The sequence below is a fragment of the Cheilinus undulatus genome, linkage group 15 (genome assembly GCF_018320785.1).
Source record: "Cheilinus undulatus linkage group 15, ASM1832078v1, whole genome shotgun sequence".
In the NCBI taxonomy this organism is placed as follows: domain Eukaryota; kingdom Metazoa; phylum Chordata; class Actinopteri; order Labriformes; family Labridae; genus Cheilinus; species Cheilinus undulatus.
The window spans coordinates 5,523,226-5,584,173 of record NC_054879.1 but is presented as its reverse complement, the minus strand read 5'-3'; the positions used below and the strand labels follow the sequence as shown (position 1 = coordinate 5,584,173).

At 38.9% G+C, this 60,948-nt stretch overlaps 2 protein-coding genes across 2 annotated transcripts in view; both read left to right on the top strand.

Annotated features, from left to right (window-relative positions):
- Positions 1–4,867: 4,867 nt before the first annotated feature.
- fn1a (fibronectin 1a) lies at positions 4,868–50,832 on the top strand. Its single transcript, XM_041806613.1, has 49 exons — positions 4,868–5,194; positions 6,072–6,197; positions 6,285–6,419; positions 6,738–6,869; positions 7,105–7,242; positions 9,017–9,175; positions 9,695–9,892; positions 10,001–10,183; positions 11,461–11,637; positions 17,199–17,354; positions 17,667–17,795; positions 18,110–18,253; positions 23,585–23,706; positions 23,840–24,008; positions 24,822–25,007; positions 25,140–25,268; positions 25,470–25,559; positions 25,662–25,856; positions 30,772–31,050; positions 31,196–31,459; positions 31,730–31,824; positions 32,148–32,316; positions 32,445–32,531; positions 33,814–34,005; positions 34,503–34,775; positions 35,901–36,015; positions 36,155–36,231; positions 36,319–36,408; positions 37,530–37,796; positions 37,878–37,994; positions 38,101–38,265; positions 38,361–38,516; positions 38,605–38,718; positions 40,168–40,437; positions 40,557–40,768; positions 41,263–41,350; positions 41,548–41,733; positions 41,832–41,921; positions 43,708–43,899; positions 44,010–44,099; positions 44,836–44,938; positions 45,055–45,274; positions 45,430–45,600; positions 45,693–45,831; positions 45,974–46,141; positions 46,979–47,104; positions 48,540–48,646; positions 48,849–48,968; positions 49,470–50,832. The coding sequence occupies exons 1-49, from the start codon at positions 5,065–5,067 to the stop codon at positions 49,536–49,538; spliced, it is 7,509 nt and encodes a 2,502-aa protein (XP_041662547.1). The 5' UTR covers positions 4,868–5,064; the 3' UTR covers positions 49,539–50,832.
- Positions 50,833–60,436: 9,604 nt separating this feature from the next.
- The window catches only part of umps (uridine monophosphate synthetase), an 8,539-nt gene continuing 8,027 nt past the window's right edge, over positions 60,437–60,948 (top strand). The window contains exon 1 of the mRNA XM_041806315.1: positions 60,437–60,650. Within this exon, the coding sequence (XP_041662249.1) occupies positions 60,501–60,650 (150 nt within the window). The 5' untranslated portion in view covers positions 60,437–60,500. The remainder of the gene's footprint in view (positions 60,651–60,948) is intronic.

Below are 60,948 nucleotides of genomic sequence, written 5' to 3'. Positions count from 1 at the left end.
GATTAATAAATCATTTGAAATTGATTACAAGAAATACTTCCAAGTGATTCAGCACTGTTTACTTAATAAAGAAGATTTATTCTTATCAACTCAGAAAAATAGAGGTGAAAAAGTTGTTTTTGACTTTTAGGTTAACACAAATCAGTTTATTTGAACAACTTTTTAATGTTTGGTGTTCTGAGAAATGCTTGCTTTAAATTGCTTTTTTACCCATCATATTGTCCCTAAAGCTTAATTCTTTGTAGCTCATTACAAGGAAAGCAGAGAGAGATTTATATTTTTAAGGCCATTAAGCAAGCTAACATGCAGGAAACTAAGTAAAACTTCTTTGTAAGACATAAAGACGTTTTCAAGTTTCTTTTCATTATTTTTAAGTGTGTAAGATATATTTGTTTAAACATACTCAAAGGTGTACTTCACACAAAGTATGCATGAATCATCTGTAGTTGTATGAATCATATAGGGGTGGACATTTGCACCTAGACTTGGCTGATGCATCCTTTGATTTCATGTCTCTATCAGGGGAACCATATCTATAATTGAAGGGAGATTCAGGTGAGTGTTTCACCTTCAAAGTTGTCTAGACATGACTAAAGATATGGCAGGAAGGTAGCACTAATGGAGAGGGAAACAAATGAGTGATCAGGTGAGATAATCTGTTCATTTGTTAGCACTGTTTTTAAGTCTACAATAGATAAACGAGCAGAAAGTAGAATTAAGAATGAAGTTTGTGGTCAGTCATTACAGTGAGCAGACAAAACTCATAATAATTCATGGTTTTAGTGATAGACTAAAAAAGGGATCTTCTATAAAGCAGTTACAAGTAAATATCAGGAGAATAGTTAAAAAAAAAAAAAAAAAAAAAAAAGAAAATCACTTCTTGACTTGCACATTTCAGAAGTTAGCTTTTATCACTGATGAATCAGTTCAATAAAAGCTCTGGACATATAAACGCTTTCCAGACATTGAATCTCTGGGCTACTGGAGACCTTCCAGACACTGACGCCATTGACCTAATTCCTGCAGATCTCTCCCAGGACTGTGAAACCTATAGGCCAATACGCTGCAAAGCATCAGCCTCCTGCAACACGATGGTGCTGCTACACTAAATAATGGCGAGCCAACACTTTATGAAAATATTAGAAAATGTGCAAATTAAGTTGGAGACACCACAACACTGAATGAAACAGCTACATGCATATCTTTACACTATTTTGAAATTATAGCATTTTCATTTCCTGGCAGCAGGGTACTGAAGTGAGCTCTCAAAAAACAAATAACTCTGGTCTGATAAAAGGCTAAAACAAGAATCAAGTCTGGAACAAAAGTCTTACATTGACTTTGAGCACAAAATAACCACACGATAGCTTAAGATCAACTTACAAACCCACATGGTACTCTTCAGGAATAATCTAAGAAGACATACAAGTGACTTAGGCAACATTTGGGCCTACATTAAGAATGTTTGGGTAAATTAAATCTGGAGGATTGTATTTCCTCTCTGGATAACATTTTAAGGGGGTAGGTAAAAAGGCTCCATGAATTTGTGGCCAAAAAAGGTCATTAAGCCTTAACTTCTACAGCAAGTGGAGGGGTTGTGGGCAGGGCCTGAACAAGATTAATAAGTGTTACAGTTTAAAGAGTTATCATGCTAACTGGGGACAACTGAATATGTCAGTGGGTGTCATAGTTGCTACAGATGTTGTACAAGTAAAGTGTGTGATCTAATGCCTTTGAAAAATACTATTCTGTAGTCTTAAGTCTATCATCTTAGAATTGGTCTTAGTGTTGGAGTTATTAGACAGTGTTGATCCACCAGTTATAGTTCAACTCTGTAAAGAGTCAGGTGATCTAGCTTCACATCCTGCAACTCTAAATCAGGATGTGTGGACGGAGTTCCTCATCCTGCCCTTGAGCAGCATGTTTCGATGTGTTTTGAGTGTGTTTAGTTGTGTTAAGCTCTAAAAAGCAAGAAACTTCACAGTTAGGTTCAGATTATCTTTTCTTTTGCCATCACATATGTAGAAGGTCAGTTAGATAATAAATATTTATTCCCTAGAGTGGTAGTATACTGTAATAGGTGACCACAATACTACTACTATCATATGAGTAGTATACAGTGGTAAATCAATAAAAAATAGTAAATGGAATGGAATAAATGCTTGATTATAGAATGTATGAATATAAAGTGTTTTTTGATGTGCTGCTTGTGAAAATATAACACATGTGTTTTTAATAAACTGCTTATTTGTTTTATGTTGTATATATTGTAAACCATCTCATTTTGGTACCATTATTGCACAATGATGCCCTGAGGCAACGAACCAAAATCTGGAGAGTGGGTGGTGGTGGGGAAATTTTTTTGGTTGATCTCTTAATAAAGACCCCCAAGCTACCAAAAAGTAGGGTGAAATATTTTTTTTCTCAATAAAAAAGTCATGCAATAGAGGGTTAAGATGTTCCATCTAGTGGATTGCTGTTGTTGAACACATTTGCACCGAGTGTGACGTTATCCACTGAGTTAGAGTTCCTGCCTGTGCATCAGTATGAACAGTACTGTCTTGCTCTGAGGTTGACTCTGCTTTGTTCTTGCAAAAGGAGACTTATGTTGCCACAGATTTTCAAGAGTCACCACAGCTCTTTAAAGCAGGGGTGGAAAGTAACTAATTACATTTACTCAGATTACTCTATTTGAGTAGTTTTCTCATGTACTTGTTTTTATGGGTTCCTTTTGAAATGAGTAATTTTCCTTCTACCTAAGTAGGTTTAAACCAGAGTAACTGTTCTTTTACTTGAGGACAATACTCTTGTACTTCTCCCACCTCTGTTGACTACACAGTAGCACATAGCGAGAGAATGATTCCTCACATTTCAAAACAGCAAAAACTTAAGTGTTGATATCTCAGGATTAATAATTTAGAGTTAATTTTAACTCTCACAGTGTAATTCTAACTCATTTTTTGTCATGTTTCAGGTGGATTGATGTTGTTTTTGTTGTTAAACACATTTGCACCATGAGTGAAGTTATCCACTAAGTTAGGGTTCATCCCTGTAAATTGATGTGCTCCTAAAGGACAAAAAGTGCATAAGTAGACCCATCTTAGCACAAATTTTCAAGAGTTGTTGCAGCTCTGTTACATATTAAAATGACACTTGAAAAGTGTAGTTTAACTGTGTGCAGTGTAAACCAGTTTTGACACTTTTAAAGTGTTTAATTTAACCCCATATGAGTGAAATTAACATGATCAATTTTGCCGTGTATTTCACAGCATCTATTGTTGGTATTGCCAATAAAGAAAGATCTAATTTTGCTGTACAACTCCTCAGTAGCTACTCAGTGCTTTGAATAAACTTTAAATTAGATACTTCTTACTTTTACTTGAGAAGATTTATTGGTCAGTAGGCCTACCTCTATTTCTACTCAAGTAAATATTGACCAAATACACGGTACTTTTACTTGCAGACAGTAGTATGGTACTCAGTAGTTTAAGAAAACTGTAAATGAAACACTTTTTACTTTTACTGGGGTAGAGTTATAGACTAGCAGTTTTTACTGAAGTAAATTTTATCCAAGCTTTAAGCTATAATGGAGGTGGCTGGGGTGGGGGAGGTGAAGCTGCACTGCTCGTCTAGAATGAGCTAGTTATTTTTGCTCTTAATTGCAATTTGATACCACTTTCTTTATTGGGGGGATTATCATTTTTATGTCACTCATGTTGACTAAAACAAAACACACACACATGAAACACAAAAATGAGGATTTTTGTAAACCATTATTTTAAAATTTGATGCTTGCATGTTTTCATAATGTGCATAAAATCTCTGCTGCTGCAAAAATGAATATATTAACTTCTATTTTGACACTTTTCAAGTTAAAGGATTATTGCAACTTCTGCGATTTGTAAATCGCAGCAGGCCATATTGCGATTTAATCTTATTTGCGATTAATTGCCCAGCCCTAGTACTGATTAGCCAGGCCTACAGTAGGGAGGGGCCCTTGGGAAGCCTGCAATGAAAACTGTGTTTTTATTTATTTTATCTTAGTAATAAGTGTCAATATTAAATGAAAAGCAACTAAATGAATTGGATAACAGACTGAAATTTGTATCAAATAGAGGGAAATAAAATACTGGAGGGCCCTTGCTCCTCCCTTAAAAACTGTCAAAATGGTATAGTCCAGGGGTGCCAAATAATGCAAGTAAATTTCAATTAATCATATAATAATATCGCTCATACATCTGGGAATTATGGATCGGAAATACATGTAGATGCATAGACATCCGCAAAGCATGTAGCTTGGCTCGCCAGCTAAGGGGGGCCGTGTGTAATATTCTTTCTGAGGGCTTAAAATCCCTAGCTACACCCCTGGTAGCGACACTTTAACTTGAGTACAGTGGGTCTGCACTTTTTCCAACTCTGTCTGTACTTTTTTAAAGAACATTTTAATCATAAAAAACTGAATTTAAAAAAAAACTAAGATAAAACTAAATAGATTTTTATGATGCCTTCTCCCTTCAACGGAAAATCACCAATTAGCATGGTAGCTCTTTATAACGTAACAGCGGATAGGGTAAACAAGCTGCTAATGTGGCACTAACTCATCATCATGATTACAACGGTATTTTGAGGTTTGTTTACCCCCGTGTTGCATGGAGACAACCAAGGCATCCAAGAAAATCACTTTCTATCTTAGCTCATTGTTCAAAAATAAGGGGAAGAAGAATTTACATGCCGAAATGTGCGTAATCATCTTTGAATCGTAAAACGTTTGAGTGCCTCACTTCTGCTCCGCGCTGCGTGGGTTGTCGGTGTCTTTGTTGTTCCCTCCCTCCTCCGGCTGAAGCCGAGCCATGCCCAGATAAATCACTCCCCCAGACTGCTAACCTGCACACTGGGGCCGCAGACCGGAGAGGGGCGGACTGCCGAGCAGGGAGGCTGGTGCGCTGCACAGAGAGTAGAGTTAGCACTGGAACCGACTTCTCTCCGTCCCTGGTGACATAAACTTTGCACAAGGAGCACCTGTAACCACATTCTGCCAAAACCGAGGGGCTCAATTTCAACAGTATGGCCGGCAGCACCATAGCCAGGGTGCTGGTTGCGCTCTGTATCGGGAGCGCGGTGAACTGCATGCCCAAAGGGACGCACAGGAATCGGCGACAGTCGCAGCAGCATCAAGTCTCCTCAGTCTCTCAGGGTGAGTTTTCTTCCCACGAAACTTTTGGGCACACATTTGAGTGTTACGATAAATGGCTTCTGAAGGGGGTCCAATAGGGGACACCTAAGTTAATTTTGATAAGATTTTTCACAATTTAAGCACTTTAGATTTAAAGATTATGTCCCATTCTCCTTTTCATCTCCTTTTCATGCAATAAATATGGACAAAAATGTGAAATTCTACCCTTGCAAAGTCACTTAAAAGTCCCTGGATTAATCTAAACCTCCAGTCTTTTTGTGGTCCCCTCTGTTAATCCGTGTATGAGAACTTTAGATCAAAGCTTCTGAGAAAATCAAATCAATTGAAACACTTGGCTTCAATTTTAAACTTGAAAAGAGAAAAAAAGAGATGCCCATGGCATGTGAAGTCATGAGATTTTGAACAAAGAGCATGCCTAGTGGGGGGAGAGAGACTAAGGTGTAGAGGTGTACTCCAGTCTGTGCAGCTGATTTATTACTCAGCCTTGGGGGCTTTGAAGTGATGTTAACACATCTAGGGTCAATTTCACAGACATGGGTGAAGTCCTGACCCACAATGCAATGTTTATTCAAATGTATGGCTCGCTTACTTTGTTATTAAGCCTCATTTGCCTCAAAGCCAATAACACTAGTGTATGTGTATTGTAGTTATGACCATTTTCCAGTGGTTGCACCATCTTTCCACTATGAAAAAATAACATGGTAGGCAGGTACAGTGTTCAAGGGTGTGTGTGAGTGGGGTGTGTTTTTTTCTTGCTCAGTTTTTCCCTGCACTTTATTTGTGTTATGTTAAAGGAGGGGTTTCCCTTTATTTTTTCTCCTGCTGCCTGATTTTACCTTTTTAAAAAGCCTCATCACCTACATCTGTCTCTCATCAGATGGTTGTTTAGAGAATGGTCAGTTTTACAGTGTTAATGACCAATGGGAGCGGCCATATTTGGGCAGCACCTTGATCTGTACCTGCCACGGAGTTGCTGGCATAAAGTGTAAAAGCAAACCTGAAGGTGAGTGTGTCAATCTTTTATCTTTGCATCCACTTAAAAACGTCTGTTTGCATGTTTTCCAACACAATGATTTTGTCCCCACACCAGAGGAAAGGTGCTATGATAAGGTCAACCAGCAGTACTACACTGTAGGAGAAACCTATGAGCGACCCAAGGATGACATGATCTGGGACTGTACCTGTATCGGGTCTGGGAGGGGCAAAATCAGCTGCACCATTGCCAGTAAGTCTGTTTTTTTTAATTGAGTGCCTGTTCCTCGAGGAGCTGCTCTGCTGCCATTAACTGCTCTAACCCCAGACCACACATCCTACCTAATGTGTCTCTGTGTATATCCTGGTTTCCCAGGCTGATGCCAGTAAACGGTTCAATCTCCATATTCTCCACAGCTGATTAACAACTGGTGCTGTGCAGCTGTTAGCAGTTAGCAGGGGGGTTTGATAATAGGAGAAACGTCTGGGTGTGTTTTTCTTTTCCTTTCTGTGCAAACCGTAAATGCACATTAATCCCTGTCTAAAATCCTTTTTCCTTCTGTCTTCCCAGATCGCTGTCATGAGGGCGGGGCTTCATATAAGATAGGTGACACCTGGAGGAGACCCCATGAGACCGGAGGCTACATGCTGGAGTGTGTCTGTCTGGGTAATGGAAAGGGAGAGTGGACCTGCAAACCTGTTGGTGAGTCACCCAGACACTGACTAACAGATGACTAAACTTGATGATTGGAGACCTGGCTGAACTCCTCACTAGACTTCCACAGATATCATTATTATGATTATTAATGTTACACAGTCAGTTAATGAGTAAACAGAACATGTTTAATATTTTTGAGTGTTTTGCACAGATTGTCTGACAGTTTTAGACATTTTTTTAAAATCAATTGTATATTTGTTTAAATGTTTGTTTCCTCCAGCTGAGCGTTGCTATGACAACTCCATGGGAACATCATATGTTGTTGGGGAGACATATGAGAAGCCATTCAAGGGATGGATGATCATTGACTGCACCTGTTTGGGAGAGGGAAGTGGGCGCATCACATGCACCTCCAGAAGTAAGCAGTCTTATTTGTGCTCTTATTTAGTCAAACTGTAACCTCCCTTTTTTTCATAATTCATATCAGTACCACAGTTTGACCCGAAGCTAACCTTCACTAGTGTCTAACTTTGTATTGTTAAAATTTTGAAGACTGTTTTGTATCACCTAGTGGTGTTTAAAATTGTGTGCATAAATCCATTTTTTCTGAATGGCCATTTATTCCCAGAACCACCATGCTGGTAAAATTAACCTCTTATTTACCACACCAGCAGATAAACAATAGAAATAGATGCTGCCATGGAATTTTTTTTTTCAATGCGGCACTGTTAAATCAGAAGTCATTACATCTCCAGAGACCCCCAATCTGACATGGATGCTGAAAGCAGCAGCTTTGATTTAGGAGGGGGGGCTGATCAGTATTAGTTTATCGGGCATCATATTTGTGTATTATTGGCTGATAGAAAGATTTCTGTAAGTTGTATAAAATGTTACTGAAGAAATTTTTTAATCTAATTTTTTTGGGTTGCTTCAGTAGCTGCACATTTTGCACACCGCATATTTTTCTCTGAACATTTTCTGACTTTGAAAATCTTTTGTGGGCTGGATGGGGGGCCTGATCTGGCCCTGAGCACCAGTTGATGATGCAACTTTCAACAAGGATACCACAGGCATAAAAAAAAATCACTCTTGTGAAATGTCATTAGATGAACTCAGTACTTGGAATGAAGAAGAATCTGGTATTGAGGAAGTTTCAGGACTGAGCAATCAGTCCTAAGCAGATTTTAGGTGACATCATCTAACAAGCATTTAGTTCTTTGTCTATGGTTTGTGAACTGTTTATTGTCAGTGGTTAAGTAATTGCTCTTGATCAGTGCTATTTATGAAAATAGATGCTCCGTAATACAAATGCTGTCTTTTTTTGGGTATGTAGAGATGCCTGGTGGTTCTAGTGTTAATCTGTTCTGAGCTAAGCAGACTTATTATGAATGATCTAACTTAAAAAATGTCTTTGAATGGCCAGCTTCATTCATTTTATTCCCTTTTATAACACTCCTTTCATTCATTTGTATTCAGCTGTTTTGCTTTTGTGTCTGCTCTCAAATGTAGCCCTACTTATCTAAAGCAGATGAACAAGTCTGAGTCATTAAAGGCCCCATGACCACAGAATAAACTGACTGGCAGTTTCTGCTGTAATGCCACTTTTTTTTGAAAAGCCACACGTCTTCATTGAAAATAGATGTCCAACCCTCAGCCTAACTCTCAGACCTTTAGGAAAAGTGTTGCTTGAGATTAGTTAGAGCATTTTAACAGGCTGTGGAGGAAATGTCTACCAGTTGTGTTTCCAATTACAGCCATTACTTGCGTCCTTAATGATGCTGGGTGATGTAACAGATGTAAATTAATGTCATTCCCTGTTTGCTTGTTGTTGCAAACAAGACTCCAGGGTGGCCCTGCGCTTTTTTGAAGTGATGGTTCATCAATAAACTGTTATCATGCATGTGATGAACAAGTCATCAACAAATTCAGAGAGTACAAACAGGAATACAGCTGGTGGTCAGGAGGTGCAGAGATCACATGCATTCTACACAAACTTTTACAGTCTTGCATGCAAAATTTGTGCTTAAGTTGTTTTCTTTCGCTGGATTTTTGTGGCTGTTCTGATGCAACTCTGTGCAGAATTGGCCAGTCATCTCCCATTAGTGGTCTTTTTTTTTTGCATATAGTAGTATTTTAAGAGATTGATATTTTTCCAGCTATACTAAGTGTTGTCTTACATTTCCTTCTCCTAGACCGCTGTAATGACCAGGATACTCTGTCCTCCTATCGTATCGGAGACACCTGGACCAAAACAGATGCCCAAGGACACATGCTCCAGTGTCTGTGCACAGGGAACGGTCGCGGGGAGTGGAAGTGTGAGAGACATGCCTCTCTTCACACCACTGGCCTGGGTGAGAAGTGATAATAGCCCTGACCCTCCTCCCCCCTCTTTTCCTGCTCTCTGTGAGGAGAGAGAAATGTATACCAGAGACAGATGCGCTGAGGTGGGAGAGATAAGAAGTGCCAAGTGTTTAAGTGTTGAAGTGAGAAAGATGTTTCTTGCAACATCATGGCCTCCTGTGAAAGAGAGCGGGTCTGCGGGGAAATGCGGAGGCAAAATGAATCATGGGAAAGTTGGTTAGAAAAATTTGCTCAAAGTAGGTTGAGTGATTATTCTGTGTGAGAAATATATTTGCTCCTCGTTGCACAGTGATAAAAAAACAGATACGGACACTTATTTTTTAAATGTGATATATTGGATAGAGTAAGTCATCAACTTTGCACTTTTCCTAAATAGTTATGCCTCTGCTTTCATTGAAAACATACCTCTGTTGTTTTAGCTGCAGTGCTTAAAATGATTTATTTAATTTTGGAAGTTCTTTTGTGGCCTCTTGATATTTGAGTGGCCCTAATCCAAGGTTTTATTTCAGGCACTGGCTCTCGAGTCATCACAAACATCCAGCCTGCAGTTTATCAGCCTGCCACTGTGCCAGAGCTCCCCCAGGAGGGACCATGCCGGACAGATACAGGGCTGAGCTACTTCATTGGCCAGCGCTGGATGAAGAACCAGGGGTCTAAGCAGATGATCTGTACCTGTCTTGGCAATGGAGTCAGCTGTGAACAGTGGGGTACGGGGCAACTCACATCGCTTAAATGCTACTTTTTAGGATTATCTTTGTTCATACCTGTATTTCAAGTTATATTTACTGTATTTTTGTGTTTTGGTCTTCAACTAGATGGTCCAGCTCCAGTGTACGGTGGGAACTCTGGAGGTCAGCCATGTGTGTTTCCCTTTGTCCACAAAGGAAAGACTTACCACTCTTGTACCTCTGATGGACGCACTGATGGACAGCTCTGGTGCTCCACCACCTCTGACTATGAGACGGACCAGAAATATTCTTTCTGTACAGAGAAGAATGGTAAGCTGATGTGCCAGGTAGCCTTATATTAAAGGCAGGGAAGGTGTGGAAATCTTAATGACATATTGGCAAGGTTTAGAAAAGGGTGCAACAACTTTTTCTCTGTTAAAACCTCAATTTAGAAGAGGACAAGACAATGCATGGTAGCTATTCATTTAGAACTAATAAGGTCAATGTCAGTTTTACCTCTGATATTTTGGCATTTAAAGACAAAGAATGGACTGGGTTTATTCCTTTTCAGAAAGACCAACAGTAGCAGGTCTATAGAGCTCAACAGGGTGGTTGCTGAAGTGAAAATCCCATTCATTTTCTCCATAGCAGATTTCGTTGTGAGCCTTATTATCTGAAACATCTAAATTAGATTTACCATGAGCTACCTGAGTGTAAAACAGTGTAATATCTTCCTGTACAAGACAGGAGTTAGTGAGATTTTAACCTCTGTGTAAGTAAAACAGTTTATTCACAGTCTCAGCCAGGAATACTACAGTACCCACAATCCTAGAGCCAGGCTATTATGGAAATGTCATGATGACTTCCATTCATGTTGCTGTAGAATGAAATGATCAGTACTTGTACTGCAATGTTAAGGCAGTGTCATATGAAATGTAAACTCTACAAGAAAGATAAGCATCTATCCATAAGTTACCAATATGGCTTTAAAGCTTGAAAAACTGTCCTAAAAATGAACAAAATGAATCACAATGGATTGCGGGACATGTAGTTCCTTCAGCTTTGTGGAGAAATATGTATATAGTCTTCTACCTTTGCATTATTCCGGTTTTCGAATGCAGTTTTTGTGCCAAATTGTATATTTTATTGTTATGAGTAGTCAGATAGCTGGCTAGCTTGGTTCATGCATTATAATTGACGTAAAAAGGATTTTATCAAATGTCTATGGTGGATTTGAATAGTGAATTTTGCTTCCAGAGCTAGCTCTGTAAGAAAGTGGGCAGGCACTGTTTAGCTCTATTTCTAGAGGAAGCATTGCAGTTATGGGAAATTTGGGGGGAAATTGTACATTATTTCTAAACCATACAACAGATTAAGTTACTGTAACATGCTTTAAAGTGGCTAACTTGTATGGATATGGTGTACCTTTTGGCTTTATCTAAGGTTTGTCTTGGGCTAAACCACTGGGATAAATGAATGTCTGATGGTAAAGCTTGTAATTTTGGTCTGTAAAGATGCATCTTTAATGGTATGTTGGTAGGTTATGTAATGTAAATAACAGGAGTTTAAATAAGATTCTTTTTTTTCCAATGCTTTTTTTCCAACAGCAATTGTAGCAACACGCGGTGGCAATTCCAACGGTGCTCTGTGCCAGTTCCCCTTCCTCTACAACGGCCGAAACTACACTGATTGTACTGCAGATGGACGCAGAGATGGCATGAAGTGGTGCGGCACCACAACAAACTACGATGGAGAGCATCGCTTTGGGTTCTGCCCCATGGCTGGTGAGTCTGTTTGAGAATATTTGTGCGTGAAGAAGAGGACAGAAAGAATTAAAATGGGGGAAGTGGAGGTGCTATTGGGTCCAAATGTTTTGGCCCTCGCTTTTATGGGGAACATAACTTTCCCTATAAAAAGGTCCAACGCTTTTGCATTTGTTTGCAAGATAGTAATGCTTCTAGATAATGTGTGACATGAGATCATGAGGCAACCAAATGCCAGAGCTGATTAGAATTCACACTACAACATTAGACAGATGTTTTTAGGTGGTTTGCTTAAGGGTTAATAAGCAGGTGTTAACAAGTTACAAACAACAGTGATCTAACTTGGCTTATTATCAGACACCAAAGACAGAAAGCATGTTTAAAAGAGCATGTGTATTCCCATGGACAGGCTTGCAGAGTTGACGTGTAAATCGACTCAGTAGTCTACTTGCCACAGTGGCACTAACGTGATTAGCATTACTAATTACAAGGTCCCACCCTGTCTTAAGTCAAATGCATCTCCACCCAGTCTAAATCGAGGCATTGACACGACCTCTGTGACAACAAAAGTCTTAGTAAGCTTTATTTAATTTGCATAAGTCTATTATCACAGGGATGTTAAAAAGAAGTTAAAGCTAACAGCACAGACAATCTAATTTACAGTTCTCACACCTTTTATTTATAACATAGGCTTATTACATTGAAGTCACAGTTGACTTTAAAGAGTGTGTCGTTATGTTGTTTAGGTGTCAATTAGGTCTCTGTGGGTAACAAAAGAGGCTGCAGGCACTTAAGCACTAGGGGGTCTCTGACACTGCCCTAATGTCTGTGTAGGAGTAATGCAGTGGTGATGATGGCACCACTGCTGTAAAATGTGTAGCAGAAGCTGTAAAACTTGTACCGGAGCTGATGTACAGATGTCTAATGGTCTTAGAGGCCAAATCCTTAATACATACAGCCAAGTGGTCCTAATACATGCTCTTCTTTGGTATTGAAGGAAGGATCAAAGCTAACCAGAGTCTCTAAACATAACAGAAAATGAAAGCTAAAGTTAAACCCAGCCCCTCCTTAACTTATTGCTGGATATTTTGAGTGTTGCAGTGACATTTTAAAACATTAACAAACAGCAAAGACAGCCGTCCATAGTTTAAACAAGAAATCACTCCTGCTGTCTGTATTAAAGTAGTCTTTAGAAGACTTCAGAGTAGACAGATAGAAGATGGAAAATTGCATTTGGCAGCAGGCTGTAAATCATTAAGGTACGTTTTGGAGAAATCTACAGATACTCTTTGAATTCCAAGAGAAATGGAGCAGTGGATTTATTTGATCTCATCTTGGACTTATCTTTTGTAGTCTTTTTTTTCCGGCAGAAAGGTGATCCTTCTAAAATGTTTAGACATTTGAAACTTGTTCAACTCCCAACTGAAGTCAAGAAACTCTGCCGTCTGCTGATGATTACAGTGGATTCATGCATATGAGGAGCATCAGTTGATCAGTTGTATTGTTTTAAACCATGAATCTAGCTAGATTACTGCTAGGGATGGGGGATGATTGTGTCCCCAAAGCTATGATTTTCTGCAGAATTGTTTTATATGCCTGCAGCAGTCCAGAGCCCCACCTTTGGGTTGACACCCTGTTGTTAAAAACACCTTGTAAAGAACAGCGGCCTGTAGACGATGGCAGAGCAGGTCGTCTGTGGTAAACTTCATCCAGCAGTCAAAGCGGCAGGAGGTCTTAGATATTGACATTAACGACTTCACAGGGATTGTCAAAACAAACATGGTACTTGAGATGTTAATGGTGGTACTTTAACCTCCGTAATCGTCTGGAGCCCCCTCTCCTCCACCTGTAGCCATTTGCCAAAAAGATAGTTGGATAAGTTTAGCTGATGTCTGCCATGTGTTCTCGGGATGGTGGTGCAACAGTCCCCAGCTGTGAGCCAACATTCAGGCTTCACATTGAACTTCTTTTTGTTGTTTTTAATTTAAAATGCTCTTTGAGAGTCATGATATCAAATGCAACATATCCTTAAGAAACAAATGATTGGTCTTGAAAAGATACATGTGTGAATTCAGTTCTCAGAACATGGTTGAACCGAGGACAAGCAGATTCAAACCGTCTTTGTAATTGAATCAGATTAAAGCAAGACTAAAGAATGTTCCTTTTCTGGAGAACAAATGATTTCAGAATTGTAAAGAAGCAGCAGTCCCCCTTCAGGGATACACAAATAGAAAGAATGTGCTAAAAGCACTTCCAGACTGTGCCTTCAGTGATTCTTTTCAGGCTGACTGTGCTGAACATAAATAATGAAACCTTCAATTGAATAAGATCTGACATAACTTTGAGCTAAAGTTCTGAACACATTTAAAATGAACAAGCTTTGCAAAAAACTAAACCTCTGCAGAATATTGTCTCCAAAAATAAATAACCCTCAGCGACACATGAAAAAAGTCAAATACATTTTGAGCAATATAAAATCATAAATTCTAAACTTTTTTTTTTTTTTTTTTTACTCTGTGTGATATTTCAAATGTGAAATTAAAGGGTTGTGTATACAGTGCATCAGTGATCTGCTTTGGGCATTCAGACATCAAGTGACTGTATTTTAGTAGTAGAAAATTTGCATTGGCAGTATGTCTTTAGGAAGACCTGATATCAGAACTTGCATCATTTTCGTGGCTCTGATCATGGCTCACTGTTCCAATTATGGCCTCCCAGCTCCCACAGCCAATCACAGCTCTCTCTTAACACAGCAGTGTCTTTAAATATGATGTACTTCTCACTAGTTCCTGCTTGCATTAATGCTGATGCACCATGCTAGTGCTGGCAGAGCTTAACCACCTCCACCCCAGCCTCTTCCTTCATGGTATAAAGCTTGTTGCACCCTTATATTCAGATTAATGCTACTATGATTAATTGCCTTTGAACTAGTTTTAATGTATTCAGTATGCATTGTCATAAATCTGTCCATCCATGTGGGGCTTTCTTGCTATGCACTCCTTGGAAAGTCAAAGCATGCTGCTTTTCTAACCCAGGGAACATCTTTTGAGCTGAGCCCTCTCCACCAAGTGAAACTGCATAACCATTTTGCAATAAAATGGTAAAATGAATGACAAGAGTGTTCCTCACTAAAATGAGCTTAGCACTGAGCTAAGAGTCTAGCTGGACGTCTTCCAACAGTTTTTCTCCCTCATTTCATAGTTAACATGCTTTTAAAGGGCTGTTTTCTACCATTTGCCAAATAAATCTTGTGGGGTACTAGTTTGATTAAAAAGACAACTCAAATCAAGATAACAAGTGGCAAGGGAGTCATAATGTGCCATTCACGGATTTGTGGGGCTTTTACATTACATTGAGCAGCTTGACTCTGCTTGGTTTGACTCGGCACAGCAGCCCAGCATGACAAGGGATTTGCTTTTCCAAATCAGCTTCCCATTGAGGGCATAGCTAGAGCTGACGATGCAGCATTTTGAGTCAATGTTGTGAAAAAGATTCAGCAAGCATTTGTTTGTTGAAGAGTTGGCCATTGTTTCCTCTTCAAAGTTTCTTCTTCTTCTATTGATAATCTGGTGGATATTTCAAACTTTGGTGCTACTTAAACAAGCATCCCTGGATGATGGTGAACCACTGTGATGTCCCAGCTGCACGCTTGGGCCCTGCCCCTGAGCAGGACCATTCTGGGCATGGTTCGGTCTAGCCTGGCACAGCCAGACTGGTGATGGTTAAGTACATCAGGACGGATTGGTTTGAATTGGCGTGGCCAAAAGTCATAGCCCAATGCTGTTCATAAGAGCTGGCTCCTTCTGTGAATGTTGGGAGCCTGCTCCCATATTAGCGACAGTTTCCTGTTTATCCAGTGATGTTGTTGCTGTAAGGACTTTAACCCTCTCAGACCAGCATTGTTGTACACAACTACAAGAGACAGGTCATTAAAAGTAAAACAACGTTAACTATAAATCATAACCTCTTTTTTTTCTCTTGAAGCTAGCCATTGTGTCGTTCAAATGGCACTAATCATGCCTCGAAATCCCTTGTATAAGCTTTTCTAGCAAGCCTGGAACTTGGGTGACTTCAGAATTGTTAAGATTAAATCTACACCAGTAAACGCAAAATTGAATGCCTTTTATTTCATTTTTAATACATTTTCAATCATTCTTTGCCTTAGCTGCCACTGCCACTGCCATATTGTTTACCCAGAAAGCTATGTGACAGAATGATTATTTTTCACTTTTTGGTCCCTAAATGCTTAGAGAGCAAGTATGTGCAAAATAAAAAGGTTTGTTCATTACTGTGTTTGTGTGTTATGCATCAAAATCTTTGATTTTCACTTAGTTTTCTCTTTTGTCTTCATAGTCCCATAACTTCTTTAAAATTAAAGGGACATCTCTGCAGCCCACGTGTTCTTAAAGCCCAGGTTTTTTGTTTACTAGCAGAATTCCACAGATCAGGTCGGTTGATGGGATGGTCACACATGCATGCCAGTATGCTTAGTGTCTACACAACCAATCCAGTCTGGATGAACACATCACACACCACCCCGTATGCAGCCTAAGCTATCAGATATCAAATCATCAGTTCATATTGAGGTGCATCAGCACAAAGCATTAAGGATTACCACTTAATGACCAAATGCTCAAATTAGATACAAATCCCTGGTAATGCATTGTGTAAACAGGGTCCTAGTTTCAGCCCCCATTCCAAGCCAGCGTGCATCTGAAACAGCTTTAATAGTCCAGGTCTCAAACATTTCAAGGCCTTGATTCTCTCCCTTAGGCACAGCCCTGTCCAAACTAAACAAGTCCAAGAATTTTTACTTCCAGGAACCAGATGTCCAGACCCCGGTTGAGTTTCTGCCTGGCATAGAAAAATTAGGGCTAGGTTCCAAGACAGCACATCTTCCTTTCATCTCCACCTGCCTATACTTTAAGGAGAGTGAAACACATATGCCTGCTGACATGGAAATATTAGTGTGGCAGCTGAAGCATTGTCAGTCATAAGGATTTAATACCAGAGATGCAAGGCAGGTATCTGATCCATAAAGAGAAGTTGGAGGAATGTTTTCTCCTCACACAAAAACCACACACAGAGAAGATGCAGGCCTCTGCCTGTTCAGTCACTGTCACACACTTTCTGTCTTTCCTGATAGAAACAACTTGCTCTTTTAATTACTGGAGAACATATGGTGAACACACACAGTCCTCACACACACAAGGGCATCAGACAGCTGTTTCTGGCTTTTAATTTAGGAAAATCTTCTTCCCTCTGGACACAGGTGTTTTATGTTGGTTGTATTACTTCCAGCCTAGAGTTGTAGTTGCAGGTTATAATTAGTGATCTCATACGAGGGCCTTGATTTTTAATGTTCTTGGGGTAGTTATGTCTTAATATACCCTCATATTTGTTTTCTGATTTCTCCTTGGGCGTCTGACTGTTTTTGTAGTGTGATCCTAGCTTTCCTGTAAATATATTCTGAAATTTAGCTGCAATTAAACAAAAAACATAAAATTCTTTGCGTAGAAATTCATGAAGATGACGTCATTTGAGAAAGCCCTTTGTAACTGTTTTTGTCCTGTTTGTTTTAGCCCAGGAAGAAGTGTGTACCAGCACTGAAGGGGCGATGTACCGCGTCGGAGACCAGTGGGACAAACGCCATGATGTTCTGGGTCACATGATGAGGTGCACCTGTGTTGGCAATGGCCGAGGAGAATGGAGCTGTGCAGCTTACTCCCAGATTAAAGGTGTGTTTTTGTGTAACTGGGGAAAAACACTGAGGTCACATAGAGGAAGAAATGTAATTGAGAGGCATGTTAGTGTGTTAAAGGTTATAATTAGTGGGTAACATTAGACGTCTTAAGTGATGAGGTGAAAGGTTACATGTCATGTTGTCACTCACCTGCTATAATATTGCCAGAGCCCCTGCACACCTGCATGTAGTGGTGCACCTGCGTTTCACTATTAAGCACACACATGAACACCCAAAGTTTAAAAAAACTTATGTGCAGAATCTGAGTGAGTAACTGTCTTTATATTTCCATGTTTGTCTCTTGCAGATCAGTGTATTGTGGATAATCTGACCTATGAAGTGAACCAAACCTTTACTAAACAGCATAATGAAGGCTACATGATGAACTGTACCTGCTTTGGTCAGGGGCGTGGCCGCTGGAAGTGTGATGCTATTGGTGAGTTTAACTTCTTACGTGTGCCTCTTTAAAGCTTTTTTTTTTTTTTTACTTTGTAGGCCAGTTTATGTTGTCCACTTCGGCTAACGTTTAAAAAAAAATTTCTGCCAGAGGAGTTGACAAAAAGGAACAACACCATGCATGTGTAACGAGCCAGTGCTCACTGGTCAATTCCACTATCAAACAACTAATTCACAACAGAAAATCCTGAAATTTAAATTTTACAATTAAAGCATAGCTACATATGTGAAAGCTCCAAACTCTTGTCAGTAGTTCAAGCTTCGTCACTGAGTTTTGTGTGTTTCTGTGCTCAGACCAGTGCCAGGAGCCAGAAACGAGAGCCTTCTATCAGATCGGAGAGTCTTGGGATAAAGTCATCCATGGAATCATGTACAAATGCTATTGCTATGGAAATGGAGTCGGAGAACTCAGCTGTGAGCCCCAGCAGTCCTACCCCGGTAAGAAATTACATATACGTACAAACAGGATTCATAATGCTACTGATATAATCTTGTATAAGAGATTTTGCCATTATGTTCATACTGTGGCATTTTGATATACCAGGCTTCAGATGGTAATGCTGCAAGTTATTGATTGCTTGACTGCTTGATGGAAATAAGACATTTTTATACAATATATAATCTTTATCTAGATTTGAAAATCATTGAGGGTGAGCCCTCATTTTCGGTGACATTGAGCAGGTAAAGGAATAAAATGCTTGATAAACATTAAGAATATATAAAAGTAGGGATGCACGATAGTGGATTTTTGCTGATATCCAATATGCCAATATTTACAAAACTATTTTAGCTGAAAATGATATGTATAGATATGTAGTTATTACCTAAAACTAGTCCTTAAAAAATACAATTTAAAGTTTAATTAACAAATTGACAAATTTCAGTATTTTTAACACACTTTTTAGTGTCAGGAATTATAGTGTATGAAAAAGAAAACTTCAGCTGATTTAGGTTTGTTAGTCCAGCCTAAAACTCCACAACTTATTAGTTCATAAGGCCAATATTTATGGCTGATAAAGGCAGATTTTTATAGCCAAAATATCAGTTGTAAACGTCTGCAGACATGTTCATATTTGCCTATACCGATATTATGCTTTTAAAGCTAATATCTGCTACCGAGATCTTAGCGATAATGTTGTGTATCCTTATATAAAATATATCAAACATGTTTTAAAAATCTAAAAGTGCAATAATGTGTTAAAAAAGACGTAAAATCAATCAGAAAAAGCAATTACAACAGGTGCAATCAGAGGACAAGACGTGAACATATAAGAATGTGAAATAACTCAAAGAAACCAGTCTTTGATTTTTAAAGTGCTTTGTAATAAGTTCCAAGCGGCCAGTGCAAGGAAACTAAAAGCAGATCTCAGTATGAACTCTTGAAGCTGTAGTCTAAGGCAGTCAATAGAACAGGTGTTATGAGCTCGAGAGGACCAGACTAGCATGGAGGAGATGTAAGAAGATAGCATCATAATAAAAGCTTTGTAAATGAGCATGTAAGTATTCGAAGTGGGAATCTTTAGGCACCACATGATTCAATTCCATCACGAATCATAGGCCTATAATATGAATCTTAATTGACTTTTGATGCATTTTGACACACTTTTTTAACATTTCTTATTCTCATAATAAAAACATTACATTTGTGTAGAAGAAAAGAGACAAATTAATTTTCCACTGTCCTGTAATAGGAGATGTGTGTAAACTGGAATGTTACAACTGCACTGAACCAAAGGTAGCAGCATCCTTTCCTTGTATCATATCAGAAATGACAAAACATGAAAGTGAAAAAGGTCCTTTTTCACAGATGAACAACTGGTAATCTAAATCTTGCTGTTACGCGCGGCATGTCAGAGTTCCATCTCTTTGTTCCAACTTTCCACAGTATTAAACATTTCAATAAATGATTATTGGACATTTATAAATTGATTCTGAATCAACCACCTCCAAATCCCCATGCATCTAAGAATCAATTTTTTTCTCCCACCTCTAGTAAGTATGCGGGTCTTGTCTCTCAGAGAGCGATGTCCATTCAGCCTTACTTTATAGGATGCAGTGATGAGTTACAAGCATCACCTGTAATGAGTTTGAGAGTTGTTCTTTAATGCAGAGAAAAGCATGATTTATTTCTAAAGAAAAGCCAATCAACTGATGAAGTTTACTTACCAAGTTAGAGACATGATTTTGATAACTGAAGTTGGATTTAAAGGTATTTATATATTTTATTGCGTTACTGATTTGACACCCATTTATGGTGTTTTTTGCCTGTAATAATGTTTTAAATCCAGCATATCAAGTAGATCTTCATAAATATTACAGTAACGCGTTCGGATTCAGCTTTACTCACTATATGTTAACTTTGCTCTTAAATGCACAGCATTAAACATTAAATATTAACCTTATACATTCAAGCTTTGTGTCTTGACTGGTATGGCCAGAACGGAGGTAAAACTTACAGGGATGTATCGGACAAAATGTTAGGAGGAGCCAAATGTTGTTTAGGTCACCAGAAAATGAGGCCCTTGACTTTGATGTGAAACAGGCAGAGATGGGAGGGGGTGTGATTTCCTGTTTAACAGATTCACCCCCCACTTTGAGCCTTTGTTCCTGTCAGCATGTGGTATGTCCCCTGTGCTGTTGCCACAGCTGCACAAAACACCACAGTGCAGGTGTGTGTGCACATTCCCCAGCACACACCTATCAAACCTGAATCTCAAAGCCTTAGATGGAACATTTTACATAAAAGGATTGTAGATTTAGCAATGAGATATAGATATAATAATGTGCGTGTCTGTGTTTGCACTTAGGCTTTTTTAGCCTTTTATCAGGATCACTCAGAGCAAAGCCATGCAACACTGTTAGGAATCATGCAGGGATGATGGTTAAGATACTCTTAGATAAAAACAAGCTCAGCCAGATGGTGTTACAGCAAGAACTCTCTCACAGTGTGTCCTGACCTCAGGCGTCCTCTTGCAAAGGTTCTGTTTCCTGTCAGAATCGGTTTAATTTTTGACATTCAGTCCCCTGTGTCCTTATAGCCAATTAGATTTTGCAACCTAGTGCAGGGGGTGATCATGCATTCAGGGGTTTTTATGTCTGACTTTCTCAGAATGTAACACAATCCCTGTTTAGTTTGGAGCAAGCTCTTCTTTCTCTACAGCTTATCTTCTCATGTGACTTGTTTGATAAGACATACTTGAAACAACATGCAACGCTTTCCCTTGCTCTGTGGCAAAAAGTAGAACCAAAGTAGTCGTTATTTGATTTATAATGGGCTTATATGGTGTATTTGTGTTTACAAGGAACCAAAATTTAAAAATATCCCCCAGGATGCGTGTATTTACACTATTTGTTAAACTCTCAGGGAAGTCACTCCGCTTTAGAAGTTAAGGCTTGTCTTACATAAGCTTTTGAGTTGTTGCTTGTTTGCTCTTTGTTTAGCAGGTTGACATGAGATACAAAATGTAGGGCAGTATTCTGCCGTAAGTGGCCATAATAGCAAACAGCTGTGAACTTGCTCCCTGTGTGTTCATGTGTGTGTGAGTCAACAGATGCATACAGAATATAGCATGCTAAGATTTAAGGGCAGCGAGACACAAACCCAGACTCTAAGTCAGTTGGCTCACTGGTTGGAACACCATAAAAGGTAAAAATGGAAAGCCCAAGTAAAAGATTTTTTTAAGGTTTTCACAAGTGTCAGATTTAGCTCCACCATCGATAACATCTTTAAATAAAAAAAGTTGTTTTCTTTTCTACCGTCTGTGTTTATCTCTCCTCTTCTGGGGTGTTATTTAATCTTGTAGGGCACTTTGTATTGTTAGGATTACTCTCAGCATTACTTCCCTTTACTGTGGTCCTTATCAGGGCCTTACTCTGTCTGCATCAAGGGCGAATGTTGTGTCTATATGTGCAAAGTAGAGGGGGGCTGTCTGGTTGCAGTTGTGTACTTTCCCATTACAAACGTAAATACATGTGATGCCAGGATTAACATGAAATAAATCCACTGCTAGTGTGCATCTGTTTTAATGTGCCTCCCACATCTGATTCTGTGTAACCCTTACCCTCGCCATCGGCCTGTGGGTCTGTAATAGGCAGTAATTGGTCCCAGATTGTTTTTGAGGTTTGTGTATCTGCAAGCAACTTCTGGTTAACCGAGCCACTTGCTCAGAAACTTTGATTACAGGTCTGCTATTTGGAAAAGTGGTTAGAAAACCTCAGTTCTTTATAGAAGCTACCAGTTTCTATCAGTGCAGCTCATGTCAGGAGTCTGCTCCACACATGACTTCTGTTTACATTAAACATGACCTGATAATCTTGTTTTATATCCAAAAACCACAACTGATAAGATTATTCCTCCTCTTCATGTACTAACTAGTTAAATATATTATAATACACTTTATTCCTCTATGGAGACATTAACATGCTAATGTGGACCACATCTTTTAGCTGTACAGAATCAAAGTTTACCCAGTATGTTGTCAGATGTAAGATGTGGTAAAGGGTGGGAGATTAAAGAAGGGATTGTGAAGAAAAAGATGAGTAAGATGGGTAGTTAGTCCGTTATTTGCACTTCTTGTTTTTAATGCTGCATCTACTTGCTCTTTTGCGAATAAAGTGTCCTGCAGTTCTTTTATGATAGTGTTTTTTATCCAAGAGAGCAGTGACTCAGAAAAAATGAGAGGGTTAAAGAGGAGAGAGGGAAGGGAAAAGTTTTTCTTCCCTTCAGCTGTCAAACTCCAGGCTGGAATCTCACAGGGATGTGCTACTTTTTCCCCTCTCTTTCTATGTTCTGTTCAGGGAACATGCAGCAGTACTCTTACTGATGTTTGCTGGGATTACAGTGCATTCAGAAATCATTCAGACCCCCTTCACTTTTTTCTTGTATTGCAGCCTGATGCTAAAGTGAAAAAAAAGCATTTTTATTCTCATTAATCTACATCCAGTAATACATCATGACAGAGTGAAATCTGAGTTTTAGAAATTTTTGCAAATTCATTAAAAATAGAAAACTGAAATATTGCATTTACCTAAGTATTTAGACCCTTTACAAAAATGCTTGAAATTTAGCTCAGGTTCGTCCCATTCCTCTCAATCTTTGCTGAGATGTTTTTCCACCTTGGTCTGAGTCCACCTGTGATAAATTGGATTGAGTGGACATGATTTGAAAAGGCGCACACCAAGAACCACCAGGTTCTTAGTCACCTTTTTTTCTAAGGCCCTTCTCCCCCAATTGCTCAGTTTGGCTGGGCAACCAGCTCTTGAAAGCATCCTGGTTGTGCCGAAGTTGCCCCGTCTGAGAATTCTGGAGGCCACTGTGCTCTTGGAAACCTTCAGTGCAGCAGAAATATTCTTAGAGTCTCCCCCAGATTTTAAACAAATTTGTGAAATTTCTAAAATTCTGTTATCACTTTGTGATCATGGGGTTCTGAGCATAGATTAAGGAGAATAAAACTGTTTTTTTTTACTGTAGCATCAGGCTGCGACTTAAGAAAAATGAAAAAAGCAAAGGGGGCCTGAATACTTCCTGAAAGTGCTGCATGATTGTATCAATTAACAGGATTTTGATTATTCTGTGATGCCACAAGTGATGGTTAATAGTCATGTTCCTTTCAAAGGGTAGACATTCAAAATCAAATATACTGAAAGTGCCTCCCATCTTTTAAATCTAAGAATATACTGTGTTGATTTTAGCTGGGGAACTCCTGCCCTAGTCTCTTCTGTCTACACTCTGCATATCTTCTCATTCTTCTGTCTATGTTGCCCCCTCAGGTGGTAATCGTCCAGTTCAGGTGATAATAACAGAATCTGGAAACCAGCCCAACTCCCACCCTATCCAGTGGAACGCCCCACAGTCTGCTCACATTACACAGTACATCCTCAAATGGAAAGTGGTGAGTTCCCTGTTTGAGCAGCATGGTCTCTTCCCTGAACCAGCTGTGGACACAGCTTCCATCAACCCTGACTTCCTGTTTTGTAACACCTTTGCATCTCTTCATTTCTAACCCCACTTATTGCATTTTACAGAAAAATAGTCCAAGCCCATGGAGAGAGGTGACAATCCCTGGCCATCTTAACTCCTATACCATCTCAGGTTTGAGGCCTGGTATCACCTACGAGGGTCAGCTGATTAGCGTGTTGCGGTTTGGACGCCAAGAGGTCACACGCTTTGACTTTACCACCACTTATGGATCATGTGAGTTGTGAGAGATCAAAGGGGTTGCTGCATCGCTAACTTGCTGTTCTGACAATGACCAGGTTGTTTTGCTTCTTTCTCTGTGCAAGCCTGCCAAAGCATGGATGTCCTTTGAACAAATGTTAGTTTCACTGTTCAGTTTCTCCCCTATTTGCAAATTCAAAAATATGGAAAATGGTATTGTGGATGTGGATTTGCACTTTTTCCAGGATCGTAAATTCATGAAAGGATCCATTTAGATGTAAGATTTCACCCTCTAAGACTGACGTCGTTTATGATAAGAAGAGACACAGGTCTCAGATTGGCAGGAGATGGCCTGAATTGCTCATAAAGGAGAGAAAGAGGGACAGAGAGCCTGTGATGTGGCTCTCTGTCACTGCAGACAGGAACTGCTTTGAATAATGGCTCATAAACAGCCAAGGAAGAAATCCCAAGGAGTCATTATTCTTTACTATGTGTCATAAAATGTTTGTGTTTTAATTTCAGTTTGGTTTGTTTTTGTCTTTATAGTATCATATAACTTTTTAAAAATTCAAGTGACATTACTGGAGCCCGGAGATTCTTAAAGCCCATGTTTTCCTAAAAAGAAAGGATGTTTAAAGCTAGACTGTGCACAACAGGGTTGATGTTTTACAAGCTTTGTAAGATAATAAGTCAAGGCGAGACAAAATGGTTAAAAAACAGTTTAGAGCTTAAGAGAGTTACACCTGAAATTCCACCCTAAGCAAGCTCTTGGGTTGTCTAAGCCAGTGCATCCAGTTCTGATCTCAGACACAACAACTCTCTCATTTCCTATCTCTATTTCTCCTGTAGTGGCGACATCACAAGGCGAGACCACCCAGCCTCCTCCTGTGGTCGACGTCTCGGAGTCGGTGACTGAAATTACCTCCAGCAGCTTTGTCATCTCCTGGGTTTCAGCCTCCGACACAGTTTCTGGTTTCAGAGTGGAGTACGAGCTCCATGAGCAGGGACAGGGCACTGGACAGCCCATGGTGCTAGGTAAGTGTGGATTTATCTGTATAGAACATAAGCGTGTGTATTTGATATTTGGCTTTAGGGAATGGTGAGAATTTATTGTGCATAGATTAACAGAAATGTATTCATAGAATATGTTTGATTTTATTTTTTAAGACCTGCCCCGTACGACTACCTCAGTGAACATTAATGAGCTTCTGCCTGGGAGAAAATACACTGTTAATGTCTACGAAGTCACAGATGATGGAGAAGACAACCTCATTCTTTCTACTTCACAAACCACTGGTATGTTGAAACGCACCATTTCATTTTACTCATTTCAAGTTTGAAGTCTGTTCAATGTGTTTAATTTTACTCACAGTAAAAGCAGCTTAGGCCTTGTCTAAAATACTCTTTAGAGACCCAGACCTTCACCTTACTGAGCATGTGCCAGAGACTACAATTCTGATAGTCAAGTAAGGAAACTGGTTGTCATTTTCTCCACAGCACCTGATCCTCCTGTTGAGAGTGAAGTAGAGGAGGTGGGAGAAACCTCCATTGTGATCAGCTGGGATAAACCAAGTGCTCCCATCACTGGTATGCTTTGACGTTCTTGTTAACAGCTAACAGTTCGCTGACCATCTGATGTGTCTTTAACCCTCACGCCTATTTTACTGTATGGTTTCTTTGTTTACACAGGCTATCGTGTTGTTTATACGCCATCAATCGAGGGCGAAAGCATGGAGCTGACTCTCCCTGATACAGCAACATCTGTGACCCTGAGTGACCTCAGACCTGGGAAATTGTACAACATTAGCATCTATTCTGTGGAGGATAGCCTGGAAAGTGAGCCCGTGTTTGTACAGGTCAACACCGCTGGAGATCCACTGCCAGGTAAAAGATGTTTTTTATTCACACTAGTATTTCAAGGCATGACATTTTGCTTGAAATGTAGTCATGTTGCCTTCGATATGAATTTCATGGAGGTCTCTGTGACAGCTTTTTGCTCTCTCACACTTCTGCAATGTCTTAATGCAGTGTTTCTTAACATACAGACACCAGCAGTGCGCCCTTGTGGGATCAATATGTACACTATACAGACAAAAGTATTTGGCCACCTGACCAATACACCAACACAGACTGTAATGACATTGTGTTCAAATACATGTTCTTAAATATGGAGTTGCCCCCCTTTTGCTGCTATACCAGCCTCCACTCCTCTTGGAAGGCTTTACACAAAATTTTGGAGTGATTTGAGGGGATTTGTGCCTCTGATTCTGTAGACCATTTATAAAGTCAGGCACTGATGTTGGATGAGAAGGCCTGGCTCGCAATCTCTGTTAAAGTTCATCCCAAAGGTGCTTGATGGGGTTAAGGTCAGGGATCTGTGCAGGCCAGTCAGGGCCTTCCTCACCAAACTCATCAAACCATGTCTTTGTAGTCCTTGTTTTGTGCACTAGGGGAACAGTCTTGTTGAGGAAGAAAAGGGCCTTTCCCAAACTGTTGCCACAAAGTTGGAAGCATATAACCCTGAAAAACATCCTCATATCCCTCCTCCACCTGTTTCTCCAGCATCTGCCATACCCAGACTTTTTGTAAATTTTTAATCCTTTTTAACATTTTTTCCGCCATTTTTTCCTCTTTTTGGTCACATTCTGCTCAATGTAACACTTTGTTCCCCACTTTATTGCCGACTTTAACTCTTTTTTTTTTTTTTTTACATTTTTTGACATGTTTTGCCTCATTTAACCCATTTTTGCCGTGTCAAACCAACTTTTGCCACTTACACCTAATTTTTTGCCCCTTTTAACCCATTTTGATGTTTATTGACCCATTTTTAACACTTCATAATCCTGATCACTTTTTCTGCCCATATCTACACTCTCAGGCTATTTTTTCCACTTTTAACCAATTTTTACCACAGATTCTGCCTATTGGTGTTTCTTTTTGCCTTTCTGTATCCTTTTAAACAATTTTTGACAATATCTAACCAATTTTTTTGCCCATTTTCACCCATGTTTTGCTTTCTTTAATGCTGTTTTTGCCATGTTGTACCCATTTCCACAATTTTTTTTCTGCCCCTTTAGGCTCTGTTTTTCCAATTTATGCAAATTATCATCGATTTTTGCCACTTTCAATCCATTTTTTTCCCTTTATTTGAACCCATTTTCACCAATTTTCGACCTCTTTCCAGCCCTTTTTCAACCCATTTCTACCTCTTCTGACTTCTTTTGCCGCTTTCGTCAATTATTTACTCATTCGCAACTCAAAGTTGTCTCAATTTCTTTTACCTCTACTTTATTTTCTGGCGTCCTGACATTTGTGCAGATTTTTTGTGCTGATGTCTGACATTACTTCCAAAATGGTTTTTTTCAATGTGCACATCGACATGGTTAAAGGCTATATTGTTTTAGAGCTTAAATAGATAAAAAATAATTTTTTGTTTCTTTGATAAGAGTGGTTATTATTCAGCTAGAAATGAAATATGGATATCACACCTTAACTTTACAATGGACCATGATTTTGCTGATCTCCATGGGCCCCCCATTTGACATGACCCCTAAACATTCCCCTCTTTACCCCCACGTATGGGCGGCTTTTCCTGAGGCAATGGAAGCACCTGAATTCAATAATTATCAGGCCATATAACTTTGTCCGTATAGTTTGTGTCTTAAGGCTTGATGACAGTACTGCTTTTTTTGAGGTGCTGTTGCAGTGCAACATTGAAAAGGGCCACTGAAATATGCTTTCTTTGTTTGCATTTGTATGTTTTAGAAACTAATGGCATGGTCTTCAGACCACTTGTATGGGTTGTTTTAAAAAGTTTATGCTACTCTTGATCCCAAATACGCTGACATTTCTCTCTGTACTCCAGACTTAGGACAATCTCTGTATTCCTTCTAAGGAGTGAGTTTTAATGGCTAATGCTGAAAGCATTTGCTTTGATTAAATATGATTTCAGAAACTGATGTCACAGAGATGAAATACATCTCATTGGAGGAAATTGCTGGCGTTTTGGTCTAAGCTGTCTAAGCATTTTCACAGTTTCAGGAGGAGTTGTGGTGAGTTTACAAGATAAAGAGGTGTATTTGCCACGAGGGCTTCTGTCCCCTTTTCCTTTTAGCACCTGAAGTTTGAGTGTCGTGACCAGAAATCTACATAGATCCTGAACTAATACCATTCAAGCCGTTGTCTCACCTGCTTTGATGAATGCTCACATGCATTGTACTCATGACTCTCCTAAAATCAATCTGCGTATTATCTTGAGGCTTATTTAGTAATTTATGAAGAAGTTTCCAATCCTCAGCGCTAGAATTGAGGAGTTTTCCAATGGAAAGTGAAGTCATTGAGTTCACAGCTGTTGAGATCCTGTTCTGCTCGGTTATGTAAAACATCCCTGTCTGCCAGGATGAACACGCTCTTGGGCCAATCAGGCAGATGCTGGAAGTGTGTGTGTGTGTGTCTGTGTGTGTGGTTGTTTGTACAGTTATGGAATAAAGATCCATGACCTAGTTGAGTCTGCAGTGACGGATTTACAAAATGAAGATTGGACCAAGTTTACACATAAAGCAGTCAGAGCTGCTCTTGTCTCTTGATCAGTTGTAGAATCATGCTAAGTGTTGGCCCTTATACCTGTCATATGATATTGCAGCGCTATCACATTGATATTTTGTGGAGTTAAACTTGGATGAAGCCTGATCAGTGCAGACTTGTGCTCTAATTTAACTTCTGGACACAGCTGTGTCTGATTGGATGCTCTGTAAAGCGTCAGAAGGGGTGAACTTTCAGGGTTAGTAAGGTTTGTTTAAAGTTTTAATGCACAGCTCCAGAGAGGTTAATTCACTCATTTCGTCCTTCCTTCTTTCTCTTCATCACTCTTTTCTTCTCCATGTGAAAGTCATACTTTTACAGGCCATTCTGTCATCTTTGTCCTCTATCCAGATTTCTTAAGTAATGTTCATGGATTGTAGCTGCTTGCGTGTATTTTTCTACTGAACTGTCCTAGATATGAAGCTGTGTAATTTGTTTGCATGGACACTTTGTGAAAACACACTGTACAGTTAATATGATTATGTGGAATAAATCAAAATGTCTTTTAATTTAAATAAAAAAAATCAGAAAATTGAAAGATTTTTGCAAATTAGATTTAGTAAAAAAAAAAAAAAACAATTTAAAGATCATCTTTCTGGAGAAAGAATGTAGTTGAACCAAATACACTTCCTTTTTATTGCAGCTTTTAAGGTACACTGTAAAACCAAACAAGTTGAAAATCCTTGAAACCTTTTGTTGGAACTGATAATGTTAAAGCTTTTAAGTAGTGTAAATATATTTTTTGAGTAATCCCTGATGTGTTAAGTAAACTCTAAACATTACAGGTAACTGATTACATAAACATTTCAAGTAAATGAAGAAACTGTGTTTGTTTAGTAGCAGTAACTTAGCCAATTTGTGTAATACACACTCAAAATGCTTTCAAATCCGACTAAAAGCAAAAAGGTTAAGTACTTTTGCTCAAGTTACATGTTCTTTATGGGGCGTGCTGCAGTGAGAGCACATAGCGAAAATGTGATGTTGAGCAGCTGAGGCAAATCATGCATGGAGTCCTGCTGAATGGTTGGGACCACAACAAATATGTATTGGTGTTATAAAGATGTGGTCAAAGAAGTCTTCTTCTATCATATTAAGTATACCACCCATTGTTTATCGTGGTTGCTCCCTACAGACGGGACTTGTCTAACCCAGTCAGTAACTTCACTCACAGTGCACGGGGAAAACAATGCAGATAAGGGGATGATTGTAAAATATTTGAGTATGATTACAAAAAATAATGTTTACTTTAAACTAAAAATGTATTCTATTAGTTTAGAATAATAGAGCTAAAATAGATATTCTGTATTTGAATTTGTCATAATTCATTTTAATTTTGATTTAATTTCAGCAACCTTTAACTGTTTAGTCTTACAGTGAGAGACTGAAAGGTGCTTTTGAACCACAAAGTGCACTTCCCCAGGGTATAGTACATCTTTCTTTCAATGTTTAGTTGGTCCCCTTAGATGGGAGTTGTCCAACTGAGTCAGTAACTTCACTCATGGTGCAAAAGGCTCTAATTCCAAAAAGCATTCTCAGAAAAAAAAAAAATCTGCAGGTTAAGGAATGATTGTCAAATAATTTGAGTACAATGACAAAAAATACTTTAAACAATTGGGCACTGTTTACTTAAAACTAACAAGGCGTTCTATTAAATTAGAAAAATAGAGCTGAAATAGCTGTTTTGGATTTTTAAGTTAATGCAACCTATTTTTTAAATCACCTCCAAACATTTGGTCCTATAGTGTCCCTGAAGTTTTATTTGTTGCATAGTGAAGTCCTTATTGTAATGTAATATTTTTAAGTGCACATATTTTTTACATTGTTTATATGGCATGTCCTTATCCAGGCCATAAAGTGTATTGTAGTTAGTTATGGGTCTTTAAGCCTTTTTTTCAGACATCATTTCATTTTCCTCTGCTAAAACTTTAAGTAGTATTTCAGTAAGATTCATCACCATATCCATAGCTTAGAACTTAAAACATGCTTAGCATTGTTTGAATCTTACTTGAATGAATGTGAATGTTTTATTTATTCGGGCACATTATGCCATATAATACATTCTTGCTTTTTTCTCTCTACGTCAAAAAACAGTTGGTTCAGTTATGTTAAAGTTAAGTTAAATACCTGTAGACTCCTCTTTTTTTACCAATGAAAATAAATGAGACCAGACAAAGAGGAATAACATCTTTAATCCTGTATTTTTTCCATCTCTCCACAGATGAGGTGGTTTCTCCTACAGACCTGCAGTTTTTCGAGGTTTCTGATAAGAAAATTACTCTGACCTGGTCCGGCCCAACAACTGGTATCTCAGGTTACCGTGTTACTTTTGTCCCTGTTGATGAGACCGGAACTCCCCAAGAGGAAATGACTCTGCCTGTCAGTCAGAACTCCTACATTGAAGTGACACACCTACAGCCTGGAACAAAGTACCTCTTCAATGTCTATACCATGAACAATGGGGAGGAAAGTGTGCCGATTACTGCAGAGATAAATACAAGTGAGTAAGATAAATGCCCTCCAGGAGACTATTGGGGAAATTACACTAATATAAGTCAGTGTTACAAGTTTTAGAAGTTATCTAAATGCTTTTACTTTTTTAAAACCATAATTTGGGTCTAATTGTGATTGCATTCTCTTTTCAGAGCCTGATGCTCCCACAGATATCCATTTCTTCAATGTGACTGAGGACAGTGCTGTTATGATGTGGTACGCCCCCCGCGCTAAGATCACCGGCTACCGTCTCTTCCTCACCGTTGAGGGTTCCAACCCCAAACAGCTGCGCCTGCCTGCCCGCCTCACTGAGTACACCATCCTCAACCTGAAGCCTGATACCGAGTACACAGCTACACTGCATTCAGAGCAGGATAATACACTGAGCGAAGGAGAGACGGCGGTATTCACTACAAGTGCGTGTCTGATGCAAATTAACATGAATTAGTCTGGAGCAGTGCAGTCACTCTGCATTGATAGAAGCACGCTTTTGGAGAATTTGTGATGCAAAGTTACAATACACTGGTGCTTAAGTTCAGTGTTATAAGAGTAATCAGCACCATCCCTACAAAATATCAGTAGTTTTCTGGTTGTTCTAAGGACTGACACCATCACTATTACTTTTGGTTTTATTTCAAAATATTTGCATAAGATCTAATCATCTCATTTCTCTTTCTGTGTTGCAGACCCACCAATGGGAAATGCTCCTCATTTCAGCACTGATGTAACCGACACATCCATTATTATCTCCTGGGCTCCAGCCCCCCGCATTGGATATAAGGTATGCCTCCATTTTTTATTATTCAATTCTATGTCTCAAAATGCACATGATCATAAATTTGACTTTTTCCCTTTTATAAATAAAATTTCTCACCTGGATTGTCTCATTTATAAAGCATACTTTTATTATTTGCTGTGGAAGCACATTTGAGTTTTTCTTAGTGTAGTGCATACAGATCTCAGGGGGAAACTCACTGGTCAGAATATGCCACACCAGAGATGTGAATGTTCCCCTTGCCTCCATGTTCTTGGGGAAACTCCGACCTCTGCTTATTACCTCCTGTACCGCTGATCCACATCTCTGTCTCTCTGACTCTCTTTTAGTTGACAGTACGACCCAGTCAGGGAGGAGAGGCCCCCAGAGACGTGACATCTGAATCAGGAAGTATTTACATTTCTGGTCTGACTCCAGGAGTCGAATACACCTACAGCGTCCAACCAGTCATAAACGGCCACGAGCAGGGAACCGCGATTACACGCCGTGTCGTCACACGTAAGAATAAACTAAAAATGAGGCTATGTGTCTCTCTGTTTTGTCCCCTTTATTTTTAAAATGTTAGCTGTTTAGTTAACATTTATTTTCCCTTTCCTCTGAATTCACTTGCTTCTCTGTGTTTTCAGCTTTGTCTCCTCCAACGGACCTCAACCTGGAGTCTAACCCTGGCACTGGAGAGCTCACAGTTCAGTGGAATGGAGCCAGCACACCAGGTAAACACAGAGCTGCATGCTCAGCAGGAGTGGAAATTAACTAATTACATTCACACAAATAACTGTTATAGATTAGTGTTTTGGTGGGTACATGTACTTTTTTGAGTACATTTGAAATCAGTACTTTTACCTCTGCTGAAGTAAGTCTTTACCAGAGTAACAGTACTTTTATTTGAGAACATTACTCTTGTACTTTTTCCACTTCTGTTGACTACACAGCAACACATAGTGATAGAATGATTCCACATCATATCCCAAAACAGCAAAGACTGGAGTGTTGATATCTGAGGGTTAGACATCCATTAGGTGTTGCAGGGGGGGCTGGAGCGTGTCCCAGCTTTCATTGTGCAAGAGGCGGGGTACACTCTGGACTGGTCGCCAGTCAATCCCAGGGCTGAAACATAAAGACAGACAACCAGGCACACTCACATTCACACCTACAGCCAATGTAGAGTTAGCAATTAACTTAATGAGCATGTCTTTGGTGGTTGGAGAGAACCCATGCATGCAACGTTCAAATTTCGCACAGAAAGGCCCTGACCGGGAAGTGAACCAGTAACCTTCTTGCTGTGAGGCAACAGTGCTAACCCGAGGGTTAAACATCTCAAATTTAATTCTGATTCCATTCTGAGTGAAATGGTCTTCAGTATTGGTGTTAATTGACAGTGTGGATCCACTAGTGTTTGTTCAACTCTGTGAAGAGTCAAATGATCTAAGTTTCACCCACTACAATTTTAAATCTGGGTGGATGTGTGGGCGGTGGTTCCCATCATGCCCTTGAGCAGTAAGATATATTTAAGATGTGTTGTACAGTGATCCTTGCTGGGTTCTTTTGCTTGTGTTTCTGGTAGATTGTAGTTTGTTTTTGATGTGAGACTTATTTGGACCGTGAGTGAAGTTATCCAGTGAATTAGCCAAATTAGCCAATTTAGTCAAATCCCATGACTGTAGGTGTTGTCACTTAATTGAATTTTAACCAGAGTAACTTTAAATTTACCTGAGTATAGTCCTCTTGGCCTTTTTCCACCTTTGATTCTCAAATGCAAAAACATGTCAAACCAATCATTACAAGAACTTTTCAATCAAGCTGATTAATAGTACATTTTACCATGTGGTTGTAGGTTTTTGCACCTTCTTTTCATGTACTTAAACAACTTTCAGTTCACTGCCGTCTTTCTCTTACAACTTTAAAATAAAAAGATCACTATGAAGCTAATGTCACTGCTTTTTTTCTCTCTCACTTTCCTATCTAAACTTGTTCTTCTGACATTTTCTACATTAGACATCACTGGCTACAGAGTGACGTGCACGCCCACCAATGGACAACAAGGAAATAGCATTGAAGAGTTTGTGGAGGCAGGCAAGAACTCTTGCACCCTGGACAACCTCAGCCCTGGAGTGGAGTACAATATCAGTGTTTTTACTGTTAAGGATGATATGGAGAGCACCCCTGTATCGACCACTGTTACACCTGGTGAGTGAGGGGTCAAGGCCTGACTTTAAAGGACAAATTGTGTTGATATTAAAAAGATTATGTGTTAAACAACAAACTCAACATTTAACCAATACTAATACCGTCATGTTAGCATTACTGTTTTAACTTGGCACAAACTGCGAAGTTAAAAAATAGTGCTATGTTGCCTTGGTATATATAAGCAATTATCAATGGTCATGTTTCACTAAATAACACCAGAAACCTCATTGTGTGATTATATATACCATGAAAACAACCTTGCCCTTCCATTGGTGTGATATGAAATATTTCACCTCACTGGAAGTTGACCATATTTCTTCTTGTCCTAACATCTACTCCTGTCTTCTTTGTTGGCTTCCTCTTCCTGGACCCTGTGTACTGTCTTTTCTTTCTGCCTTTGCCTTGTTTTTGTTTTCTGTTTCTGTTGTCCTCCTCTCTCTTTCTTCCCCTGTACCCTACACCCTCCTCTTCCTCCGATCCCACCTCCACCTCCACAGACATCCCTCAGCTGACAGACCTCAGCTTCCAGGATGTGAGCGACACCACCATCAGCCTCCGCTGGTCACCGCTCAACACCACAGCCGTCACAGGTTACAAGATCACAGTGGTGGCAGCCGGCGAGAGCGTGCCCATCTTTGAAGACATGGTTCTGCCAACAACTGACCACTACACCGTGTATGGACTGGAGCCCGGTATCGACTATGAGTTTAGTGTGACCACTGTGACGGAGAATGGAGAGAGCGAGCCAACCACCCTCGTCCAGCAGACATGTAAGATCCATGCTTTCAGTAAAGGTCGCATATATTACTAACAGTTCATGAGTTTTTCAGTTTAAAATAAGACCAAACTGTCAAAACAATGTCCTTTAAGTAAACAGCATAGCATGAGTTGCCTGTACGAGAGGTATAAATCACATTGTGTGTGCTGAGATGATATATTGTAATAAGGTTCCTATTCACTTTAAGACATGGCTCTTCAAAGCAACCTCTTAAAGTTGCTGATGTAATTGCACTGCATGCTGTGCTGTCAGTTTAATAATCCTTTGTGTACATGTTCGTTGGTGTGTATGTGTGTGCATGTGCACCATCTGGTTTAAATTAAGAGGTTTTATCATACTGAGGCACATTTTACCCCTAACGCAAACACTGCTTGTTCTCTCTTTAGAGGTACCATTAAACTTGGGACATTAATTCACACTGACAAACACATAAAACACTGATTCCTCCCTTTAAAAGATGATAGAGTGAATACTTTCATCTTCAACTAATTTAATTATATCAATCTCTTTTTCCATATCTATTTACCATCCACATTTTACTCCTCACTTTTATAAGGAAATGTTACAATTCATTGAACTTGCCTGGTAACTAGCCATAAATGTGGGACATAACGTTTCGGCAATCTCCCCCTTGTCCCTGCAACTTTATGCTACCCCTGTTGTTTGCATGTTCATGTCGAGATGCAGGGTGTCCTGATACTTGTTGGAATGGATAGGCCGAGGGAACCACAAGGGCTACATGGCACTTCAAAGAGGCAGAGGCACACTCCAAACCAAATGTTAGGAGAAATCTTCCAAGTGCCTTGCAAACCATTGGCAAAATCTGATACCAAGTCGTTTTAATGCATGACAGCCATTTTTGATTCCAAATGAAAAAGTCACTTGTAGTAGAAAGGTCTGTTTATGTAACCCCTGTCGACAACTACTGATGACGTTCTGTACAAGGAACCTGAAGGGGCATCACGTTTCTTAGGGAAGATTTCACCACTACACTTTGTAACACTCTCTTTAAAGTGGCAAGGGAGTGATTAAAATTAAGGGGCAAAGAGTAAAAGTCAGAAATGCAACTGACCCTAAGACTACATTCTGAATTACACTTCTGTCTTTTTCCCTACAGCTGTACCAGCACCAACTGATTTAGGCTTTGGCCAGGTCGGACCAGACAGTATTGAAGTCACCTGGGTCTCTCCCCAGGTCCCTAACCCTGCTGACATCAACAGCTTCATCATCAGGTACAAGAACCCTCCTAAATTTTTTTTAAAAGCTTTATATTTCTGATTTAGATGTTCTGCACACACATATAGGTAACCATTAATAGAGTAAAACACATTCCAAAAATGTTTCCTGTTTGTCTGTCTTCTTCTTGTTCAGGTATCATCCCATTGATGATGAAGATGACACAACAGAAACCAGCACAGGAGCCAAGAGTAGCAGTGTGGTGCTTAAGAGTAAGTTACATTGAAAACAAAATATACCAACAACATATATAAATATTAAAAAATGCCCATATATTCATTTATTTTTCCTGTCCATAGACCTGCTACCTAACACGGAGTATCTTGTGAGCGTGGTGTGTGTTTATGAGCAGAGAGAGAGCTCACCCCTCGTTGGCACCCAGAAAACAAGTGAGTGTAACCTGCTGTAATTATACTAAAAACACAAATCATCATAATTAATTAAAAAATAGATTATAACTCTCTCTAAGGATATACATTTATTTACAACATAAAATATAGATTTTTTTATGCATGCTTACATGTGTTTGTTGGTTTGCATGCATTTGTGCATGTGCTGGTGTACAAATACATCTCTAATGCTGTTTATTTTTATGCATATGTATATATATATATGTATGAAGTCCGAGCAGTTACTCAAAAATTATATTAAATTGCAACATGTCCTGCAATTTTCAATTGGCAGAAAATGTAATATTTCTTTGGCCTGAAATGTGTTTAAAAAAAAACAGTCTAATACATTTTATTGCAGTAGAAATGTTGTTTTGTTTGTATTTTCTAAATCAGAAAAAGAATTACAGAAAAAATTACCATTCCTCCATAAAGCATTTCACCCAATTTGCAATATAAGTCAAAATAATTAAAGTTCTTCTTTTCAAAGTCATTCAGCCCCTAGTTTAATCCAATATTGTGTTGGTTATGATATAGAATGATCGATTGCTTTTGTTTAAAAAAACAAAACAAAAACAAAAGATATGACACTTAATAAATAATTGCATATTAAATCACAATATTTGGAGGAAAAAAAATTAGAGTAGTTAGATTATTTTCCCAAGTCACTCAGCCCTCATGTATATGCATGTGTATTGTAAAGTGATAATGGTGTCAGTGCTTCTTAAAAATTATATATTTTTAAATGTCTCTTTATATCTACATTCATTTTCTTTCGCATATATTTATGTATTTATTTTTCTCCTCTAACTTGCATCTGTACATCCCTACATGCAGCCATACAACAGTGACTCATTAAGCAAACACTGATATTGCTAATCCTTAATTTGTGTTCTTGAATTACCCTGTTTTCTATGTATCTTTTTTTTCTTTTTTAATTAAGTATGTATTTTGAGAAATCAAGTGATATCTGTTGAGGCATGGTTCTCTTGGCCTCTTTATCAGGACATCTGTGCTTTGAATTTAACTGCATTGTTCTCAAAAACTAGATGCCCAATAATAAACTTTTTCTTACCCATGGTCATCATACATCTTTTTCTGTATCGCTCAACCTCCTCCAGCTTTGGATTCCCCTGTTGCTCTGCGTTTCTCCGAGATCTTCACCAGCTCCTTCACCGTCCACTGGCTTGCTCCCCAGAGCAAAATTACTGGCTACCGTATCCGTTACCAGATGGTCAGTGGCGGAAGGTCTAAGGACGAGAGGCTGCCCCCATCCAGGAACCACTTCACCCTTACAGGACTCGCCCCAGACACAGAGTACTTGGTGAACATCTTTGCAGTGAGCAGGACGGAGGAGAGTCTGCCACTCAGTGGGACTCAGAAGACAAGTATGCAGTCCTACTTTGTTTTTGATTATTCTTCATTTATTGTCATCTTCGTGTTTTTTTAATGGTTTTGTCCCTCTCCAGTCTCTGATGCTCCCACAGACCTGGAAGTGCTCGACTCCACCCCCACCAGCATCACCATCCGCTGGGATGCCCCACCTGTCACCGTGCGCTACTACAGGATCACCCATGGAGAGACTGGTAAGCATGTAATGTTGTCTGAATAAGTTGGGGAGTCGAGCTTCATTGGCCTTTTTGTCAAATATAATTGTTTTTTACATAAACCATATGTGCTGTTTTCATCCAGGAGGTCACAGCAATCCTAAGGAGTTCACAGTTCCTGGCTCTCAGTCCACTGCCACCATCAATAACCTGAAACCTGGAACTGACTACACTATCTATGTGTACGCTGTGACTGGTCGAGGAGACAGCCCTGCATCAAGCATACCGATCTATGTTGCACACAAGACAGGTATGCCTTTATTTACACCTCGGATCCAGAACACAGGACCACATTTGTAGTCATTACTCTTCCTCCTTTTCACCTCTCATACCTTTCTCTCCCAGGTGTTGACTCCCCCTCTGAAATGGAAGTAAAGGAAGTGAACGACAACAGTGTAACAGTGAGGTGGAGCCCTGCCCAGGGTCCAATCAAGGGATACAGGGTGACCGGGGTCCCCAGAAATGGACAGGGACCTTCTTTTACTGAAGTGGTTGCTCCAGGTATTACACTTAAATCATCTTCCACCTCCACAGCTTAGGATGTCATGCTTTCTTCTTGTTTTCATATCTGTTTCCTTCTCTTTTTCAGATCAGACAGAAATGACTTTCTTAGGACTGATGCCCACTTCAGAGTATGTTTTGAGTGTGTACGCCCTTGGACAAGATGGAGAGAGCTCTCCAATGGTTGTGAATGCTCTAACAAGTAAGTTCTAACACTTTCTGTATATACAGTACTGTGCAGAACTTTTCATCATGTTTGGGCCAAAAACTGAGGCTGAAGGAAGGATAGATGTGGCGAGTAAGCCGCCTTTGAACACTACCTGGCAGAAAGGAGGATCTACACAACCCTGATTGTACTCTGGATGTTCTTGCATAAAACTAGAGACATCAGAAAATAATTTGTTGATAAAATAACAATGTCCACACCTTTATGGTAGAGTAAGGGGTGGATGTGGTGAGTAAGCATGGCCTAGGGTACTGTCTGCGCAGACAGTAGTGTTGCCACAAGCCCCTGATCATGCTGTGCATGTCCCAAAAGCTGCTGGTGGCCTCTAGGCTGGATGAAAAGGTCCTGAGAAAAGAAATGCTGTCGAGCTAGACCTTGGCTGCTGAGCGACACTCATGTGTGTTAACATGTATCAAGCTTGACTCTTGCCTCCTTGCCCCCCTCTCCAGCCCCAGGACATGGTACATTATGATGAATCTTTGGCGCAGGGTTGCCAAACTTAAGGCCCTGGGGCCAAATCTGTCCCCTAGTACAGTTATACCAGGCCCACAGGATCATATCGTATTTTTATTAATTATTCATCTTTTTATTGACTGGTCCACCAGGAGGTTTACAGAATTCCTCCTGAATAAAATACTTAACCATGAAGATTTAAAATATTTTTCTCAAGTCATAACAATGTGAATAAGTAAGGAGTAAAAATAGTAAAGAGTAATTAGATAAAAAGTCAGGAATGTGAGCTAAGAAATTAATTTGTCTTTTCATTTCATATTTCAATTTTGCATTAAAAAATAATGACTTAAACTTTTGAATTTTTCTTTTTTATTTCATTTTTTGACCTTTTTAGCTCACAATTTTAAAAAGTTGTCATATTTTGACCTTTTAAACTCATAATTTCACATTTTATGTCATGTTTTGATCTTTTTAACTCCCAAGTTTGATTTTTAATCTTATAATTTGACCTTAAAATTCACAATTGGAAATTTTGACGTTTTAAACTCATGGTTTTGACTTTATATCTCATATTTTTTTCCTTTTAAAAACATTTTTTTTTTTACTTTTAATTTTGTGGTTTGCCTTTTTGAACATATAGGTTTGACTTTTTCTCAAATTGTGAGCTTTTAAAGTATCATTTTGACTTTTTTAAATCTCAAAATCGTTTATCATTTGTGTTAATGTTTTTTCCCCAGAAGTCATTACTGGTTAAAATAAGGTTAACAGTTTATGGACAGATGTTGACCCTGTTTGGCTCTCAGGTTAGGCCTAAATTCAGAACCTGGCCCCTGTTGTGATTGAGTGTGACACCCCTACTTTAGCACCCTTTATGCCTAAAACATATGCACTTGACTATGTGTTTGAGAAAATGAAAGGACTAGTTTTCAAGGAGTTCAAAATCTTTTAAACCTCTCCAACCCCACTTTGCAGATGTGGACCGTCCCAAGGACCTTAGCTTCTCAGACATTGACTCCACCTCACTGAAAATATCCTGGGACAGTCCCGAGGGAATCGTGACATCTTACAGGATCTTTTATGCAAGTTCAGAAGAGGGAGAAAGAGAGCTGCGCCCTGCCCCCCGAGGAGATGCTGAGTCCGCCATTATCTATGGTCTACAACCTGGCACGGAGTACACTGTGAAGGTCATCGCTGTGCATGATGACAAAGCCAGCACACCACTTGTTGGCATACAAGCTACAGGTAAAGAAGAAAGTTAGCTCTAGATGTGGGATTTTGAAGTAACAATTACAGCACAAATATGAAAAAAGAAAGATAACTTAGAGCCAAATATAATCCCTATAACTCTTTCCTTCCCACAGCCATCTCCCCTCCAACCAACCTCCAGTTCTCTAACGTCAGCCCCACGTCTTTCACCATGAGCTGGTCTGTGCCGGGCCAGGAAAACCACCTATCTGGGCAAAGTGGCCTCACAGGATACCGTGTGGTGGTGAACCCAAAAGACAAGAGCGGCCCTACCAAGGAGATCAACTTGGCCCCAGACACCACACAAGCACACATCTCCGGACTCATGGTGAGTGGGGGTCCCTGACAGGGGTAGAGGGGTTGCAGGTTGTCTCTTGAAAAGCAGTAACACATCAGTGTTAGTGTGGTAACACTGCAGTGTTTTTGCCTAGCCTTACTGCTATATCACAAGCAGTTTCAACCAAGTCATCCTAAACCTGCACAATGGTATCTCTGTTTTCTAGAGAACCTCTACGGATTATGTTTTGATAAATTTCAGGTGTCATTAAGGTAATTTTAAGCCCTAGTTAGATAAACAGAGAATAGTTTAGTAACAAACACTTGCACACATGGCGGCACACCCTCGCAGTGATTATAACTTTAAAGACAAGATGTAATAGAGAGACTCATGCCTGTGGGCAGTGTGGGTCCACAGGCATAAACATGTAGGAACACTTGTGATTTCTGCTGCAGCCAGTATAATTAAACTTAGTCCCATGGAGACTGAGAAACACTGTGAGAGACTGAAGTCTCTGTTTGTATTTTTGTCTCTTTCTCTCAAAGGTTGCAACTAACTATGAAGTCCTTGTTTATGCCCTGAAAAACTCTCTGACCAGCCGACCAGTCCAAGCGGAGGTCACCACTCTGGAGAGTAAGTCTCTAAAACAATAACAATGTTTTTACTTTGTTGTATTAAAAAGAGAGTTACATTTTTAGAGGCGGCTCTTTTGTTTTGGTGACTTTTGTGTTTATCCTGTCTTTGAAATAGAAACATCTTTTTCACTCATAGTTTTGTTTCTTCTCACGCTTTGTCACACTATTGTTCTGTCTTTTAAATTCTACCTCCAGATATCAGCCCCCCTCGTCGTGTACGCATCTCTGACGTTAATGACTCTGCCATCACCCTAACATGGCGCACAAAGATAGACACCATCTCTGGCTTCCTGATTGAGGCCACGCCCACTTCTTCCTCTCCAGGCTACATACCCATTCAAAAGACCATTGGCTCTGACTCACGCTCATATTCAATCACAGGTACACCGGCATGTGAATGTGCAAGCTTAAAAATAATCATAACATCTAAATCTTAACCTCACACAGTCCCTCTTTAACTATGACTGTCTTTACTGAAGGTTTGGAGCCAGGCACCACCTACAAGATCACCATCTATACACTGAAAGGCAATGGACGCAGCGCACCTTTCACACTCACAGCCACCACAGGTAACCATCTCTATCCTCTGTTTTAGTTTAATGTTATTAATAGCAATAGCATTACATCATGAATACTATTGCTCTTGCAAGATGCAAGAAATACTATAAATGTGAAATATCCACACAAACATAACTGAAAGTTGTGAGTAATGTAAACAGATATACCCTTTTCCCTTCAGTTATGAGGTTTTCCCCTTTTGTTATGCTTAACTGATGAAATTCAGTAGAAAGAAACCAGTTCGTGTAGGTTTCAGATGTCATGGGATGCTTTATCTGTAGTTTGTTTAATCATTGTTACTGTGATTTTTTTCCCGTAAATACAGTGACTATTAAAAGCATTCACCCCCTCGGATATCTGATCCATATAATTTAGCTTTTTTGACAAAAAACAAACAAACAAACAAACAAAAAAAAAAGCTCAAAACATGTAATACAGCAAAAGTGACTGCATAAATATTTAGACTCATGTTTGCAGCCAGTCAGACTTGCACATCTGAACACTGCAAATGTACTCCATTTTTCTTTGCAAAACTGCTCAAGTTCTGTCAGGTTGCACGGTGATCAGACATGGAAAGCCCTTTTCAAGTCCAGGCCAAAATTCTCTATAGGATTGGGTTTTGACTCGACCACTCCAGAACATTCACCTTGTTGTCTTTAAACCAATTCTGTAATAGCTGTCTTGCTGGAAAATAAATCTTCTCTTCAAATATAATTCTCTTGCAAACTGAATAACATTGTCCTCCAGGATTTTCCTGTTTTTTGCTCCATTCATTTTACACCTCTACATTTACAAGGCCTAGTTGCCAAGAAGCATCCCCACAGCATGATCCTGCCAGAACTGTGCTTCACAGAGTGGATGGTGTGTTTGAGGTGACATGCAGTGGTTATAGCGACATAGCATCTTGTCTAATGGCAAAAAGCACTATTTAGTTCTCGTCAGACCAAATAACTTTCTCCCACATTCCTTTTGGTAAGTTCTAGTACAGATTTAATCTGAGTTTTCTTCAACAGTGGCTTTCTTTTTTCCACTCTCCTGTAAAACTTTGACTGGTGAAAAACCAAGGCAACAGCTGTTGTGGTTAGAGTCTCTCTCATCTCAGCTGCTGAAACTTGGAACTCCTTCATAGTCGTCATAGGTGTCTTGGTGGCCTTTCTCACTAGTCTCCTTCTTGCACAGTCACTCAGTTTGTGAGGATGGCCTGATCGAGGCAGATATACACATGTGACATGTTCCTTCCAATTCATGATGATGGACTTAATTGATCTCTGGGGGATGCTCAGTACCTTGGAATTTATTTTGTATCCATCCCTTGATTTATACTTTTCAATAACTTTTTCTCTAAGTTGTTTGGAGTGTTCTTTTGTCTTAATGGTGTAATGGTAGCCAGGAATACTGGTTAACCAGTGTCTTGGTCTTCCAGACACAGGAGTCTTTATACCACAATCACTTGTGACGCATTCACTGCACTCAGGTGATCCCCATTTCACTAGTTATAAGGCTACTTGTACCAGTTAGCTGAACTTCTGTCGAATTAGGTCAGTCACTTTAAAGGGGGTAAATATATATGTAAACAGTTATTTTACATTACATATTTTTCTTTAATTGACTTTACTTGGTAGAAATCTGTTTCACTTTGAGATTAACGAGTTTTATTTGTCAAAAAGATTGATTAATAAAATAAATAAAAGGGCAAAACATCCAAGGGGGTGAATACGTTTTTATCTGCACTGTATGCAGCTCAACATAACATTCATTTTTAATTATAATGGGTGCCTTCTTTTCTGTTTCATCCAGCCAAACCTGTGGTCATCCCTCCCACCAATATCCGCTTCACTTCCCTAAACCCCACCAGCATCTCTTTCACTTGGGAGCCTTCGCGCAGTCCAGGGGTTACAGGTTATTATGTGACCTATGAAGAGGCTGGAGGCCTGCCTCGTGAACTGATACCCAGACCCCATGCAGGACAAAGCTACGCAATTATCAACAGTAAGTGTGGTCCATGAGATAAACTGTTCACTGATACACATTAAGTAAAACCTGTGTTTGAAAATGTATTGAAAGATAAATGATTTTAAATGTGGTGTGCATGGTTCCAGGTCTGAAACCAGGAACAGAGTATGTTATTAAGATTGTCGCCCTGCAGAATGCTCTGAGAAGCACACCACTTGTGGGCAAAGCCAGAACTCGTAAGTATGCCTGTCATCTACATTTGCTTTAAAGCTTAAAGCAAATACGTAAATGCTTTAAATCTGGCATTTAAAGCTTTGCTATAAACATGAAGTTTTTATCATTGAATATAATTTTGTTTATTTTTTATAATGCAATTGATAAAATCCAAACAATATCAACCTAAGTTTTGGACAAACAGGGCATGCTGTGGGATCACTCATTGCTAGGCTTGTTCTCTCCTGCCCCCTGCCGGCTGCTGTAACTCCCACTAAAGGATATTTAAGTCAGAAAGCCCTTAATATAAATCTCCATCAATATTCCTGTGAACTAATCACTGATGTAAAGATGTGAGAAAACTCTCATTGTGTTCAGTACCTAACAAGGGATGCAGAAAAATCACACATTATGTTTCTTTTGGCTCTACCATAGCTGTTAGCACTTCCCCTTTAAGTATTTAGAGGAAAACATCTAGACTGATCAAATCCACATTAGCAGACTCAATATCAATAACAATACCAAGGCGATTACACATCTCAATAAATATTAATTAACCCAGCTGTGAAGATGCATTTATGATCTGAAAAATCTCTTCTCCAATGGTTTTCCTTCTGAAAAATAGCTGACAGCAGTTGGCTTGTCAAAAGGGTTTTCTGTTGTTTAAAGAGCACAGTGGAAATTGAGCCATCTTGTTTTCATTTGCATAGATTTGCACTGCCTGCCTCTTACATCTTGTGTATATGTATCTCTTGTCAGAGCCAGCTACAGATCTGTTGGTGCCAAAGTTGCCAGAGCTCCCAGTTCCTCACAGACCCCGCACTGACATCCTGGATGTTCCTGAGCCCTTTAATGACAGAATGTAAGAGTCTGCATCCTTCTTAACATTATGAAGAAATTCAACAGTTAAATTTTTGTTGGTTATTTCTAACTTTTATCCATCACTCTTATTTTTCTCAACCTTTTTTCTATGTCCAGTTTCGACTCTAATCAAGTTCACTTGGCCGGTACTAGTGGGCAGAACCAACCAGGCCAGCAGGGCCAGCACATCTACACGGAGTACCAGAGTTTGGGACCTAATAATGGACTCCATGGCCCCTACAGTGGACCCAAGGAGGGCCAGCGACCAACTCTGAGAGAACCTCTCATCTATATTCCTGTAGCAGGTCCTGATGGAAACAGAGTACCACTGGTCAAGGTGTGTGTCCTCAGGATGGATAAGAGATACAGTTTTGATATCTTATGTAAAGATGAAGAATTTGAAAACATCATCTAATGAAGAAGTTACTGGGTAAATACTCAACCTAAAAGTGTATCTTGTATTCTCTTCTTGTTGTTTGTTCTATCCTTTAGGTGAGCGACGGGCCTCTTCCAGGTCTTGCATTTGGTTTCCCTGACAATGAAACTGACATGCCCCAGGAAGCACAGACTGTCACGACCATCTCATGGCAGCCCATCCCTCAGACCTCAGAGTATGAGGTGTCCTGTAATCCTATCACACATCTTGAGGAGAGTGGCTTCCAGGTATGCGAACACATGGTCGCACACATAGTTGAGACTTAAAATTTTAGGACTGCTTCCAAAATTACTCTTTTTTTTTTTTTTTTTCCATATAGATGCGTCTACCTGGCACCTCTAACAGTGCCACGCTGATCGGATTGACATCCGGGGCCTCCTATAACGTTGTGGTAGAGGCCATGAGGGGCGATGCTAAGGAGAAGGTGATGGAGGAAGTTGTGACAGTCGGCAATGCTGGTAAATATTTCACACAAACTAAAATTTACAACTGTATCACATTTATACTCATTTTAATTGAGGCATTTGTCTTCTTTTGACAGATTTAAGATAATAACAAATATAAGCTCTATGTTTGACATCTTTGTCTCCGATCCTTTAGTTCCAGGTGACATCCCCATTAGAGCCAGCCAGGATGTGTGTTACGACACATTCACACACACCTACCATGAGGTGGGCTCCGAGTGGGAGCGAATGTCTGAGACAGGCTTCAAGCTATGGTGCCGCTGCCTGGGGCTGGGCAGTGGCCATTTTAGATGTGATTCATCCAGTGAGTGGCTTATTAACCCCATCCCAGCATGCTTTGCAAACATCTAGTAGCACCATGGCATTAGCAGTCAGATTACATCATATATTCATATATATAAGAGGAATTTTTGGATGTAAAATGTTAATTTATTTGGAAAAAATAAATACATTGTATAAAATAAACACTATAAATTCCTCTGCTGCAGTGTAAAGCCATAGAACTGAACAGGTTGTGTTCTATGTGTAATTAAAACAGTAATATAAATCTGACATGGGCACACTTTGAAAAGGTACTTTCTAGTAAACTGTCTTTTTTGTCCACAAATTTATATTTACAGTAACTCTATGCTGAGTTGAAAATTCTTCATGCATTTTCTACATGCATTCATAATTAAGCTATTTTTTCTTATCTCATTATAGTCTGCCCATGCTGGTCTCTCAGCTCTGTCTCTCTCACATCACAGTTAGAGGGCAGACAGCAGAAAGCTAAGCCAAGCTAACTCGCTAACACTAGTCTCAGTTATTTGTATTGTCCACACTGTTAACAAGACGATACCAGAAACTGAGCTCACAATGACAGAATGTACCTCTCCATCTCTAATCTTAAGGATGCAATCACATGTTCATGAACCTATTGTTGTCACTGAAGTTGAAGGCCTGGTTTTTGCTTTTTTTCTACCTTACCCAGTAAATAATTGCCTCAATCCTCTCTCTTCTTCATATTACTTCACCCTCTGCTCTCCCTTTGTTTGTCATGTAAACTTCCTCCTTCTTCATGCTTCTGCATTTCTCTTCTCCCTTCCCTTCTTCTTGCTATCTTTGCATTCTTATTTCCACCTCCCTACATTCCCTCATTCAGAATGGTGCCATGACAACGGTAATAACTACCGTATCGGGGAGAAATGGGATCGTCAAGCTGAAAACGGTCACATGATGAGCTGTACCTGCCTGGGCAACGGCAAGGGAGAATTCAAATGTGAACCCCGTAAGTACTGGCTGTCACAGACACAAATAACGAGACCTCTGCATGTGGAGCAATTAGACATGTGCTGACGTTCTCTGCATAAGTTAACATTGTGTTACAAATTTGAATTGGAGCTAAAGCTATTGTAGTGAAATAGCTATTCTCCACAACTATTTGTTCTTGTATTTATTTCTTACAAATACTGAAGTACACATGCATGTCTGTAATGAAATGACTAAGAGTATGCACAGCAAAATACAGAACTAGTGCTGCCTGTTGATTAAAAAATTGATCTAATTAATTAAAGGCTTTGTAATTAATTAATTAACTGAAATTAATCCCACATGTTGATAATGGTCAGAGTACCTAAGTATAATTTATTATGAAAGGGCATTTGACCATGTGGGAATCAGGAAAACTTGTTTTTGGGCCAGAAACCATAAAACGAATGAATGGCGCCATTTTTCCTTTTTTTTTAAAATTTGAATTGAAACGGTAAAACGAGGAAACAAACTTTGTTAAAAGGGTTTAATTTTGTAACTTGTCTTTTGCTTTTGTTGTTTTACAATAAGGCAGTAAAGAAGTGAGAAGGGAAAGTCACGTGACCCAGAAGTAAACGTAATTTTTTCAAAATAGAAGCCTGAGTAAAAGAAGATAGATAGATAGATAGATAGATAGATAGATAGATAGATAGATAGATAGATAGATAGATAGATAGATAGAGCTATCTAAATATTCTCCTGCTCAGGCTTTTTTTTTTAAACTGTACCTTTACTTCAGGGTCAAGCAAGTGACTGTTCTTTTCACCTTTCGACTGACTTATTGTAAAACAACAAAAGGAAAAGACATGAAAAGATATTCAACCGTTTTCCAAAGTTTGTTTCCTTGGTTTACTGTTTTAATTCAAAAACCAAAAAAAAGAAAAATGCTGCCATTTATTTGTTTTTGGCCCCAAAACAAAAATGTGTTAAGCTGGCCATTTTCTTGATTTCCACATGGTCAAATGCCCTTTCAAAATAAATCATACTTTAGTACCCAAACAGATAACTTGAGAAAGATTGCATTACTCCTCTATTTAAAGTTAATACTAACAAAACAATCAGAGACATGATTCTGAGTGGTATTAAAGCTTTCTACTGGCTTTTGAAACTGAAAAAGTTAGACCAAGGACAGATTGTCTTCTTATTAGTAAGTCAGGCATGGTTTTAATCTCTAGAATAAGGATTTTATTATATGTTAACAATTTTAAGAGCACAGAGAATTTTCACTTGTTCGGTCAAATTTACAAATCTACTGAAGCCGATTGTGTGATGGCATTAGAGTGTGATTAAGCAGCACATATTTTTTAATCGCATTTGTTACCCCTGTGATTAATTAATCAAATTAATGGAAACTTTTGACAGCACTAACAAAAACATGAACAATATTGATCTTTAATATGTTTCTCTCCCTTTAGATGAGTCAACATGTTATGATGATGGGAAAATGTACCAGGTGGGGAACCAGTGGCAGAAGGAATACCTGGGAGCCATATGTACCTGTACTTGTTATGGAGGACAACAGGTGTGTAACACTTTGTGTCTGCATGCATCCAACAGCATTTTTTCTTTTTTGATAGCACTAAAAGTAGAAGTATATTCTCTAGATGTTGTTCTTTTGTTGGTGTGCTTTACTTCGTTCAGACATTCTTCCACCAGAGCTCCATACTGGAAACAGATTTCTTGTGTTTGTGTGTGTTCATTAACCTCTGTCTCCTCCTCTTCAGGGTTGGCGTTGTGAGAACTGCAGAAGGCCTGGGGTGCACACTGATGTGAACGCCGACCTCCTTCACCCAGTTAGTCCTGACGTTTTTGACCGGTACAGAGAAAACGCTCGCCGCAAACTGGTCAGTATCTCACAGGACCACTTACTTCCAATGTCCTGCTTCAAAATACAACAAGACCATTAAAGTAATATTGCTTTTTCATTCCAGATATTAGCACGATATATATTCTTAATACTCAAACTTTGCACACTGAGTCTGATGCTTCTTATTTGCATTTGCTGTGAAAAAAATTAGAATGAGGCAAATTTTTTTCATACTACTTAAATTCACCCATTTACCCAAACTTGAAGGATTGAAAAAAAATGAACTCAGAATCAATGTACCTGTTCCAAAATAATGATGGATGAAAGTTTCTGTGTCAGTTTGTAAACATGATTAAAATGACAGGCGATGTGGGGAAATTGTGGACAGCAAAAACAGACTCGGTGTGCAAAGACTATTTCTCAGCTTCATTCCTTTTCAGGAACTAAAAATCCAGCATTTACTCATCTTTTTGACTAGTATTTCTCACTAATATGTCCAAATTAATTAGTTATATCTCCTTTCTTCTTTTCTCCACAGAACATCCAGTGTCCAATTGAATGTTTGAGGCCAGAACTACTTGCAGACGCCCAGAGCCCCTTAGAGTAGAGAAGAGGAAGTGTGTGTGAGGAAGGACAAAAGTGACGTCCTTTACGGCGTCATCACCACTTCAAGAAGGACACCTCCTGTTTTCATTAAAAGAAAACATTTCAAAAATTTGTGCCTTAAAGGTTTAATCCTCACCCAATTTTAGTGCCTTAGAACCAGTGTGTGAGATGTATGGGCCTCTAAAAGCTGATGGCCACAGAATTTCTCCTATATCCTTGGAAGGGTAATGTGAATCAAGTGGTTGTTTGAGGATTGCAATCTGAAACTTCACCACTAGATGGTGATCAAATCCCCACACTGGTTTTCCATTAAGACTTATGAACACCAGCCTGTGCCTTATCAAATATCCGTCATGCTTTTCATGTAGATGTGATCCATTCTTCTTCAGTAGAAACAACGATTTATTCATGAAGTCATTTTTTGGACAATAATCTGTCAGTGCACAAATCCTGCTGCTTTATCACCCTCCAGTATTGTTGTATTTGCATTGTAGTGATAGGAATTTTCATCATTTTAAACATTCCATGGCAATAGTCTTCATTTTGAAAGTACAAAACATACCACTCAAAGTATAGTAGTTTTTATGTAATTATGTTCCCCGATTGTTGCTGTAGCAATATGTTTTACATTGGACATAATCACTGTGACTATTACATGTAGTTAGAAAACTTGTAGGTAATACATCAGTGCGTTTTTTGGCTCTGTATACATTTCAAAATCAGGTTTATTGCAAAGGAATTTTAAAGCCATATAATATTTTTTGCGTTTTTTGCAGTGTAAAAGTTTCTAGTACCTCTCTCTCTTTTGGCATGCTTAATTAAATGAAAAACAGCAGTAGGTCTCTACATTTTCTCCTGGTTCATAGAAACTTTAATCAGAAAACTTTTTTAAAGAAAGATATGAGCACTGTTGGATTTTTTGTTACAAAGTGTCCTTGCTAATGTTATAGCACAGGCCCCTTAAAATCACCATGTAGATATGATTTTTTAATGTGTATTGTGTTTAAAAAATATTAAAGTTTTAGTTCCTGTTAAAGAAAACGCTGACCAAAAGACAAACCATTATCACTAAAAATGTATCATAAAATTCACCACTGCTTTCATTGAGATGCGTTGTAATTACATAAATGTTTGTGTTTTTTCCATTTCCATTATTTATCCCTTTTTATTCAGGCATTTGTTTAATGCTTTTTGGGTGTACACTTTATTTTTTGATTCACTTGTTTTTTATATTGTTGGTGCCGAAATCTGAACTACTGTGGACTGAGTCTTTTTAATAAACTAAAAAAAACAAACCAAGCCAATTTTTGTCTGTTTTTCCCCCCATGGGGTAGCTGGAAAATAATTTCTTGTGTAAATTGTTTTGGGCATAGACATTTTTAGTTGATATACATAGTGTTGACAAGCACTCAAGTGAGAATGGTAGGAAAAACCCATAGAGTAGGGGTGGGAAACTCAATCACAGCAGGGGCCAGATTATGAAGTCAAAGTTTATGAAGTCAAAGTTTGCAGTTAAAAATATGAGATTAAATACAAAGTAATTGGTTGAAAGGTCAAGATATGAATTAAAAATTAGAGTTATGAATCTTCAAGTTTAAAATACTGTATAAGAAGTCAAAATCATGAGTTGAAATGCTCAAAGTACAAAAGAAAAAGTCGAAATCCTAAGTTTGAGTCATAATTGTAAGCTGCTAAATTGAAAATGTGAAATTAAAATAAATTTCTTTTCCCACATTCCTGACTTCTTCTCTAATGATTTTTACTCCTTACTTTTTTAGATTTTATGACTTAACAAGGATATCTTAAATCATCAAGGATAAGTTTACATTTTTACACTTGAGGAAATCTGCAGACCTCATTGGCCAGTTAAAACAGAAATATGAGATCATCTTGCAGGCCAGATTACCTGTTCCACAGGCCAGATTTGGCCCCCAGACCTTGAGTTTGAAACCCCTGCCATAGATGGATGGATGGACAGGTTAATCAGTATTCTGTGCTACCATTACACCATGAAGACAACAGAACACTCTAAAGCAACTCAGAGAAAAGATTGGGTTTTTATTTTATTTAATTAATTAATTTTATTATAAATATTAAAAACTATGGACAAAGTGGGCAGGGGTTTGACCAAAAGAAACAGGAAAGCCCATGGTGGAGAGACAGATGTGTTGAGTCTGTGACAGGCCTGGAGTTGAAGGGGTCCAAATAAATGTTTTTTTGTACCGTATATATATATATATATACAGATATTTGTTTACAAACTTTATTGCACTTTTCCATATACAGTATCAGATTTACAACTTGCATATTTACAGTTGTTGTATGTATAAAGTTGTGTACTTAATGTACAGTTGTATAAATTATCAAGAGTATTGACAATTGGAGGAAAACAGAACAACCAAACTTGTGAAATGAAATGATATGACACGACCACTAATAATACATGAAACTGGGTAGGGCTGGACCTGCAAGCTTTCTGGGTCTCTGAAGGGAACTCCTTTGAATTTGATGTGGTCCATCATTCCAAATAAATGACAATACGCTTTAACCAGAGATTTGAACAAGTCCTTTTTGATTAGAGGGGGGATGGTCTGGAAATATAAATATATTCAGGCACCACTTTCATTTTTACAACATTAATTCATCCAACCATGGACAATGGAAGGTTCCTCCATCTTTCCATATCCTTTCTACATTTTCCAAACAAAATGCTCAAATTCTTAGTGAACAGAGATGAACACACTGACGTGATCTCAACCCCTAGGTCTATCATTACTTTTTTACCAGGGGTGTCCAAACTGTGGCCTGTGGTCCAATTCTGACTGGCCTGCAGAAAGTTCAAGAAATAAAACGAAATACAGCCACATTAGAATGTGAAGCTTGTGCTGCATTGTACTATTTTACTCTTAGTTTAGACAAGGGAAGCACTAATGCTGATATTTAGCCCAAAAATTCATTTTAGCTGATAGACTGACATCAATATAGATAAACATAGCTCTGACCTAAAACGCCAAAAGGACCATGGCAGCAAATATCAGCATGAATGGCGCTCATTTCCTGAATCATCTGCTCCATCTCCAGCTCCACTTTACAAATCATATTCAGGCACCATCACTCCTAAAAAGTTTGTTAGCTTCCTGCAGTTTACTCTTATTTAGTGTCTGAATGTTAAGATGAGCCGTCAGCGTCTCCCCTCTTTGCTCTCATCCTGACTAGGGCCAGATCCAGGAGCAGACAGGACCACTTTATATTGTGGCTAATAATGGAAAGCTCTAATGTAGGCCTTTTTTAAGTAAGGAAACTTTGCTCTTTATAGAGTGCAGTGGCCCTGAAAAGGGCCTTTTGTCTGTGAAGTACTGTCGGGTTGGTCACAAATAAATGCCTCTAAGAGCGCTTGGCAGCCTCAGAGGGGAACTACCAGGTGAACCTCTCCCTCTGCGGTATCAGTAACCTGGTGGACTTTTTGGATTCCAGAAGACCGGCACGTTCCATGGACACTGAGTCTTCAAGGTAGGAGGTTGGGCCTCTGTTGACCTCAGGAGGCTCTGGAGGATGAAGGTTGCTTTCACACAGGCGTCTACATGTGGAGATTTTTCTCCATCACCTGCCAGAACACCCAAAACCTGGAAACAAAGATATATATATATAAACACATGCATAGGGTATCCTGCCGTGTGATTCTGGGAGCCACAATGGCAAGAACAGCATCAAAGTGTTCCTGAGACAGCCTGAAGAAGTTCCTGAATGAATGCAGTCAGCTCCTGGCGCTGATGCAAGAGTGTTCTCATCCAATGGGAAGAGATATTTATGCTGAGAATCATAAACATCAAACAAGTTTGAAATTTACAATTCTAGGTTGTAGTGCCTCTGGCAGAGTACCCACAACAACCACTGAGAGCGAGCAGACGGGGTAGCGTCACAGACGGATCATATGTACTTTCACCGCTCACAACCATAAACACAACGGTACCTTAATTTCAGCCATGATTTCACCCCCAGTCTTTCCCATGTTTTATGATTTTGCTGCACCTGTAACGCATGCCAGGACAGCCTGTTGTGGAGAGACAGCAAGACGGTATCGACAGACATCCGTGTTTTGTATGTATTTAAAAGCCACTTACAAGTCTGGAATTATTTGAAAAATCTGAAAATGAGAAGTTTATCTAGATTTGTCAGGTGAATGAGGACTAAAGTAAGTGTTCAGAGGTATTTCTGACTAGAAATAAGATGGATTGAGTCTGAGTTTTTGCAGGTGTCTGACACATAAGGCACTCCAAAAGATTTCCAAGGAGGCAGAACAATCGGTGAGCTAATGGCAGCTGTGTTAAGTCAAATTACATTACTATTTACAACATTAAATAGTCAGGAACAGTTCAACTGAAAATGATATCATATGCCCAGCCTAGGAAAAAAAAATAGTAGAAAAAAAACACTCAGAAATCCAAGCTCACCATCATGACCAAACAAACAGAGGTACGGTTGCTAAAGACCACAAAACATATCCTCAAAAGTCCCATTTCTTTTAATGAAAAATGAAGACTTAAAGAAGAGCTTGGTTGTATTTAAGAAACATAAGAGACTGCAGCATTCTGTGACAAACTCATGCATGATGAGGGCTCATTTTGATGAGTATGAGGATCATTAATTTTTATCGAAACTGATACTGTTGTCGATACTCGATTCGATTGATCCAAGTCCTTATCCATACCACCAGCAATACTTTTCTATAGACTGGGGTGAAATGAGGATAAATACTTACAATGGAAGTGGTAAGAACTGAGTTTTGTTTGAACTAAAATGTCATTACTGCCAATAAAATGATTTACCCACATTAAAAGGGTGCCAATAATTTGGTCCGGCCCATTTTTTTGAGTTTTGTGTAAAATTATGTCAATTTTGTCTTTTTCCTTTTTTTTGTGTTGTTCCAATGCACATAAAGGCAATGAATACATTTACACCAAAAACATTTGTAATTTCAACAATTTCTGGGAGAAATGGTGAATTTTCTGGAAAAATTCCAGGGGTACCAATACTTTAGTTCATGACTGTACATGAAGAATAAAACTGTCTCGGGCTCTCCTAGCTCACAGTCTCATCCTTCTGTCACCTCCCACCTCTCACTCCAGCTTGTGTGCAGGGGGGTGTGTCCTTCAGTCACAACACCGGGAAGGCTGCAGTCATCACAGGGAAGGGGGGTGAAATAACACATGAACTGAAGCTATTTGTAGTTTTAGCAAGTGCTTCTCATTATTATCACATTGATGAAGTGGAAGAGTAGCAGATCAGTGCTGGTCTTGATGCAAAATCCTGAGTCCGGCCAGTCCGAGACCGAGTAAAAATGCTCTAGAGTCCGAGACAAGACTAAGACCTTCAAAATGTGGTCTCGAGCACAACACTACCCACCACCACCCCCCTCATTGTAGGACAATGAGGGGGGTGGTGGAATTACTTTAATTTGTTTTGAAATTATACAACCAGACGATTATTATCTTGTATGATCTAAACCTGCCATCATTACCCCTCATCAGAGGACAAATAACTTCAGTATAGTGGGAGAAAAGCAATGTTTTTTTTTTTTTTAATTTTAAACTTATCTCATTATAATTTAAAATTAATTAAACTAGACCATTAATATCGTTGATAATCTAATCTAGGAATTGGAATCTAGGGATTATAGAAATGGGCAAATTTGCCAAAATGTTAGAGTATCCCTTTAAACCTGCCACCATCCCCCCTTTTTCACTGGAATAAAGTTCACTGGAACTTTATTCCAGTGAAAAAGACTACATTGTACTTTTTGATTTTAAAAAGTACAATTATTCTATTTTGAAATCAGTTAACTGCCTGTCTCCCCCTCTCGTTACTTTCCTGCCTCCCTCTCTCCTCTCTTTTATTCTGCTCCCACCATTGCCTCTCCTTTCTTTTCCTCCTCTCCAACATCTGCCTCTCCTTTAACTCTCTGTCTCCCTCCTGATGTCTTTCCTCCTCATCCCAACTGTCTACGGTCTTCTGCTCTACTAGGTCTATATCCTCCACATTCAGTATCTCCTCCTGCCCCTGTCTTAGTCTCTCCTATCTTTTATTCTGCTCCTATGATTGTCTCTCCTTTCTTTTCCTCCTCAACATCTGTCTCTCCCTCTCCCCTCTTTCCCTCTGCTCCTGTCTCCTCCTGGCTTCTCTTTCCCTCTGTTCCTGTCTCTTTCTCTCCTCTCTTTCCCTTTGCTCCTGTATCACCCTCTCCTCTCTTTCTCTCTCCTCCTCTCCTCTTTGCTCTCTCTCTTTCCCATTCCTTTCTCGCCCTCTCTTCGACCTCCTGTTTCTTCCAGCCATCCCACCTCCCTCTTTTCTGTCTCTTCCTCTCTTCCTGCATCTCTCTCCCTTTCTTGTTCCCTCCCTCTCCTCTCATTCTGCTACATCCTCTCCTGTCCCTCCTCTCTTTTCATCTCCTTTCGGTCCCATTCTTCCTGATTCTGTCTATCCCTCTCTATCTGCTCCTGTCTCTTCCCCTCTATCCACCTCTGCAGCCTCCTTTCCTGTCTCACCTTCATCCACTCAATCAACTTCTGTGTCTCTCTCTTACTCCTCCTGTCTCTCCTCTCTTTCCTTCTCTTTTCGGTCCCATGTTTCCAGCATCTGTCTATCCCTCTCCATCTCCTCCTGTGTTTTCCCCTCTATCAACATCTGCAGCAACCTTGCGGTTGTCTCCTTTGACCACTCATTCAACTTCTGTCTATACCTCTCTATCTGCTCCTGTCTCTACCACTCTATCCACCTCTGCAGACTAATTTCTCCTCTCACCCTCATCCACTCAGCTGGCTCCTGTGTCTCTCTCTCTTCCTCCTCCTGCATCTGTCTCATACTATCCTGTTTCCTCCTCCCCCTGTCCATCCTCTCCTGTCTCTCCTTTCTTTCCCTATCCTTTCGGGTCCATTCTTCCAGGTTTTGTCTAAATCCCTCTATCTGCTCCTGTCTCTGCCCCTCTATCATCGTCTGCACCCACCTTTCGTGTTTCTCCTTCGACCACTCAATAAACTCCTGTCTCTCTCTCTCTTCCTCCTCCTGTCTCTCCTCCTACATCTGTCCCATACTATCCTGTTTCATCCCCCTCCTGTCCATCCTCTCTCCTTTCTCCTCTCTTTCCTTCTCTTTTTGGTCCCATTTTTCCAGCATCTGTCTATCCCTCTCTATCTCCTCCTGTGTTTTCCCCTCTATCCACATCTGCAGCCACCTTACCTGTGTCTCCCTGATCCACTCAGTCTGCTCCTGTGTCTCTCTCTCTTCCTTCTCCTGCATCTGACCCATACAATCCTGTTTCCTCATGCTCCTGTCCATCCTCTCCTGTCTCTCCCTCTCTTCCTGATTTTGTTCTTCACTCTGCATCCTCTGTCCATCCATCCTCTCCACTCCCTCTCTTCTCTCACTTTCTTGTCCTCCTTGCTCCTCTTTCCTACCCTTCTCCATACTTACCTGTCTCACCATCTCCTCCTCCTTCATTATCTCCATCTCCTCCCTCTTGCTCCATTGCCTCTCTCTGTCATCTTCCGCCCTTCCATTCCTCTCTCCGTCTCTCTCTCTCAGTCACTCTTTCTATCAAGTTTCCTCAGCTTCACTCTCTCCTTCGTTGGTCTCAGTTCTCCGTCCTGTAGTGCCGACTCTGTTCAGTGGTTGATTTCTCTTGCTTTTGTGTTCTGAAAGATAAATTCCCTATGATGTATCAGTAAAACTGAAAAACAATTTTAATGAAAACATATTTTCATATTTGCAATCGTAAGTTGAGCATGGCACACGGTTCAAGGAGGAACATTTCAGAAACAAGAGTTCGGAGTACATTTTCAATGAAGCTGTATTGAATAAAGCATGAAGGATATCAAAGAAATTACCAATATAACAATATTACTTATCCTATCAAACAGAAAACGTAAAGACCCATACAATCACAACATACACCTTCACTGCAGTGAAACATTAAAACAAAATCAAAGTACAGCAAAGTCAAAATATGAGATTACAGTCAAAATCATGTGTTTAAAATGTCAACATATGAGATTAAAATTAAAATAAGGAGGTCAAAAAGTCATCATATAAGATTTAAATAAAAATCATGAGTTAAAAGGGTCAAAATATGAGATAAAATAAAAAATCCTGAGTTTAAAGGTCAAAATATATGACTATAGTCAAAATCATGAGTTAAAAAGGTCAGATTATGGGATAAATTTCGAAATCACGAGTTTAAAGTGTTAACCTATGAGATTAACGTCCAAACTGTAAGTTTGACAGGTCAAAATTTGAGACAAAATTTTGAGGTCACGAGTTAAAAAGGTCAAAATATAAGATTAAAGTCAAAATCCTGAGATTAAAAGGTGAAAATATGAGACTAAAGTGAATATAGTGAGTTCAAACTGTCAACATATGAGACTAAAATTAAAATAATGAGTTCAAAAGGTCACAATATGAGATTTAACTCAAAATCATGGGTTTGAAAGGTCAAATATGACATTAAAGTCAAAATAGTGAGTTTAAAATATCAAAATATGAGATTACAGTCAAAATCCTGAGTCTAAACAGTCAGCATATGACGAAAAATTCAATATCATGAGTTTAAAGGTTAAAATATAAGAAAGAAAAAATCAAAACCATGGGTTTAAAAGGTCAAAATATGAGATTAAAGTCAAAATAATGATTTCAAAAGGAAGGTAAAAATAAAAATCCTGAGTGAAATAGGTCAAAATATGAGATTACAGTCAACATCATGAATGAAAAATGTCAACATATGAGATTAAAATTAAAATAATGAGCTCACAAAGGTCAAAATATGAGATTGCAGTCAAAATCATAAGTTAAAAAGGTCAAATATGAGATCAAAGTCGAAATAGTAAGTTTAAAAGGTCTAATATGAGATTACAGTCTAAATCCTGAGTTTAAAAGGTCAAAATATGAAAAAAAATTAAGATCATGAGTTTAAAGGTTAAAAAATAATAATAATAAAAAAATTAAAATCATGTGTTTAAAAGGTCAAAATATAAGATTAATGTCAAAATAATCAGTTCAACAGGTCAAAATATGAGATTAAAGTCAAAATCCTGAGTTTAAAAGGTCAAATATGAGATTACAGTCAAAATCCTGAGTTTAAAAGGTCAAAATGTGAAAAGAAAATCAATATCACTAGTTTAAAGGTTAAAATAAAGGAGGAAAAAATCAAAATCATGGGTTTAAACGGTTAAAATACGAGATTATAGTCAAAATAATGACTTCAAAAGGTCAAAGTCAAAACAGTGAGTTTAAAAGGTCAAAATATAAGATTACAGTCAACATCATGAGTTCAAAATGTCAACATATCAGATTAAAATTAAAATAAGAGGTCAAAAGGTCATCATATAAGATTTAAGTTAAAATCATGCGTTAAATGGGTCAAAATATAAGATAAAATTAAATATCCCGAGTTTAAAGGTCAAAGTATATGATTACAGTCAAAGTCATGAGTTAAAAAGGTCAGATTAAAGTCAAAATAGTGAGTTTAAAAGGTCAAAATATAAGATTAAAGTCCAAATCCTGATTTAAAAAGGACAAAATATGAGATTTAAGTCAAAAAAGTGAGTTTAAAAGGTCAAAATATAAGATTACAGTCAAAATCCTGAGTTAAAATGGTCAGTATATAAAAAAAAATTCAATATCATGAGTTTAAAAGGTCAAAATATAAGGGAAAAAAATCAAAATCATGGGTTTAAAAGGTCAAAATATGACATTAAAGTCAAGATAATGACTTCAAAAGGTCAAAGTCAAAATCCTGAGTGAAAAAGTTCAAAATTAGGTGTGGGTAAAAATATAGATTAATCAATGCATTGCAATATTTCCTCCCTCAATTCAATATCAATTCAGCAAATCCTCTGAATCGATTCACCTCCTGGCCAGTGGGGGTCGCTGTGCATATGATTTGCGTTGTATGGACGGAGGCCGCACTCGACCAAACAACAGCAACCAACCATAACCATGTTATGTGAGGTTTATCACAATTTCCAAGAGGACAGAAATAGTATTTAAGTTTACATGCACTTTACTTTTTCAGTGTTTATACAGCACTGTCATGTTTTTTACTTTTGTACTCCATATGCACAATTAAGTTATTGTGCAAATTTTTATTTTCAGATGCTTTGTTGCTCAAAAATGTAAGGTGACTTACCAAATATGTTCACATGGGCATGAAAATAATTATTTAAAAATTGTCAACAGGTTATTTATGTATTTCTACTTCTTACTGAATCGACATTGAAGCATTTAAATCAATATCGAATCGAATCAATATCGAATCGAATCGCAACCTAAAGAATAGAAATTGAATTGAATAGTGAGGTTTTTAACAATACCTATACCGATGGTATACCTATGGAATTTGGCCAATAATAAGGTTTACCAATACAAAGTTGTTTTCATTTGTACCGTTTTCCATGAGTCCAAACAATGCATTCTTCTTATCTATTTTATTGTGAATGAAATCAGTTTCACAGTTTTTGCCAGAATTTCTTTACAGCAGAAACAATAAACAAATGCACAACAAGTAAACCATAAATAAATCAAACAAACAACCGGAAATCCTCGTAGTTTCAGGGAATGGAAGTGCAGTAGGCGATCCTGCTGGCTTGATTTCCGGTTGAGCTATCCGTGCTTCAGAAGAAAATACTACTATGACTCTACTTTTGCTCTCAATGAACACAAAAAATACCAAGGATTCAGCAAAGTTTTGAGCTCAGCTTGTTCAAAAATAGCCCTTTAGATCGTTGTACAATCTTTACCGTGTGCTGGACTTCAATTGTGCAGAAATGTAACAATGTCACACTAATTTTGGTCTCTGCTGATTTTATTTTGAAAATTACGGAACGGAAGTATGTTTGTAACTGCGGCTAAGGAAGTAAAGACGGAGAAACAACCTGGGTAGAAGTCCTGTTAAATCTCCTGAGTACGCGACAAGATGGAAAGTGACTCTATTGACAGTTTAATCCTGAAGCTCCACGATGTGAACGCGGTGAAGTTTGGAGAGTACAAGCTGAAGAGCGGCATGATGACTCCCATTTACATCGACCTGAGAGTTCTCGTGTCATACCCTGCCCTCATGAACCAGGTTAGCACGTGCTGTCGTTCCCGGGCATAGCATCATGAACTTTCTATAGAGCGTTATGAATCTATAACGATGCAACAGACTGCAGATACGCTATAATTCCTTTTTAAATGTCAGTGCCCTCGTGCTGAGGGGAAGTAAAGCAAGACGCACGTGGATATTTTATTATAGGACTCAAAGTTCAGCAGTCAGGAGTTAACTTTTCCATAAATCCAAAAATATATTGTGCACACTCAGATTCTGTTGTAATAATATTGGCCTTTCCTGGGTTCAGTTGGCCGTGAAGACCTCATGTTGTGGA

Bases quoted from the DNA above. Each gene is read 5' to 3' on its own strand.
- fn1a (XM_041806613.1), top strand. From the start codon at position 5,065: ATGGCCGGCAGCACCATAGCCAGGGTGCTGGTTGCGCTCTGTATCGGG. The intron at 36,232-36,318 runs GTAAGTTACATT...TCCTGTCCATAG, and splicing joins TAGCAGTGTGGTGCTTAAGA to ACCTGCTACCTAACACGGAG. The intron at 41,734-41,831 runs GTACACCGGCAT...TCTTTACTGAAG, and splicing joins ACGCTCATATTCAATCACAG to GTTTGGAGCCAGGCACCACC.